At 38.4% G+C, this 72,089-nt stretch overlaps 3 protein-coding genes across 5 annotated transcripts in view; all 3 read right to left on the bottom strand.

Moving 5' to 3' along the window:
* The window catches only part of LOC113717577 (FAD synthetase 2, chloroplastic), an 8,418-nt gene extending 5,144 nt beyond the window's left edge, over positions 1-3,274 (bottom strand). For 2 of the 3 annotated variants that reach the window (XM_027242325.2, XM_027242326.2), the window contains exons 1-3: positions 2,848-3,274; positions 1,942-1,994; positions 316-451 (exon numbers count right to left, since the gene is read on the bottom strand). In XM_027242325.2, coding sequence (XP_027098126.1) covers positions 316-451; positions 1,942-1,994; positions 2,848-3,167 — 509 coding nt within the window. In that variant the 5' untranslated portion in view covers positions 3,168-3,274. The remainder of the gene's footprint in view (positions 1-315; positions 452-1,941; positions 1,995-2,847) is intronic. The other variant, XM_072072495.1, reaches the window with a different exon arrangement.
* Positions 3,275-17,743: 14,469 nt separating this feature from the next.
* LOC140021236 (uncharacterized) lies at positions 17,744-29,879 on the bottom strand. The gene is made up of 5 exons (XM_072072001.1): positions 29,217-29,879; positions 28,390-28,538; positions 27,211-27,963; positions 26,759-27,078; positions 17,744-18,036 (listed from the first exon to the last, which is right to left on the bottom strand). The coding sequence occupies exons 1-5, from the start codon at positions 29,877-29,879 to the stop codon at positions 17,744-17,746; spliced, it is 2,178 nt and encodes a 725-aa protein (XP_071928102.1).
* A 12,490-nt stretch (positions 29,880-42,369) lies between these two features.
* Positions 42,370-43,083, bottom strand: LOC140021235 (uncharacterized). Its single transcript, XM_072072000.1, has 2 exons — positions 42,661-43,083; positions 42,370-42,618 (listed from the first exon to the last, which is right to left on the bottom strand). The coding sequence occupies exons 1-2, from the start codon at positions 43,081-43,083 to the stop codon at positions 42,370-42,372; spliced, it is 672 nt and encodes a 223-aa protein (XP_071928101.1).
* Between the last annotated feature and the right edge of the window lie 29,006 nt (positions 43,084-72,089).

The raw sequence follows: 72,089 nt of genomic DNA, 5'->3' as shown, positions 1-72,089 counted from the left end.
AGTCACCAAATAATTCCAGGATAGAGAACCAGACAATACCATCCTTTTTGGATCTCTGACTTTATGGCCATCACACACTCATTATATTTTACACATTCACTATATCTTTCCTTTAGATTAGTCTGAGTATACTTCTCACCACTTAAAACTAGTGCACATGGAAATCCAAAGTTTAGATTATTAACCTATCTGTTTAACACTATGTGCTGAAGAAAACTGTGAGATAATACATGCAACTATTGTTAGGCGATCTGTAGAGAAACAATTGCAAATACGTACAAGGAACACCAACATGTAGAGTTATGCAGTCCATACCTAGGTTCCCACCCAAGAACTTCTGCCATTCCAACGAATGAAAGAAGAAAAGGTATCCCAACTTTTGATGCTTGGATTGCAAGTTCTCGGTGACCAATGTGAAGAGCATCAAATTTTCCTAAAGCAACTATCCCACCTATTTAAACAAGATTAAACGTTACAATGCAAAAAAGAAACCAATCTTGTTTCTCAAGGCATAAAAGTGTTTCCCTGTGTATGCAAAGAGATGAATGAATGATGAATTGCATGACATGTTCACCTAATGTAATTCCATCCAGGATCACAGACTCATAAGGACGATGAAAAGTATACAAGTTTTCTGGATGGAGAAAGACAAGTAGACAAGAGTAGGCTAATAGATGGGAACATTCTTGAGAGAACATTCTGTTTAATGCAACTCTTCAGACGAATTTAATCTAGGTGGAATAAGTATTTGTCATTTTAGTTAGAGGTTTGGAATTTCGAAAATACATGACTCATATCTCTGGCAGCTTATTTGATGGAGCATTAGATGCAACAAAAGCAGCCCAGTTACAAATCTACCACAAGCTTAACCACTCAGAATAATTCCGCCAGCATGCAAAGGGGCAGGTTAGCCGCTCACTTACAGGCCAAGGCCATAATTAGCCAATAAGAAACAACCAGAATGCGAAAGGGCATGTAAAAATTTGTGGATATATTCAGCTTTTAGATTATGAAGTACCACTTTTTTTTTTTACTATTAATATTGCATCTATCAAGATCATTTCAGCTCCCCACATACCACATGAAAAAAACTAGTATTTTTTTTCTTTATTCCTTTTGCAAAGCATCATAAACCATGATTGGGAATCACTGCACCCCTCCAAAATAATTTTCCTTCCATAATTCTAGATGTTCCATTACAACATCCTATCTTGGTTCAGGCATTTACTTATAAAATTAACTGAACTAGCTGTGAGAATTGGATCTGCCTATCTAGGACTAGATCTTGCCCAAGTAAAAGAAACCAAAAAGGTGCAGCTCAAAAAGAGTCAGAACCATTTTCAAGTTTTATCTCCACTGATCAAATGAGAAAGTACAAGAACTGCACTTCTCAAGTATATATGACTAAGCCGAAATGAATGTTCTCTGAGATAACTGTGTAGACAAGTTCCGGATAGATATTTCTTAGTATCAAGGGTCAAGTTGTTAGTTGAAACTGTTGCAGCAAACCATTGAAATCAACTAAACATACATGGATCCTGTAATTTTCCGTATTTAATTTGCCAGTGAACATGTAAACTGCATCCACCCTCCCCCCACTCCCAGCCCCAACCCAAGAACAGAATATAAAAAGATTACATTTATCTTCAAAAAGAGATAAATATCAAATTGCTACAAATTAACTGAAAAAAAAAAAAATGTAAGACATGTGAACATGTTAACAAAAGGTCATTTTTCTTCCTACTACTTGTATGGTCAAAATAAGAATATAATCAACTTAAGAAGGGAAAACCTGTTCAGTAACTTCATGACCATAACAAATTGCAGTAACGTCACCTGAATATATTGTTTCTAATCACGTGCTTGTTAACAGAAAAATGAGGAATATTAGAAGATTAAAAAAAAAAAAAGCTAAAAGATTGAAGAGAACAAAGAGAAAACCTGCTATTGGTGACAATTTTTCAGGTGGAGACTCTTGACAATCTTCATTTTGGCTACCAGAAGAGAATTAAAAAATATGCAAATTACATTAGAATGACAGAAAAACCATAACTGAGCAATGCTAAACATAAATTTGCCACACTATCAGAAGATAGGTAATCTTTTCATCTCCTATAACTCTAAGTAACCACCACAAGAAATATAAATCATTAATATGCTGACTGCCTATACCACCTCTCTATAACCATACACATTGTCATTCTTAACGTAGCATAAAAATTCGAACAACAACAAAACACTCTTTGCAAGCAGGAGAGAATAGTGCTGACATTAAAAAAATTTTGGTTTGAAATCAAGCTATTATGTCTCAATTCTAGAATACGCATTTGCGCAGACAAATCATTCGAAGCAGTTTCATTTTTCTCCATAATCCTAGACTCTATTCTAGATATTAAACTCACTTGATAAGCAGCCTAAAGAACCTAAACATCAACTGTTATGTTTAATTCGGGAATTAGAACTTCCATATTGCAGCCAACAAAGCATAAGTCACAGATTTATTTCCAATTGCATGTTTTCACAAGTAATCAAGGTAAATTAGGTATTCTTCCACAGTTCTGCCGGGCCAAAAAGTTGATGTTCTACAATCCCTTAATCTCAATAGTAAAAGGTTCACATCAATTCACTTCTAACTATTAAATTTGCCAATTAAAAGCCTATCAAACCCATACACAAATTCCCCTATTCGACACAAAAACTAAAACTCTCCTATTGCAGCAGGCAAATCATACCGAAGTTTCAACAACAATATCCCCAGTAATAAAAAATTAGCACATGCAAAAACAATATCAAATCGTTGCAAAAGATTAGGCAAAAGAAAAAAAAAAGAGAAAGAATTCATGTTACCTTAAACAACCTGGAAGAGGCGGACTTTTGGTGTGCTGAATACAATTAACATAAGGGTCTCTCAAACCATTATCCCTTCTACAATCATCGTTGTTCAACAGAAATCTGAACCTTTCTGTAGAAAAGGACATGGCAGCTAAAGTAGCGGTAGATGGTCTTACAATTAAAGGGTGATGGAGTTGCTTGGCTGTAAAACAAAATTGGTGACGAGGCTTCTTCTTACTGCAATTCTTGTATTGTTGATGATGGTAGTGGTGGTTGAGATAGCAGTTACAGTCTCGCAAGTGGTGGGAGAAAATAGTGCGAGAGACACCCAACATAGTAGCATCAGAAACGAAAGTATGGCGCGAGTAGCATTAATATCTTACCCTCTATCTACGGTTTGAGCCAGGGAAAGAGAGGTAGAAAATTTTGGGTTAGGCGCAAAAAGGGGACCAGCTGGAGACTTGGGCGGTGCTGAGAAAGTGCACATTAACCAAAGGGAAATCATTAAAAAAAATTTATATTTTGTAAAATGACTACTTTCCGAACCTTATTTTTAAAAGTATAATTTTATATTTCTTATAAATTTATAATGATCAAATTTAGTTTTTATTTAGATTTTTTATTAGTTTTTGACTGGAATTCACCGCGTGCCTTGCACGTAATTATTTTTGAGGGGCTAATCTGAGGACCCGAAAATTTTCTTATTTTTATAGAATATTACTGGAATATTTAAATGATTATTCACTCATTTTCTCCGAATTATTTATTTCGACCATTTTAAATCCATTTATATGGAACGACGCCTCTTTATATTTCTAAAGCGACTTGTTTCAAAAAATTAATTTTTTTGGAAGTTCGTTTAGTGAAAATAGCAAAAACGTGTTTGGAAATTTTAACCGATTGAGAGTACAATAAGTTTGAAAATTTGGAGACATGTTCAATGGTCTTAAAATAGGTAAATTTAGGTTTAAGTACTCAAGTGATAGTTGGTGGTACGATCGTTATAAGAATTTCTCGAAAGTTTCACTTTATCACGCCTAAATTGGAAATACGCATTTTCACACGTGCGCTTAATTGTGGGACTTTGGACCATTATTTTGGGACAATTAAGAATGAATAATATTTATATGAATGTAAGTGCCTTAGAGGTTTAGTGCACTAGTGCAACAAACTTAAGAGAAATCGAGCAAAAAACGCACGCGTATGCGCACTATTTACGGTTGACTTTTGCGCACCTAAACTATTAGACGTTAAGCTTTCTTTGTACGCCAAAGGGTCAGACCAAACATATCATTTCTCCAAGCTTCCATGGCCGGCTAGAAGCTGCAAAGAAACAACCAAAACTCTTCAACATTTCCCTCTACAAATCTTACTCAAATCTCTACCAAATTCTCTCAAATTTTAACACTACTTAGCCTAAGACTTGGAGTTCATATCTAGCTAAAAAGGGGGGACTTTTCACGGCTCACTTAGGAGCAAGGAGGGACCGAAATTTCTGAGTTGTTCATCAACTAGAGTAAGTCATGATCAAGCTTTCTAATTTCAGTTTTTGGAAGTTCTAGTATACTTTTTTGCTCTTAATTTCCTATGGGTTGTTGTTGTTGTTGAAAAAAATGGAAGGTGGGCTCTATGAACTCCCATCTCTGTCTTGATGGCTGATATGGTGATTGATGCTATTTATAATGTTGGTTTAGTGTTTGAAATGGTGGATTAATGGAGTATAATTAGCAGAAATCTCAAGGAACTCATGGAATAGAAATTTTCGATTTTGCCCCTGCCCTGTTCGGTTATTTTAAGGCCAATTTTTGATGATCTAATGGCTTGAATATGATGTTTATATGTTGTATTAGTTGTGTAAAAATTTTCATTGGAAAATATTGAAGTTTGGTTGGGCAAATGAATATTTTTGTGAAACCAGTCAAGCTGGAAAACTGTTTCCGTGTAGCTCTGTCCAGCGATAGTGTTTCGGCCGTAACTTTGTCCTTCGACGTCGAAATCGAGTACCGTCAGTGGCATTTGAACTAGGCATCCACACCTTTCCAACGGTATAAAATGCACGTTTTGGTTTCATGTGTGTGAGCCAAACCAATCGTTTTAAGAAGGCTACCCTGTTTCTCTGTTCTGCTGAAATGATTTGATGATGCTGCAACTTTAGGCTTAATTTCGAGCCAGTTGCATGCTGAAACTTAAAACGATTTCTTCTGTGAAATTATAGCCCTATGAATGTATTTTCCAACACTATAAACCATGCTCAATTCCGAGTTAAATTGAGTGAGTTATGATCAAAATACGGTGACTGCCCTGTTCTTGAAAACCCTTGGATTTGGACAGATTTGATGTAAGACTTGTTGTGGTCTTACTAAATGAATTTCTTGGTGCTAAACACCTACCAAATGTACCATGTATGTTCCTTAGACTTTTCTTGCACAAATGAACCATGTTTGGAGGTTTTTTTTAGCCGAATGTTTGGAAACGGAGAGAAATGGAGCTAAAGGCAGTTTTGCCTTAGTAAATTTAAAACTTTTGTTGATTGATTAACCACCTTTCCGAAGGTATTTTACTACGAAATTTGATAGAGAGATACCCTACATATAGGAGTACTATACTGCAAAATTTGGTACCAATCCAAGTCCGTTTCGACACTTAACTAAAGGTCCAAATTCGGAAACCCAAATCTGGAAATTTGTTCAACAGTCTTGAATTTTTCCCAACTTTGAGCTACCATATCTGGGTGCTCGAAACTCCGAGTCTCGATCCGCTTGTTCTTTCCTAAACCTTACTTACACCTCTAATTGAGTTATAAATTTCAAGGGCTGGTTTACAACGAGTGAATTCTGCCGAATTTCCAAAGTTAGCGAAAAACCAACCCCGGCTCAATCCTGGGTGTTCTGGAACAGCAACTTTAAGCTCATTTTTGAATACCTTCCGCTTAGATTCATGAAACAGTGTCTTCTAAAAACTTTTAGTACTTTCCAAGAGGTTTCCAACGGTATAAAGTTTTCCAATTTTAGACTTGTATCGAGTGAGATACGATTTTTCAAAAATCCATATCAAAACTGAAATTTTCCAACTTTCAAGGAAATAGAGTTTTCCAAGAACTCTTTATTCTTTCGACATTATGCAAACGTTTTAACCTCGATTTCCAAGATAAAAATCCAAATGCTTTTGTACTTTAAGAAACTCTAATTGAACCTCGATTTACGAGTAATTGAGGTTCGATTTCATGAAATTTCCTTAGATTGTACTGGTGTACAATCTTCCTTGATAGTTGGGATATATGAATGACAATATATTATTAATTGCTCAGGCGCACATGAGGACCTTCAAGAGGATCCTACCGTGCACACTTGAAGTTCCAGAAAATATTTCTTCTTGATTTGCTCGGTGAGTGTCAAGTGTATGACTACTTGAATTCTATGGACTTGATTCATGCTTGGCTTACCTGATTACATGCTTAGCCTGCTTAGTTTTGAAAAATGGAGTCAAGTGTGTACTTTATCGCACTCGTTCTCATTTGAAACAAATGACTCATGCTTAACATGGTTTGCCTGGTTTACATGACCTGAAATACATGCTTAAACCTGTCAAATGCTTAAATACATGACATGGTATGCTATGGCTGCATACGTCGATGGAGTGAATCTCCTCGACACTTACATGATACATGGGGGACGCCCAAACTCATAGGTCGACCTTGGAACCCGAGCCGGCATAGGCTTGGTCGGGAACCTCGGTGAGCCATGAGATTCACATGATAAGATTGATCTATTGGAGAGATCTTGCTTGGCATACTCGTGGAGTATCGCCTCATAAATGTCGTGCGGGTCCGAAGCGGTGTATGGTGGACGGATGAGAAGTAAGTGGTGATCTACGGTTTGGAAATATCAACCCGGTTGACGGAGAGTCATCACGGGAAGATATACGAATGAACTGGCAAATCAAGTGGAACTTAGCTCCTAAGAGCTACCATATCCTTGAATTGTTTCTGGTTACATTTTTGGTGGGCATTATTAATTACTTGCAAGCTATTATTTGAATCGTTACTTGGGCTTGTTACCTGAACTATGTGCCTGCATGTGTGTTCTTGGCCTCACGAACGTTTTTGCTCACCCTGTAGATTTGTTTTTCTTAACAGGTTTGAACTCGGAGGTGTACTGGGGAAAACCCTCCTGATGTGTTTTTTTGTTTAGGGTTTCTATTACATTTTGGCTATGCCCCTTGGTTTTGGGATGTACTTATGGAATTGAAATGTAACTTTTGGGACGTGATGTATATTTGGGAGTTATGTTGTACTTTGAACACCCGACGTGCGGGCTGGATAATGGATAACTATTGTTAAGCTTGAACGCTTCCGCATTTACTGTATTTAAGTTTTACTTGTGTTGTGTAGATCGATAATAAGCTTGAATGGAATTGCTTGAGTCCTGGCGAGAGTTAGGCAAGCGTTCCGCGGATACCCTTTGGTTCGCCTTAGGGAGAAGTGGGGGCGTCACAGCTAAACTGTCAAATCCAATTTTACATAATCTGATTCATAGTCCCTCACATTTCACAAAATGAATTTTTTCATTTTTCATTGATCATGTGTACGAATATTTTTTTAAACCCATATATATATATATCTATTTTATTTCACCTGAATAGTATGAATAGCATGAAATGTATCTCTATTTGATTTCACCTATAATTAAAATTAGTTTATTCTGGTGAAATCAATTAACTTATTTGTACTGTTCCGGTGAAATAAAATAGACAACACATGAGTTTTCAAAAACAAGAAAAAACTATTCGTACACATGATTAATGAGAGAAATGAAAATTTTCATTTTGTAAAATGTGAGGGACAAAAAAATTCATTTTGTAAAATGTGATGAACTATTGATCAAATTATGTGAAATATGATTTGATAATTTTGCCGCTTAAAAATGATCATGTATAAGGCATATGATGGATTTCGATCAAAAACTAGTCAGAAATCTAGATAGGGACCAAATTTGACCGATGTAAATTTGTAAGGAACGTAAAATTACACTTTTACAAGTAAGGGATGAAAAATATTATCTATATCTATATAAATTTGAGAAGGAATTTTTAGCAACAAGCCTCCACGCATCTTCTCACTACCAATTCCATTTTTCTAGCATTTCACATTTAATTTAATTTATAAAATATATTTCTCTCAACTTCCACATCTACTCTTCACATTTGAAATTGTTGGTTACTTTTTAAAATTATTTCATTTCAAATTGTTGGTTAATATGCATGTTATCCTATTTGAACTTCAACCCATCACGTTTTCGATGCCTTGCGTTGTTTATGATTCTACAACAATTAAAACTTCTATAAGACCATAAGAAGAGATAACAAAGATAACTTCTTTTCATGTTTTCTTATTAATTTAAATAAGTAAGATTATTTACACTCCATTTTTGTTATTCACACTTCAATAATTATTTTGGTTATATAATTTTCATTAATTAGACTATATGATAAAACAAATAGTGGAATTGCAAATAATAAAAAATGGAGTGCAAATAATATTTTCTTAAGTATGAAGTGGCTTCCATGCCTTTCTAATTTAAAAAAGTAGTGACTCCACTTATCTAGGAATTTGATTTGAAGTTTATTAGTGGGAGGGTAAATAAAAAGAAAGCATTGCCAAACTTAGTAAAAGTAAAAAAGTAAATAACAATATTTTATCTTTTAACGTAGTAATCCTAAGTAAAAGGGCAAAATTAAATAAAAAATATTCATGAAATAATGTCCTGGATTTAAAAAATCAAGAATGGTACCATTCATGAAATCCAAATTATGAAATCACTAAATAAAAACAAAGTAATACTAGCCTTTTAACGTGGAAATTTTTTTTTGAAATATTCATTTTTGATAAAAAAAAATAATGATAATAACAACACCAATTCTACCAAAAATTTTAAAAAAAAGTAACATTATAGTTTAAGAGAAAGATATAGAGCATTCAACTCTAAAATACTACTTAATTTGTATATATCTGGCCCAAATTTGACATTAGATTTGAATAAGAGTGCAAAACCCAAGCACTAAGGATAACTTTTGGTATCATTAATTATTTTATGTATTCTTATTGCTGTCTTCATATGTAAATACGTATTTACTATGTTAAATATATATATATATATATATATATATATATATATATATATTGATTGTAGTACTTGAGGATATTATAGATATTATCAGTTTTTCATTTCCATTTTTAGACACTAATAGTTGCACCATTGTAATCATTTTTCGATTTTATATTTTCATTATGATAGGTAAAGTTAAATATATTGGATCGCAGGGATATGAATTTAGAGGTTAGGTATAGGGGGAGGAGAAGTTAAAAAGTGGCAGGAAAGGTTGAAGAAGAACTATGGGTTACAAGGATGGGCAGAGAAGGAAAAGAAGAAGAAAGGAGATTACAATAAGAGAAGAGGGAAATGGTGGTGATTTTTACTAATTTTCAGAATTCTAAAAACACATATTATGAAGATTTTTTTTTTGAAATATACGTTAAAGTTTATGAAAAATGCTAAACTAAATGCAGTCAACAATTATAGGGGCACAAGATAGGAGAAAGATTTTTTTTCTAAAAATGGAAGAAAATAAATTGGTTATAATTTATTTTTTTATATTATAAGTTGATATATGGGTATAATATAATATGTTTTATCGGATATTGATAAATTGACTTTTTTTAAGAAAACTCTTCTCACCTTACCACCCAACCTAACCCTTTCCTTAAATGCATTAACAATTCTTTTATCATATAAATCATTATAGATTAATTTTTTTCAAAATATTAAGCATCACTTCTTTAAAATTTTTAGTATATATATATTTATTATTCTGTACCAAATATATAAATATATACAATATTATTTTGATTTGAAATATAATCCCGTGCATAGCACGGGTCAAAACACTAGTTTTATAAAATGCGGGAGACGTTTTGAACGATTTTCCCTTAACCAAAATACAATTTCATTCACCCCAAAAGCAATTTTAAAAAAAAAGTTCTTTCTTGACATTTCCCTCAAAATATATTCGAGAAAAATGTAGTTTTCATACCCAAATTTTGATACATGAATAATTTTAGTCCCCAAATTCTGGACAAAAATGGATCTGCTCCCAAAGTTATAATTGATAAGTACATTTAGTGCCTTGATAATTTGCGAGAAAAAGTCATGTGCCACACATGCCGGGCAATTAAATTATTAAAAAAATAAAGAAAACGTAAATCAACCTGCTAATACTTAGCTGCGATGATAATGCAATGGTAGGGTCTATTTAAAAAAAACATTGCTAACACTAAATACCAAATTTAAGAACTAATAATAGCATTAAGTACCATCAAGAACAAAAGCAACGACTACAACACAATTATCAATATCAAGTTGCTTTGGCTTGATTCTAGCCTTTCGTTAGTCGCATCTTTTGTATTCGTACTTCTCAATTAGCTGGGAATAAGAGAGTGAGGTCTTTGACACATTTCAATATCATGTGTGCATAATAAACAGCAGCAAATTTTAGCAAAAATCGAATTAAAAAGAATCGCTAAATACCTATTTTGCAATTTGTACCTGCCATTCATCGAGGACAAGAGAAATCTTTTCTTCCAAGATTTTGATCTATTCACAAAGTAACATCTTTGTCCTTCTACTACAGTCCCAAACATGAAATGATGCCATACTTTGCAAAATTTCAGATTATATTTGAGGGACTAATGTTTAAACCTAATTGAAAAAATTGAGAATTTTGCTTCAAGCTCTTTACGCGGGGAAAGGAGTGGAGAAAAGAGGAGTTTTGAGTGTGTGATTTGCTCGATTACGTTTTTCTAAACTCAATTTATTCTTCTTTTAAATAAGTCACTACAAGGAAAAAGGGAAATAGCAACCAGATATATTGGCTGCAAAAGATGGAAATCTGGTTGCTAAAACAAATAGCAACCAAAAAGAATTTGGCTGCAAAATGGTCGGCATACCCTTTTTGCAAAAAGATATTGCGATCAAAGCATGGTTTTTTGCCAAAAGGTGTATTAGTAGCAACCAAAAGGCTTTCTAGTCACTAGTTCTTGAACTAATAGCGACTACTTTTTAGTTGCAGAAGGTTGAAAGTGTTGGTTGCTATAGTATAATTTGGTTGTTGTAACCAAGTTCATGTATTGGTAATGGCAACCAAAATGTAAGTTTCGTTGGTAAAAAAACGTGTTATAGCAACAAAAAATGATCCTTCTTGCTGAATATTTTATTAATAGCAACCAATTTAGCAGCAATTAAAATTTAAGTTTGGGTGGTAAAAGAATAATATATAGCAAGGAAAAATGACCATAGTCGCTATGAGTTGTATGAATGGCAATAAAATTAAAAGTTAGGCGAATTTGGATGCCAAGTAACGATTATTTTGCTACCAAAATTTGCAACCAAAGTAATTTTTTTTGACAATTTATTAGGTTTCTTTTAGAATATAATTTGGTTATTGCATTACTAAACACTAGTAGCCAAGATTTGATGGGTAACATATGTTATTAGTAAAAAGCATTAAAATAAAATAACCCAAACACTAACACAAGGAATGAATCACTAAATTCAATAAAAAAGAAACCATTAACTTTGCACATTTGTTTTCTTGCATAATGAGAGGAAAAGTATCAAATATCGATTCCAAATTGAAATATAGATGACATTGAAATCAACAACTAAGTGAATAATTTCAAATAACTTATTAACTACATAATCTAAACTAGCGGCTAAAGTTTATTGCTCCAAATATTTGATATCTCTAAAGGTAGTAGTGCACTTGCATCATAAATTTGCATGTGTCATCAATCTACATCCACAAAAAATGGAGTGAAATATTAATTCATCAAGTCACTTATAGGACGATATGTTATTGTGCTTAAAGAACACATGAAATTTTGTGTAAGTTTTAACTTACATACCATCACTAGATTCGTCATCGGAATCTAAAGTCGGTAAAGTCATACCAAACTTGTCTGTCATAACGTCTTTCATCCAATTAATCACTATTTCCTACTTATTTAGTTTTTCCTTTGTTGCTGCGAGCTCTTCACTTGTTACTTCCAATTTCTTGGTTGTTTCAATTAACTCTACTTTAGCTTTGGTGAGCTCATCTGGCATTTGCTCATCTGTAGTTGTTGAAGAAGACCGTACCTTTTTAGGTGGTTTTGGGCCACGACCCTTGCCATGGATATACCCAAAAGGTGTCCCAAGATGCTTTGCAGAAATTGTTGCCTCGTTAATAGGAATTCCATTGTCAATTACTTGTTGCAATTCTGATTTCATCACGATCTGTATTACAAATTAAAAGAAAACATTTTAAGTACTCAATATTTGAAAAGACAAAATATTGATAGTTATTGTGTAAAATTAAACTTACAATCTCATGTTCATTGTCTACCCAATTTCCATTCTTATCAGTGTATTCAGCCTTGAATAAGTCAATATCTCCACACCCCTACATCATGTCAATTGATAATGCTAATTAAATATTAATGTGTATATGTGTGACAACCCCACCTCTCCCTAGGGCGTACCTAGAGTTTAGCGGACCGTCTGCCCAACTCTCGTCACACAACTTCAAAGATTAATTATAACTTCAAAAGTAAAAGAAACAGCTGTTCCCAAGCTTAGAATGTACGTCTATACACATGTTTATCTCAAATGTTCATACATACCCAACTGTAACAAAAGATTCAAGTTCTAGTTGAACTTCTAACCCTACTCGAGCACTAGCGCTAGTACAAATACAAAAGTCAAAAGGTCTAGACAAAACCAGCCTGTTCCCGCCTCACGCCGATGCTCGTACCCCCTGTAAGGAAAACAAAACTAATGGGGTGAGCCAAAACTCAGTGAGGTTCCAAAGCATCATGCAAAAGCAAGTAGCAAGTTGGTCATTATATAAAACTTGAAATCTCAAAGTGGCGAGCACAAAAGTTCATGAAGTAAGCAGTAACACTTCAAGCAACCAGTTAATTAGAGATTCAACATTTCCAGGTATAAGGATACAAGTCATTCTTGCGAGCTAACTTGGTCGCAACTTGCGAAGAAGCAGTTGACACTCCGTCAACATTCAAAGCAGTGTAGCAACTCTAGTAGAGCACTACTTAACTCCAATCTCCATTCACCAATCAAAACCCCTACTGGGCCCAAATTCCAACATTAATAGTGGTGATAATATTCGAGTATACCGAATCCAGTGGACCATATCCAGTGGATTACGCAATAAACAATAAATAGTACCTATGGTTCGCCAGTCTCCTCGACCAAGCCTTTACTGGCTCGATTCGACCAACTAACCCATAGGGTTGGGATCTCAAGCAGTATTCAAGTCATATACATATACATCAAACCATTTGTAACCAGTACACAGTAATAAGTCACATTAGAACAAGTGCGATAAAATATACCCTTACCCAACCGAACAAGTCAAGTATTATTCAATCACATTAAGAAAGTATTGCATTCAAGTATCAAGTTCGGCCATGCAATTGGAGACACTCACCAATGATTTACTACTTATCCAAATCAAGCAATGGTCTAGCCCCCTGGTTAGAGTCAAAATTTGCGATAAAATATCGGGTAACAACTTGCAATCAAATAGGGTTTCAAAATATATGTCATTCGCTTATTAATATCAAAGGAAAAACCAATTAAGTAAAACTCATTTAAATAGTAATCATAATGCTTAATAAACTCTAGAAAATACATGCCCGCTCTTTTGGTTTTGGTAAAGAAACGATTGAAACATTTAAGTTTATACCTTGTCATATGCAACTAGAAAATCTCGTTTAAAGTGACCGTTACTTTCTCCTTGTAAAATATATCATTTTTGTCAAAATTTCATCTTACATATCACTATCAGGGTTAACTCAAACATTCCTAAGTAAGTGAAGTCCAAATTGATTACAAATCCCACATCTACCTCCACTTTCACTCACTTACCCCACAAGAAGAAAAATGGGCAGCACCTCCCCTATTTTTCCTTCACTTTTCCTCCAATTTTCCAAACTAAACTTCATGGCAAAACATCCCAAATCAACTCCACAAGTTATAAGGTAAAAGAGGTTCTTATACTAGGTTACAAAACCAACTAATTTAAACTTATCTTTAGCATATAAACATCATATATTTAAGCTGGAAAATTCTCTACCAAAGCTGAAAAATTTGGAACTAAAGCTGGAATTTCTTATTTGGAAGCTAAAAAGTCATAGTAAAGCTAGAATCTTCATACAAGTCTATAATAAGGCTAGATACCATCATATCATGGCTGAAAAATATAATACAAAGCTGAAAAATTAAACCCTAGGCTGGAAATTTCACCAATCTTCACAAATCCATGATATCTTCCATAAAACTTCCAATTTCAAGTCATCTACGCAATAAATTGCAAGATAAGAAAGAGAAGGAGAGTTTTCTAACTTAATACATTCAAACCTCTAGGAAAAAGTGAAAAACCAAGGCTTTCCTCTCCAAATCACTCCACTACAAGCCTCCTTGTCACCTTGTTGCAACTTTGTTCAGTTTAGATTAGTGGTTTTTGTTGATTCCTCACTCAATCAAGGCAAAATCAAGATGAAAAGTGAAGTCTTCTTCTCTCTTTTTTCCTCTCCAAGAGTCGGCCAACAAGGAAGAAATATGAAGGAGATTTTGATGGTAGGAAAGATAAAGATGGAAGAAAACTTTTGGTCAAAGAAGGCCTTGATTGCCAACATTTGGCAATCAACTATTTTTCTATTTTTTTTCTTTTCCTCTCTTTCTTAGTCAATAATTTCGGCCAACCCTAGGAAAAAATTAGTGAAAGAAAAATAAGAAAATTAGGGAAAGAAAGTCTTGGTCAAATGGTGTCCTCGACCGGTAACAAACGGCGCGAGTCGGTTCAAGCCTATTTCCTTGTCTCTCTTGTACTTTTAACTTATGATTCACTAACTTTCTCTTAACACTTTTAATCACATACTTCCTCTTACTTAATATCCGCTCTTATCCACCAAATTTAGTACACAAATCTCACCAATTGATCATACTACCACAATGCACCCTAAAACCTAACATACACTAACTATAAAGGTAAAAGTAAAACTCTCAACTCTATTATTTATTACAACTATTAAGGGAAGTAAATTATTATTAAAGAAATTATAAATTAACTTATTCAAAATAAAAGAGAATTATAAGAAAATATAAATGAATTTTCAAGTTCTCACAATCTCTCCTCCTTAAAAGAATTTTGACCTCGAAATTCATACCTTTATTTGTAAATGGGTATTTCTCTTGCATGTCCGTCTCTAACTCCCAAGTTGCTTCCTCGAGCTCATCGTGTTTCCATAAAACCTTAACCAATGGAATTTGCTTTTTCCTCAGATTTTTCACCTTTCGGTCCAGTACTCGAATAGGTTGTTCCTCATAGGTTAGAGACTCGTCAAACTCAATATCCTCTGGCAGCAGAACATGAGTTGGGTTCGGATGATATTTCTTAAGCAAAGAGATGTGAAAAACATCATAGATTCGAGATAAAGTTGCTGGCAACTCTAATCGATATGCCATCTTTTCTACCCGTTGGAGTATGCTAAAAGGTCCTATGTATCTTGGCTGTAGTTTCCTTTCTTTTGCCGCCTTGATCTTTTCTTTCAATGGGGTAACTTTAAGAAATATCTTGTCTCCTATTCCAAACTCCAAATTTTTCTCCAACGGTCGGCATAACTCTTTTGTCGACTTTGACCCATTTGAAGTCTCTAACGTATCATTTTTAGCTTTTTGTAGGTTTCCTCAACCCATGGTATCGTTGTTAGATCTATAACTTTTCTCTCTCCTACTTCATCCCAGTAGATCAGTGATCGGCATTTCATTCGTAAAGTGATTCATATGGTGCCATTTGGATAGAATAGTGATAACTGTTGTTATAGACAATTTGACTAATGTCATGTATTTGTCCCAACTTTTTTCAAAATCCACAATACATTCTCTTAATATATTCTCAAGGGTTTGAATGGTTCTCTTTGACTATCCATTTATTTGAGGATGATAGACTGTGCTATAGTTCAGTTTAGTCCCTAAAATCTCTTGTAACTTCTGCCAAAATCAAGATAGAAATCTAGGATCTCTATCGGATACTATGCTCACTGGTACCCAGTGCAATCTTACAATCTCATCTATATAAAGTTTGACAAGTTTCTCCAAAGAATGTTTCATATTAACTGGTAAGAAATGTGCGGACTTAGTCAATCGGTCCACTATCACCCAAATCGCATCATGACCTTTTTGAATTCGTGGCAATCCTGACACAAAATCTATCATTATGTGTTCCCACTTCCATTCAGGTATCTCTAGAGGTTGTAACAAACCCGACGGTTTTTGATTCTCGGCCTTCACTTGTTAACACATAAGACATTTTTGAACAATTGAGCAATCTCCAATTTCATGTTGTCCCATCAATATAGGCTTTTGAGATCTTGATACATCTTGCCACTACTTGGATGCACAGTGTACCTAGAACAGTGAGTTTCTTCTGAAATGTCCTTTTTCAATTGTTCATCCTTTGATGCAACGATGCGATTTTGAAATCTTAGAATTCCATCAGGACCTAAATTGAAGTCGGCAACTCTTCTTTTTTCACTCTCTCCATCCACTTTTGTACCATTGGTTCTTTCTTTTGACTCTCCTTAATTCAATTCAACAATATTGATTTCATCACAATATTCCCCAAAATAACTTTCTGTGGCTCAAGACGAGGGATCCATTCACTAACATCTTTTAACAGGTTCCTCTTTCTTACCATCAAACCTGGTAGTTGAGTCTTTCGACTTAAGACATCTACCGCTACATTGGCTTTTTCCCAAATGGTAATTAATGGTATAGTCATAAATTTCTAAGAACTCTATCCATCGACGCTGCCTCAGGTTTAATTCCTTCTGGGGGAATAAATACTTAACAGTTTTATGGTTTGTATACACCTTAAAAGTCACCCCATATAGATAATGTCGCCATTTCTTCAAGGCAAACACAACCGCAGCGAGTTCTAAATCATGGGTTGGATAATTCTACTCGTGAGAATTTAACTTCCAAGAAGCATAGGCAATTACATTCCTATTTTGCATTAAAACACAACCTAATCCTTCTCTCGTAGCATCTATATATACCGTATAACTATCCTTCCTATTTTACAAAGCTAACACTGGTGCCATAGTCAATCGCTTCTTAAACTCTTGGAAACTGGTTTCACATTTAGCATCCCAAATATATTTTTCCTGCTTCTTTGTCAAATTCGTTAAGGGCCCTGCAATTATTGAGACATCCTTTATAAACCGATAGTAGTATCCTACTAGACCCAAGAAACTACGAATCTCAGTAGGATTTTCCGACTGTTTGCACTTGGCAACAGCTTCTAGTTTAACCGGATCCACAGTAAGTCTGTCTTTTGAGATTATATGACCTAAAAATGACTCTTTCTCTAAAAAAAACTCGTATTTGCTAAATTTGACAAACAACTGGTTCTCTCTTAGGGTTTGTAATACCATTCTCAAACGTCCTTCATGTTCCTCCTTAGTTTTAGAGTACAACAAAACATCATTAATATATACCACCACAAATTGGTCCAAATAGGGTTTAAACACCCGATGCATTAAATACATAAATGCTATTGGGGCATTAGTTAATCCAAAAGGCATCACCGCAAACTCATAATGATCATATCGAGTGTTAAAAGCAGTTTTTGACACATCCTCCTTCTTAATTCTTAATTGATAATATTCTTGTCTAAGATCTAACTTAGAAAATACCACAGCCCCTTGTAACTGGTCAAATAACTCGTCAATATGGGGCAAAGGATATTTATTCTTAACGGTCACTGCATTCAACCCTCGATAATCAATACACAATCACAAACTCCCGTCCTTCTTAACAAAAAGTACTGGAGCGCTCCAAGGAGACTCACTCTCATGTATAAATTTCCGTTCTAACAAGTCTTGCAATTGCAATTTCAATTCCTTAAGTTCAGCGAGCGCCATCCGATAAGGTATATTTGAGATAGGAGTAGTTCGAGGTGCCAGATCAATCTTAAACTCCATCTCTCTCTCCGGAGGCAATGATACCAATTCATCAGGGAATACATCTGGATATTCGTTTATCACCGGCATGTCCTCTAGTTTAACCTTTTCTCCTGGGGTGTTAACTAAAAAGGTTAGATACCCCTATGCCCTATTACTTAACAATTTTCTAATCCAAATTCCTGAAATAAGGGCAGATAAGACTAAAATACCCCTTACATCTAGGTTTTGGGTTGCTTCACCCGATATACAAAATTCAACCACTTTCATTCGGCAATCTAAACGAGTATGATAACGAACTAACCAATCCATTCCTATAATAACGTCATACCCCTTAATAGCCAGGCTTATAAGATCTACTATCAATTTTCGCTCACAACTATACACCTCGTTAGTAAGTAAAGATTGGTCACCCGTAGGTGTTCTCACTTCTAAATCATACGGTAGTCTCTCGGCCTTCACATCAATTCCACATATAAAAGTAGGGCTGACAAAAGAATGAGTTGCACCAGGGTCCATCAAAATCTTGACCAAACAATAGAAAACAAGGATCGTACCTTCCACTACTTTCGACGGCTCAGGCACTTGTTATTGGTCCAAAGTATATACTCTGGCTGGCATCCTTAGCCTGGTCTCTCCTACATTGGTCGGTCTAGGATTCGACCTATCGGCCTGCAGGGTATCACTAGTGAGCGGGCAGGTTGCGAGTTGGTGCTCGGTACTCCCGTATTGTAAACACTTCCGTGCCTTTCACCAACAAGTATCCTCAGTATGATTAGACTTTCCACAGTACTCACAAAATAAGCGAGGGGTTGATGTTTGATTTCCTTGTGAGACACCTCTCAGTTGTCCTCTTCCACCTGAGACTCTTCTCGGAGTAACTCCCTTAGGTGTCCCCGAAATTCTCCCTTCACCAGCTCCTCAATCCACCTTAGGGGGTGGCATACCCCGATCATCTTGTCCCTGCCCTTGAGCTCCACTAGACGCATCTCTATTTCTTGCATGAAAAACCTTTACCTGCGCCCTTGCAATCTTGATCCTCTACGCTTCTCAAGAGCCTCCGTGAAAGTATTAATTCGTACCACCGCCAAAGCCTCTTGTATTTCTACATTCAACCCTTGTACAAACTGCTTCACCCTCCTTTGCTCTGTTGCCACTAATTCAGGAACGAATTTGGATAATTTGGTGTACTGGGTTTCGTACTCAGATACACCTTTTTTTAAAAAAAATTGCTTTATTACCCCAACACAAAGTTACAATCAGAGAATGAGACCACTCAAGTAGACGGGTCCCTTACAGAACGAAGAGAAGGAAAACCTAACTTATCCATCCTGACTTTCCCTCTAGCCCGCTACGGAAGGTTGTGTGCTTGATCAAACCTTAATAGGGTCGTGCGGGTGCAAAAGCCCTTCATTAGCTAGTACGTCAGCCACTTTGTTTGCCTCTCTATAGCAATAAGAGAACAACCCTGGATTGTCAGCGATTTGCCATATTTGGAGTACTTCTCTACGAATGTGCCAAAGACACTGGAACCGCCGTTGTAGGATGCCCACTAAAACCAACGAGTTAGACTGTACTTGAACCTGTGTGTACCCTTTCTGAACACAAAGACGGAGACCCATTAAAAGAGCCAAGACCTCAGCACACAGACTGGTAGTGACCCAAAGGAAGGCCGAATACCCCACCAATACCTGACCGTCTGAATCTTGTAGGACTCCATCCCTACCACTAGCACCTGGATTGCCCTTGGAACACCCGTCTGTATTAAGTAACACGAGCCCCCCACTTGCTGCCTGCCACCGGACTAGTCTACACTTCTGTAAGGCCATGGGTTGAGAAATTTGGTCAAAGAACTGAACTAAAAGTCAATGCCACCGTCAACTTGTGGAACTTTCCCACGACCACCTCGGAGACGTCCCGAAGGATGGCATGATAGATTTTCCCACACGACAGGTGTAGCCCTTCCCATACCGCCTTATTCCTCGCCTTCCAGATGTGCCAACAGATACAACTTGAGAGAATAGCAACCACAATTTGTCTCCGCGCATCAGACTGTGAGGAAATCCACCAAGCAACCAGTCTATCACGCAGTGAAACTTGCGGCAGAAATATCCCACAAGTGGCTCCAAAGGAATCCCATACCTCCTTTGCTAGCTGTCCCGTGGAAAAAACATGCTCACTAGACTGTGACACCCCGAAAATTAGGAGATTGTTTGTAAAGAAGATACTAAAGTGTATTTCTTTGGATTTGATTTAAAACCTTATTTTGTTTTAAAAGACTAGAAACCCTAATTTTAATCACTGAAATTGTAAAACCCTCACGTTTTTCTTAAAAATTTCCTTTTATTTGAAAATTCATTATTTATTAAAGCCTTACCACCCAATCTTTCCACAATAAGTGCAAATAAACCTAGAAAGTAGGGTTTCACTTTTAGTTTCAAGATCGGAGCAAAACTAGGGTTTTCGCGATTTTTCGTCGGATGAATTTTCGGTACAGAGTAAGGATTAAATTTGGTGATTAAAAGTGACTTTTCAGTGAGAAATAATATGTGAATAGGAGCAATGATATAAGGTTAGTGAATGGGAAGTAAAAACCCTAGTACGTGTGTTTTTAAAAAAAACGGCGCGAACCGGCGGGTCCCGCGCACTACCGGTTGAACGCACCACTTGACCACCACTTTCTTACCCTACAAGCTCATTGATATTTGAGCAAATTATCTTCTTAAATTACAGCTAAGTCTGACCGAAATTGGTGGCTAGAATAACAAGGAAAAGAAAGAGAAAAAAAGAAAGGTGGTGGTGGCGACAAGTGTCGCCACCTAAGAGCATCTTGACCAAGACACTTTGCCTTCTTACTTAACCAATTTTCTGCACTTTCCCCTTCATTTTTCCAGTAGCTGCCGACCAAAAGAGAGAGAGAAAGTGAGAGCAAGAAAACAATTCCATCTTCTTGATTTGCTTCAACTAAGTGAGGAATTCCAATTCCAAACCGATTAAAGGGTAGGTTGTGAGTTGAGAAGCTTGAGGAACCAAGAAATTTCAAAGGGAGTGAACTATCACTCATCCAAGCCTTGCTTTTGAGGTATAAACATCTGATCATGATCCTTGTTGCTTTAAATCTTGCTTTAAGATGTTTTTTTTTAGCTTAAGTTTTGGCTTGATTTCATGATTATGCAAGTGGTTGTGATGAATTTGGGATGAATAAGTAAGTTAGGGTTTCATAGTTTTCTGCCTAAACTTGCTGTATGGTTGCACATGTTGTAAATAAGGTTATAAAAGGGGCTTTGGTAGTGATTAGAACAAGAAAATTGAGAAAGTTCCATTAAATACCAAAAATTCCAGAATCTGGAAAATTTTCCAAAAATTGAGAAAGTTGTATATAATGGTATTTTATAGGTTCCTACAAAATTTCAGCTCAATCGGAGCAACGTAGCTCGTGAAAAGATGAAAATACCCTTGCTGTTCTAGGGTATAAACCAGAGTTCCGCGTGGACAGTTAGTCTGTTTGGGGGTGATTAGTCACTAGGATCCGTTCATTTTTAGTTTTTTTCCAAAACATAAAGTTTTAGTATTCTGACTTAGCTTTCAAACGCCTCAAAGAACACCTTAATCGGACCTTGGTAACCTGAGATATGACCATTCCAGTGCAGTGTGGTTAAATAGCCGACTAGTTGGGTTTTGGTTCTGTAAATTGAGGATTTGACTAGGTTGCATTGGAAACTGGACTAAGAGATCTTCATGAACATTGTAGCCCTGTGTCTTAGCTTCGAAACGGCATAAGTTTCGCCTCAATCCAATAAGCGTAGCCTCGGATGTGTTATTTCCGCAACCATACGTCAAATCTGTCTTTTGCTAAGTTGCATTTCCACCCTTATTATCACTTTGATTTTTGTTCTTATGTTGTGTTGAGCCTATGGAATGGCTAATGAACTGAAATTATATTGCGGGTGATGTTGGGTTGGATTGTGTAAGGATTGAAGCCGAAATGGCTGGAAAATTTGGTAAACACAAAGGGCATGCTGCCCGAATTTACACTCGAGAAATAGGAAACTATACTTGTAACGTAAGTAAGGATTAAGTGATTATCACTTGAACTAGCGAAGACCTTGCTGCTTTGTTATCAAGGGTTATATGTTAGGACTTGGCCGAACTTGTACCTTGAGGAAAAGACATAATGGCCAATGTGAACCTGTTTTCCTTGTACTTTCAACTCAAGTGATATTTCCAAGTATATATACTACAAAACCTTATGAATTGAAAAAAACGAGCAAGTGTTTCACGAATGACTTCCAAATGAATTTCAAGGGGTTGATTCTTAATGAACGAAACGTTTAAGTTTCGAATCTTAGTCATGTTTCAAAGTTCTCAAACTGAGTTTTATTGCAGATTTGGACTCCGAACCCGGAGTATAACCTGAAAGTGACCAGTAAAGGCACTATATCTTGTGATGAGTGCTTTGAAATACCGAATTGCACTAGATACTTGAACTTGATACGTGACCAATATGAGTACATGTTATATACGTGAATTGATAGGGCAAGAGTGTACTTTATCGCACTTGCCCTTACGTGATATACTTGTTTATTGATTGCAATTGACTTGATCTACTTGTTTATGATGTGCGCACTTCCTGGAATTCCAGAAACCCTGTGGCGAGTTACTCTAGTCGAGCCGGCAAGGGCTTGGTCGATTGGGTAGCGAACCCTGGGTCTCTTGTTTTGTCGAGTGGAGTGATATCTCCTCGACTAATCGGTATAATCGAATATTACCACCCGTGTTTATTGAGGATTTTGGGCCCAGTAGGGGGTGTGAATGGTGGACGGAGAGTCGTGTAAGTGGTGCTCTACTGGATTGGTTCCTTTACTTGAAAGTTGACGGAGTGTCAACTATTACGTGATCGAGCTCCTGATGATGAAATAGGAAGTTGGCTCCTGAGAGCCATCCGTATCCTTATGCTTTGGAATGATTATTGCTTATTGGATTATTGTTGATTTTGAAAAACTTTTACACTCGCTCATTTTGAGATTTCTACTTGACGTGTTATTGCTCACGTTTATGAACTCTTCATGCTCGTTACTTTGCTATATCGAAAACTTGTACTTATAAATAATGGTCAATTTGCTATTTGGAACCTCACTGGGCTTTTAGCTCATACCACGCTATTTGTTTTCCTTACAGGGGGTACGAGTGAGGCATGAGACATGTAAAGACTAGCATAGTCTAGTTGTTTTTGACTTTTGACTTTTGACTTGTACTCGCGCTATTCCTCGAATAGAATGTTTTGTATTTGGATTGTATACGCCTTGAACCAGTTTGAGTATATTGAGGCTTTGTACCTTGATTTTCATCAATGTAAATTCTAAGCTTGAATTGCGATGTTATTTATGGTCCATGAATGAATGCACGTGATATGAGTGAGTGAGTCCTGGCGAGAGTTGGGCAGGCGGTTCGCCAAACCCTTTGGTACGCCTCAGGGGGAGGTGGGGTCGTCACAGATGGTATCAGAGCTCCTATTGAGCTCGTGTCGGGAGAGGGTTCTCGGACTGTGGGGATTGGCTTGTTAAGTGTGAAACAATTGTTTATTGTTGGGGACCTTAGATATGTATGTTGGGTAGGAATCTCTAATACGGTTGATTTGCTCTTGAGTCTGGCCAGCTTGAGTGGTGAATTATCATATTTTCGGATTCTTGTCCCCGAATACCAAAGAGTGACACCTTTACGATAAGTCGAGATCTCGCGTAATATTGGGATAAGTTTGGATTGCGAAAGCAAAGGCATGGGGAATGCGAATAGTTTGGACTTGAAATATATTGAAGATATTCATGGGATTTGGGATCCTTCTTATTCACGTGTTTCGAGCCTTGATTAAGTGTAGTGCCTGAACGATACTTAGGGTTAATGCTTTATAAGTTATGTGATTTGTTTTGATTGAATGTGTTGTATTGCCTTGTTTTATGATTTAGAAGGGTTTATGATTTGCATTATTTTGTTTTGTGCTGTTTATATTTCTATAGTTACTTAGTGGCTATATTCTATCATTGATTAGTTGGTTATATTGTTATAGTTGATTCGCTACGAACCATGGAGGGTAGAAGAAGTCAAGTTAGGGGAACTAACCGAGGACGCGGTCCTAGTCGTAGCCGTGGGGTAGACAAGCCCAGGAACCGGTACATGAACCGAGAGAGGAAAGAGAGGCAATGGTTGAACCACAACCTGAACCCCAAGCTGCAGGGGGAGATCAAGTGGCAACTGCCATTCAGCAGATGACTAACATTCTGACTCGGTTAGCGGAACAACAGGGTCAAGCCCCTGTACATCAACCTAGGGACCCTGATAATGGGCAAGATAGGGTCTTAGAGAGATTCCATAAGTTCTCTCCACCCAAATTCCTAGGAGGGCCAGACCCGGATGGGGCCGAGAAATGGCTGGAGGCCATGATAAATATTTTTGCTGCCCTGAACTATACAGAGGAGAGGCAAGTCCAATTCACTGTTTTCCAGTTCGAGGGGCCAGCTAGGGCTTGGTGGAACGTAGTGAGGGCCAAGTGGGAGAGAGAGGGAACTGCATGGACTTGGCTAAACTTTGTACGAGATTTTAACGAAAAATACCTTTCACCCATCGTCCAGGAGAAGCGAGAGGACGATTTCATTAAACTCCGCCAGGGAATGTTGAGTGTAACTGAGTATGAGACTCAGTTTACAAAGTTGTCCAAATTTGCTCCCGAACTGATAGCTACGGAGCAAAGAAAAGTACGGAGGTTTGTGCAAGGGCTAAATGTGGAGTTACAAGAAGCCTTAGCGGCAGCTCAAATTAACACGTTTACGGAAGTTTTAGAGAAGGCTCAAAGAATAGAAATTGCTAGGGCACAAGTGAGGGCTTTTCATGCAAAAAGGAGAGGTACGCCTGGTGGAAGTCATAGGTAAGGACAAGGTGAATTAGATATGCCACCTTTTAAAATAGGTCGAGGAGATGGTGGTGAGAAAACTTCAGGGATGTCTAAGGAAATTACTCCAAGGGGAGCTTCGCGTGGCTGGGGCCAAGCAAAAGGTGCCTCACAAGGAGGTCAGACCTCAGCCCCTCAAGTATCTTGTGGGTACTGTGGGAAGGCCAATCATGTGGAGAATGATTGTTGGCGAAAGGCAGGAAAATGTTTATGGTGTGGTAGTACCGAGCACCAGCTTGCAACTTGTCCCCGTAGATCACACCTAAACCCTGAACAAACGAATGTAGGAGGGAACCACTCAAGAGTGCCAGCTAGAGTGTACGCCTTGTGATATAGGCAACCCTAGGGGAAGACCCTCCTAGAACCTCCCAACCTTGTAATTATCAGAGTTGGATCTTTTCTCCCAACAGAAATTGAACTCGATTGTTCTCATGAACTCAAGACCTCTGACACACAAAGGTAATCAGCAACCTTAAGCAAATAAGGATGGATGAAGTGACACCACGATTAGGGAACAAGCTAATCGATAAAGTCTGATTGGAATCCTAAGCCATGAACTCAAGAATTCAAGAGTAAGTTCGATTAAGAACTTGAAGGAAAATTCCTCACGATTTCTGGTTGTAATAATCTGCCTTTTACTCTTACAAGAGGTGCCTTTTTATAGGCTAAAACTAGGGCAAAATCCGGCCCACATAAACCTGGAAGAGATTCGGCCCGCATAAAAGAGCTTAAAGAGCCAGCTCTTTAAGGCTTTCCGATAAGGCCCAATTAAGTAATAAAATACTCAACGCCTAACAACTACTAAACTAGACAGTCTTAAAACAACTACCAACTAAGCTAACAAGTATGAGATCATTCCTTCGCTTCAAACGTACAAGTGAACAAAGTAACTTCATGGTCCATCGAATCTTCAAACCTAGCTTGCTCCTTGCTTGTATGGTGAATGATCAAGGCTCGTAAAGCTTCCTTCACCTTCTTGGTTCTTGACCTTGTCATCGGACCACCAATGTTGGTCAAAGGGTCCTTGACCCAAGGTTGAAGTTGTTGCGCACCCGTATCCGCATCATTCCCTCCCTCCTCGAAAGGATTCGTCCTCGAATCTTCAAAGTCTGTATCAAAATCAAAAGGGGATAGGTCAGACACATTAAAAGATGCGCTTATGCCATACTCACTTGGAAGTCCCAATTTGTATGCATTGTCGTTGATCCTCTCTAGGACTTGAAAAGGTCCGTCGCCTCTTGGATGTAACTTGGTCCGTCGAGATGCTGGAAACCTTTCCTTCCTCATGTGCACCCAAACCCAATCACCAGGTTCGAATACAACATGCTTTCTTCCCTTATTCGCATGATGTGCATATTGCGCATTTTTCTTTTCAATTTGAGCTCGAATTCTCTCATGCAAGGTCCGAACAGCCTCTGCCTTTTTGACACCATCTGCGCTTAAACACTCATCAACAGGAATAGGTGATAAATCTAGAGGAGTTAACGGCTGAAACCCATAAACAATTTCAAAAGGAGAATGATTAGTAGTAGAATGAGTGGTTCGATTATATGTAAACTCAGCGATAGGCAAACATTCTTCCCACTTCTTCAAGTTCTTTTGGACAATGGCTAGAAGTAAAGCACCAAGGGTTCGATTGGTTACCTCAGTTTGACCATCCGTTTGAGGATGACTAGAAGTAGAAAATAACAACTTCGTTCCCAACTTTCCCCAAAGTGATTTCCAGAAGTAGCTTAAGAATTTCCCATCCCTATCACTTACAATAGTACGCGGTACTCCATGCAATCTAACCACATCCTTGAAGAATAAATCAGCAACATGGCGCGCATCATTTATTTTCCTACAAGGGATAAAATGAGCCATTTTAGAAAATCTATCCACTACAATAAAGATACTATCCATACCTCTAGAAGATCTTGGTAAGCCAAGTACAAAATCCATGGATAAGTCTGTCCAAGGAGCATGAGGTACGGGTAGAGGAGTGTATAGTCCATGAGGGTTACTCCTTGACTTGGCCTGCTTACACTTTAAACACTTATCACAAATGTTAGCAACGTCACGCTTCATTTTAGGCCAATAGAAGTGTTCATGCAAGATGTCAAGAGTTTTATCAATGCCGAAATGTCCCATCAATCCTCCACCATGGGCTTCTCTAACAAGTAATTCCCTAAGCGAACAATTGGGAATACATAGGCGATTTTCTTTGAACAAGAAACCTTCATGCCTATAGTACTTTTGAAATGCAGCATGTTCACAAGCTTGAAACACATTAGAAAAATCGTCATCATGTGCATACATGTTTTTAATGTGCTCAAAACCAAGTAGCTTAGTGCTCATGTTAGTGATCAAAGTATACCTCCTAGACAATGCATCCGTAACGACATTATCTTTCCCCTTCTTATACTTAATGATGTACGGAAAGGAATCAACAAATGCAATCCACTTCGCATGTCTTTTATGCAACTTTCCCTGACCCTTAAGAAATTTAATTGATTCATGATCAGTATGTATCACAAATTCCTTAGGCATAAGATAATGCTGCCACACTTCAAGAGCACAAACAACAGCATACAATTCTTTATCATAAGTAGGGTAATTAAGAGCTCCCCCACTCAACTTTTCACTGAAATATGCCAAGGGTCTATTATTTTGATGTAAGACAGCCCCTATGCCGATCCCACTAGCATCACATTCAACTTCAAACGTCACATCAAAATTAGGCAAAGCAAGAATAGGTGCTGAAGTTAACAAATCCTTAAGCTTATTAAATGACTCTTCTTGCTCTTTTTCCCATTGAAACCCCACATTCTTTTTAATTGTCTCATTCAATGGTGCTGCAATAGTACTAAAGTCTTTAACAAATCTCCTATAGAAACTTGCAAGACCATGAAAAGACCTTACTTGAGACACATTGGTTGGAGTCGGCCACTCTAAGATGGCTTTTACCTTGGCGGGATCAACACGTATGCCATTTGCACCAACAATATATCCAAGGAAATTAACTTCAGGAGTGCAGAAGACACATTTTTCCATGTTAGCAAACAACCTATTTTCACGCAAGGCACTTAAAACAAGTCGCAAATGCTCAACATGTTCATCTAAAGACTTGCTAAAGATCAATATATCATCAAAATAAACAACAACAAACTTCCCAAGAAAATGGCTTAAAACATGGTTCATTAACCTCATGAAAGTACTTGGAGCGTTTGTTAAGCCGAAAGGCATCACAAGCCACTCATAAAGACCATACTTTGTTTTGAAAGCAGTTTTCCATTCGTCTCCTTCCTTTATCCTTATTTGATGATAACCAGCTCTTAAGTCAATTTTAGTGAAAATGATTGCCCCATGCAATTCTTCTAACATATCATCTAACCTAGGAATAGGATGACGATACTTAACAGTAATTTTATTAATTGCACGACAATCTGTACACATTCTCCAAGTCCCTTCTTTCTTAGGCACTAAAATGACTGGAACTGCACAAGGACTAAGAGATTCACGTACCTGGTCCTTTTCAAGGAGGGAATCGACTTGCCTTTGGATTTCCTTTGTTTCCTCCGGATTTGCTCTATAGGCTGGTCGATTTGGTAGAATTGCTCCAGGAACAAAGTCGATTTGATGTTCGATACCTCGAATTGGAGGTAATCCTTTTGGTAGTTCCTCCGGAAACACATCCTTGAATTCCTGCAAAAGAGAGTAGATTGCACTAGGAAGAGAATCGGTTATGTCTAGTGTGTAAAAGGAAGAATAATCAGCTTCCCTGTACAGAAGTACTATGAGAAGACTTTGTGCATTCAGAACCCTACCTACCTCACGCACACTTGCATAGAAGCTCTTTTTGTTCACTTTCAAGCTCTCGGCCTCACTAAGTTTTTTTCCACTCGAATTTTCTTTTTCACTCAACTCGGCCTCGACTTTCTTTTTTTCCTCATCCTCAGGCACATTCGGCTTTTTCTTTGCCTCTCTCAGTTGCCTTTTCTCTCGCTCTTTTCTTAGATGCAATTGTTCCTCATACACTTGTGTAGGTGTCAAGGGTGAAAGAGTGATCTTGAGGTTGTCCATAATGAACTTATACTTATTAGTGAGTCCAATATGATCAGCCTGCTGATCATACTCCCACGGACGCCCTAACAAGACATGACTAGCTTGCATAGGAATTACATCACATAAAACTTGGTCCTTGTATCGACCAATAGAAAAAGCGATTAAAGCTTTTTTGGTCACCTTGACTTCCCCCCCATCATTTAACCAAGATAGTCTATAGGGTTTAGGGTGGTAAGTCCATGGAAGGTGCTTTTGCTCGACAAAGTCAGCAGCTACGCAATTAGTACAAGAGCCACTATCAATGATCATGAGACATACCTCATCTCCAATTTTGCATCTCGTATGAAAAATGTTGGTCCGTTGGAGATCATCTTCTTGAGCTTGTGCATTTAGCACTCTCATAGTCACCATAGTTCGAGCCACGGGGTCCTCTTCTATTTCAACCAGGTCAGCATCCTTCCCCTCTTCTTCAAGTGGTGGCATGTCCGCATATTCCTCCTCTCCTTCGCTTTGCCACATTCCCTCTTCATTCATGTACATGATGCTTCGGTTAGGGCATTGAGCCATGAGGTGGCCAATTCCCTTGCATTTGAAACATGCCTTTGGCTGGTTGGTAGACGTATTTGCCCTTGGAAGAGTCGGCCGCGGGGTTGGTTTAGAAGGAGTTGCACTCGGATGGAACGGTTGCTCCATTCGCCTGTTTTCCCTTTCTTTATTGCTTTGCCTTGGCCAAGCATTGGATGTTGGCAATTGATCTCTTCTCCAAGGTATGGAAGAGGATGTAGTGGTTCGGCCACTAGGTGTCTTTATAGGTAAGGCTTGCCTTTCCACCTTCTCTGCATAAGACACCATTTGTTGTAGCTCAAAGTGGTCTTGAAGCTCAACCTTCTTCCGAATTTCAGGATTTAATCCATTAAGGAATCTTGCCATGGTTGCTTCCGAATCCTCTTGTATATTGGCCCTTATCATTGCTACCTCCATTTGTTTGTGGTACTCATCAACCGAACTGGACCCTTGGGTGAGTCGTTGGAGCCGATTGTACAAGTCCGTGGTGTAATGGAAGGGTACAAATCGTTTCCTCATCACTTGCTTCATTTCAGCCCAAGTGTCAATTGGTTGTTCCCTATTTCTCCTCCTTGTGGCACATACTTGCTCCCACCAAATGGATGCATAATTTTCAAATTCAATAGCCGCAAGTTTCACCTTTTTCTCTTCAGAGTAATTGTGGACTTGAAACACTTGCTCAACTCTCCTAACCCAATCTAAATAAGCTTCAGGATCATTTTTCCCATGAAAGGTAGGCATCTTAGTCTTGATGGAACCAAGATTGTCATCGGTTCTCCTAGGTCGGTCTCGGCCTTCTCTCGCTTCCCTGTGGCTTTTCCTTGATCGGAATGAGGTGTTAGAATGATACCCCTCATCATCCGCATCATGCTCAACACTCTGAGCACTTGAAGCCCTATTGGGAATATCTCCAGTACCTCGCATCTCAATGGCAGCCACCCTGTCGGATAGTTGTGTCACCACAAATTCAAGCCTCCCCGCTTGTTTTTGGAGAGTTTGGAGCACTAATTTGAGTGACACGTCGGTGTCAGACGGCTCGGCCATGTTCCCCTCTTGAGACATATTGTCAAACCTGCAAAACAAATGTATCCTATTCTACCTTGCAAAGCACTCGTGTATCACTCAAAAAAACACACTCACTCTCAATTTTTCCTTCTCAAAGTTCTTAAAACAACTCAACTCTCAAAAATTCCAGAATTAATTACCCTATAAGTAATAAGACACAAAGCAGAATTTTTTTGCGAATCCTAGAAAACAAAAACTCTACCTGAAACTGGAACCTTTTTTTTTTTTTGAGCTGTTGCTTTGCTGAATTTCTGGTCAGTATTTTGGAGTATAAATGGTGCTTTTGGGGTGCTCAAATAATGTACGAACCAGTCCTCAAATTTCAGTCAAATCGGATCGTAAAACTAGCTCAACCGATTTTAGAAACTCAAGAACTCCAAGGCGATTTGGGCTAAGGTGTTTGGTTTGGTTTTGAAAACGGAATTGGGTGTGTTTGGGGCTGGTTAGGTCGTTTGGGGTCTTTGGAATTCAATCAAGATTGGAACTCAAGAGTTGGAAACCAATCAAAATTAGGAAACTCAAGTTTTTTGGGAAACCAATCAAGATTTGGAGACTAATCAAGAATTGGAGACCAATCAAGAATTGGAAACTCACGATTTTTTTTGGAAACTTGATTTCCTTTGTATGAGAGCCAATTCCTTCTCTTCTTCCCTTTTTTTTTTCTCTTTCGTTTTTTTTTCTTTTTTTTTTTCTTTTTTTTTCGGCTTTTCAAGGAACACAAATTCAGATCACACCAACAAGTTCAAGAAAACAGATGAAAGGTTATGCCAATTCCAAGAAAACCCTAGTTCTTGGTTTATTGTTCAAGAATTTTCAAAACAAGACTTGGTGGTCCAAGAACTTCAAGAATTTGTTCGAGAAACACAAGAATTTCCCCAAATTATGTTGCGGTGTCTAGGGTTTGTAAAAAACAACAACCAATTCTCAAGAAATAGGCAAAACAGAATTTCAGCAATACTCAAAAGAAAATTCCAGCAATACTCTAGCAACTTGAACACTAAAACAATATAAGGTACGTGACTCTTTTTTTTTTTTTGTCTTTAAACCCTAACAACCCAAACACAAGTATAATAGACCCAAGAACTTGAACAGAAAACACAAAAAAAGACAACACCCAAACAGTTTTTTTTTTGACTCGGATGAACAGTACGTGAACAGTACGCTACAGTACGATGAACAGTAATTCGGAACAGTACGATGAATAGTAATCGCTACAGTTTTTTTTTTTTTTTTTTTTTGGAAAAAAGACAAACTAGCAAGATATGAACAACTTCAATTAAAAGAGAATTAACCTGATGCTCTGATTACCAACTGATATAGGCAACCCTAGGGGAAGACCCTCCTAGAACCTCCCAACCTTGTAATTATCAGAGTTGGATCTTTTCTCCCAACAGAAATTGAACTCGATTGTTCTCATGAACTCAAGACCTCTGACACACAAAGGTAATCAGCAACCTTAAGCAAATAAGGATGGATGAAGCGACACCACGATTAGGGAACAAGCTAATCGATAAAGTCTGATTGGAATCCTAAGCCATGAACTCAAGAATTCAAGAGTAAGTTCGATTAAGAACTTGAAGGAAAATTCCTCACGATTTCTGGTTGTAATAATCTGTCTTTTACTCTTACAAGAGGTGCCTTTTTATAGGCTAAAACTAGGGCAAAATCCGACCCACATAAACCTGGAAGAGATTCGGTCCGCATAAAAAAGCTTAAAGAGCCAGCTCTTTAAGGCTTTCTGATAAGGCCCAATTAAGTAATAAAATACTCAACGCCTAACAACTACTAGACCAGACAGTCTTAAAATAACTACCAACTAAGCTAACAAGTATGAGATCATTCCTTCGCTTCAAACGTACAAGTGAACAAAGTAACTTCATGGTCCATCGAATCTTCAAACCTAGCTTGCTCCTTGCTTGTATGATGAATGATCAAGGCTCGTAAAGCTTCCTTCACCTTCTTGGTTCTTGACCTTGTCATCGGACCACCAATGTTGGTCAAAGTGTCCTTGACCCAAGGTTGAAGTTGTTGCGCACCCGTATCCGCATCACCTTGGAACAACAGACGTTACCTGAACCGTCGGAGATAGTAGAAGGTACGATGCGTGATTTCTATTGTTTAACTAAGTTTTGGCTATAGTGAGACCTGAGAGCTAGAAACGGATATACAAGGAAATACCCTATGTTATTTCGAAGTGCATGTATGAATTTCGAGGACGAAATTCTTTTAAGGAGGGGAGATTGTGACACCCCGAAAATTAGGAGATTGTTTGTAAAGAAGATACTAAAGTGTATTTCTTTGGATTTGATTTAAAACCTTATTTTGTTTTAAAAGACTAGAAACCCTAATTTTAATCACTAAAATTGTAAAACCCTCACGTTTTTCTTAAAAATTTCCTTTTATTTGGAAATTCATTATTTATTAAAGCCCTACCACCCAATCTTTCCACAATAAGTGCAAATAAACCTAGAAAGTCGGGTTTCACTTTTAGTTTCAAGATCGGAGCAAAACTAGGGTTTTCTCGATTTTTTGTCGGATGAATTTTCGGTACAGAGTAAGGATTAAATTTGGTGATTAAAAGTGACTTTTAAGTGAGAAATAATATGTGAATAGGAGCAATGATATAAGGTTAGTGAATGGGAAGTAAAAACCCTAGTACGTGTGTTTTTAAGAAAAACGACGCGAACCGGCGGGTCCCGCGCACTACCGGTTGAATGCAGCACTTGACCACCACTTTCTTACCCTACAAGCTCATTGATATTTGACCAAAATATCTTCTTAAATTACAGCTAAGTCTGACCGAAATTGGTGGCTAGAATAACAAGGAAAAGAAAGAGAAAAAAAGAAAGGTGGTGGTGGCGACAAGTGTCGCCACCTAAGAGCATCTTGACCAAGACACTTTGCCTTCTTACTTAACCAATTTTCTGCACTTTCCCCTTCATTGTTCCAGTAGCTGCCGACCAAAAGAGAGAGAGAAAGTGAGAGCAAGAAAACAATTCCATCTTCTTGATTTGCTTCAACTAAGTGAGGAATTCCAATTCCAAACCGATTAAAGGGTAGGTTGTGAGTTGGGAAGCTTGAGGAACCAAGAAATTTCAAAGGGAGTGAACTATCACTCATCCAAGCCTTGCTTTTGAGGTATAAACATCTGATCATGATCCTTGTTGCTTTAAATCTTGCTTTAAGATGTTTTTTTTTAGCTTAAGTTTTGGCTTGATTTCATGATTATGCAAGTGGTTGTGATGAATTTGGGATGAATAAGCAAGTTAGGGTTTCATAGTTTTCTGCCTAAACTTGCTGTATGGTTTCAAATGTTGTAAATAAGGTTATAAAAGGGGCTTTGGTAGTGATTAGAACAAGAAAATTGAGAAAGTTCCATTAAATACCAAAAATTCCAGAATCTGGAAAATTTTCCCCATCTTTCTGTCCGGTTTTGTAGCCCTATGTTAGAGGCCTAATTGGCCTTAGGTCAAAACATAAAAGTTGTATATAATGGTATTTTATAGGTTCCTAAAAAGTTTCAGCTCAATCGGAGCAACGTAGCTCATGAAAAGACGAAAATACCCTTGCTGTTCTAGGGTATAAACCAGAGTTCCGCGTGGACAGTTAGTCTGTTTGGGGGTGATTTTTCACTAGGATCCGTTCAGTTTTAGTTTTTTTCCAAAACATGAAAGTTGTAGTATTCTAACTTATCTTTCAAACGCCTCAAAGAACACCTTAATCGGACCTTGGTAACCTGAGATATGACCATTCCAGTACAGTGTGGTTAAATAGCCGACTAATGGGTTTTGGTTCTGTAAATTGAGGATTTGACTAGGATGCATTGGAAACTGGACTAAGTGATATTCATGAACATTGTAGCTATGTGTCTTAGCTTCGAAACGGCATAAGTTTCGTCTCAATCTAATAAGCATAGCCTCGGATGTGTTATTTCCGCAACCATACGTCAAATCTGTCTTTTGCTAAGTTGCATTTCCACCCTTATTATCACTTTGATTTTTGTTCTTATGTTGTGTTGAGCCTATGGAATGGCTAATGAACTGAAATTATATTGCGGGTGATGTTGGGTTGGATTGTGTAAGGATTGAAGCCGAAATGGCTGGAAAATTTGGTAAACACAAAGGGCATGCTGCCCGAATTTACACTCGAGGAATAGGAAACTATACTTGTAACGTAAGTAAGGGTTAAGTGATTATCACTTGAACTAGCGAGGACCTTGCTGCTTTGTTATCAAGGGTTATATGTTAGGACTTGGCCGAACTTGTACCTTGAGGAAAAGACATAATGGCCAATGTGAACCTGTTTTCCTTGTACTTTCAACTCAAGTGACATTTCCAAGTATATATACTACAAAACCTTATGAATTGAAAAAAACGAGCAAGTGTTTCACGAATGACTTCCAAATGAATTTCAAGGGGTTGATTCTTAATGAACGAAACGTTTAAGTTTCGAATCTTAGTCATGTTTCAAAGTTCTCAAACTGAGTTTTATTGCAGATTTGGACTCCGAACCCGGAGTATAACCTGAAAGTGACCAGTAAAGGCACTATATCTTGTGGTGAGTGCTTTGAAATACCGAATTGCACTAGATACTTGAACTTGATACGTGACCAATATGAGTAAATGTTATATACGTGAATTGATAGGGCAAGAGTGTACTTTATCGCACTTGCCCTTACGTGATATACTTGTTTATTGATTGCAATTGACTTGATCTACTTGTTTATGATGTGCGCACTTCCTGGAATTCCAGAAACTCTGTGGCGAGTTACTCTAGTCGAGCCGGCAAGGGCTTGGTCGATTGGGTAGCGAACCCTGGGTCTCTTGTTGTGTCGAGTGGAGTGATATCTCCTCGACTAATCGGTATACTCGAGTATTACCACCCGTGTTTATTGAGGATTTTGGGCCCAGTAGGGGGTGTGAATGGTGGACGGAGAGTCGTGTAAGTGGTGCTCTACTGGATTGGTTCCTTTACTTGAAAGTTGACGGAGTGTCAACTATTACATGATCGAGCTCCTGATGATGAAATGGGAAGTTGGCTCCTGAGAGCCATCCGTATCCTTATGCTTTGGAATGATTATTGCTTATTGGATTATTGTTGATTTTGTAAAATTTTTACACTCGCTCATTTTGAGATTTCTACTTGACGTGTTATTGCTCACGTTTATGAGCTCTTCATGCTCGTTACTTTGCTATATCGAAAACTTGTACTTATAAATAATGGTCAATTTGCTATTTGGAACCTCACTGGGCTTTTAGCTCATACCACGCTATTTGTTTTCCTTACAGGGGGTACGAGTGAGGCATGAGACATGTAAAGACTAGCATAGTCTAGTTGTTTTTGACTTTTGACTTTTGACTTGTACTCGTGCTATTCCTCGAATAGAATGTTTTGTATTTGGATTGTATACGCCTTGAACCAGTTTGAGTATATTGAGGCTTTGTACCTTGATTTTCATCAATGTAAATTCTAAGCTTGAATTGCGATGTTATTTATGGTCCATGAATGAATGCACGTGATACGAGTGAGTGAGTCCTGGCGAGAGTTGGGCTCCGCCAAACCCTTTGGTACGCCTCAGGGGGAGGTGGGGTCGTCACATAGACTCTCCTTCAGACAAAATACAGCAAAAGCATTTTGATGGACCATGGACACCAAACTTCCCTAGTATGTCATCCAGCTGCAGCCTCCCCAACAGAAGCCGTACCATAAAGAAGGACACCTTCAATGGAATCTGGGGATGCCAGATGCGCGAAAAGATCAAGAAGGCATTCCGAGCTTGCCTCACCTCTTGGAAGGCGGAAGATAAGGAAAATTGCCCCGAAGTCATTGGCATCCAGACAACCTTATCTAGCCGCTCTCCCTCAGGGGTTGGATGCTGTAAGATCAAGGCCACGGCGTCACTCGGAAGATATTGGGCTAGAAACAGCGCATCCCACCTCCCGTCTCTGATAAAGTCCCTGAATGTCAAGGCCCCATTAACTGGGGCTCTAAGAAAAAGAGCTCCAATACCCAGCCAGTTATCATACCAGAAGTCTCACGTGCCCGCAAATACCAACCATCGCATGGATAGCTCAGCTTGTCGGCTCACGTAGACCATTCGTTTCCAGGTAGGCGACGACCCTGCACTATACCCCACCTGACAGGGATGGCAGTGTCGACAGTATTTTGTTCGTAAAAATGTGGCCCAGAGAGACGACCCCGTACGAAACTTCCACCATAACTTCTGAGAGAAGGCAGTATATACGTCCCGGAGCAATCTGAACCCCACTCCCCCCTCCTCCTTCGAGAAGCACAACTGATCCCATTGGATCCAATGATTCCGGTTCCCCATCTCAGTCGATCCCCACAAGAAATTCGAGCAAACCCTTTCGACGATGTTAAACACTGAGGCCGGGATTACCGAAACCGATAGTAAATGCAAAGGAATAGATGATAGCACGTGTTTTATGAGAACGATCTTGCCCCCCTGAGATAAAAACTTGGTCTTCCACGTAAGGATTTGCCCAAGTATAGTCCGACTCACCTCCCCATAATGAGCCGCCTTACTCTTTCGAAATGCAGTGAGAATCCTTGGTAACGGAATGGCGCATGCTATCTTGGAAAACTAGTGATACGCTCAATTACCCTCCGACGGACGCCCGAGACAAATGGGTGGACCACATAGCCATTCTTGTGCCTATTCACTGTGAGGACCCGAAAATTTTCTTATTTATCGAATATTACAAGTTTACTTAAATATTTATTTACTCATTTTCTCCGAATTATTTATTTCAACTATTTAAAATCTATTTATATGGAACAACGCCTCTTTTATATTTTTAAAGCGTTTTGTTGGAAAATTCACTTTTCAAAAATTCGTTTAGTTTGGAACAACGAGTGCACGTTTTTCGAGGCTATACTTTAATCGGGAGTGTATTAATATTGGAGAGTTAAGAATGATCAATGGTAAATTAAGAAAGGTTAATTGAGGAATTAATACTTGACTCATGTGAGAGCTCACAAATTTTCTTATTTTAAATTCCTATTTCTAGCTCATTTAAATATTTATTTGGCTATTTATTCCGAATATTTTATTTCAACCTTTTATACTCAATAACATGGAATTATGTCTCAAGTTTATTTTTAAAATGACTTAATTTGAAAATTATTTTTTTCGAAAACTCGTTAAGTGTGAATAGTGAATGCGCGTTTGGAAATAACAATCGATTCGAGGATACAATAAACTTAAAAAATTGGAGACTTGTACTATAGCCTTAGAATAGGTATTTTTATATTTAAGTGTTCAAATGATAGTTAGTTATCGTTATAAGAATTTCTTGAAAGTTTCACTTTATCGCGCTTAAATCAGAAGTACGCGTTTTTACGCGCGCGATTATTTGAGCGACTTTAGAACTTCAATTTTTTTGACCATTAAGAGTGAATAATGATAGTAAGAATATAAGTGCATTAGAGGTTTAGTGTACAAGTGAAACAAATCTGAGAGGAATCGAGCACAAAACGCGCGCGTGTGCGCGCGGGGAGAGAGTTGACTTTTGCTTAATTTTGGGCCACACATTAAAGCTTCTCAAAGAAGCCTCACTTTTGATCAAACACTCTCTCTCTCTCCTCATTGAGATAGCCGGCCATCAAGACAAGAAAAACAACTCCAAGCTCTTCAAATTCTTTCATCAAATCTTCATCAAACTTCCTCCAATTCACCTCAAATTTCACCTACACTTAGTTAATCACTTGGAGGGTGCATCAAGCTAGGAAAAGGGGTTGCTTTCCACGGTTTTTCTCCGAAATTTCTGCTTGGTTCATCTAAACAAGTAAGCAACGATCAAGCCTTCAAATCTTGATTTACGGAAGTTCTATTACACTTATAAGTTCATTTAATCATGCAGGTATCTTGTTTATGTTGAAAAAATTGTTGTGTGGGCTCTATGAACTCCCACTTGGATTGGATGGACTGATTTGATGAATAATGATGCTATTAATGTTGGTTTAGTGCTTAAATTAGTGGAATAATGTTGGATTGTTGGTAGAAATTCAAGGAAGGTGTAATGAACAAAAGTGACCATTTTACCCCTGCCATATTCGTGCACTTTGGTGCTAAATTTTGAGGTTCTAATGACTTGTTTGTGATGTATACATGTTATATGAATGGTGTAGAAAGTTTCATTGAAAAATAACATGTTTTGGTTGGTCAATTGTAGTGATTTCAAAGGTTTAGCAAAACTGGAAAATTTTCCCGGATTGCCCAGGCAGTCCTTTTCTTTCGGCCATAACTTCTTACTCCGCTATTGAAATCGAGTGCCGTTTCCGGCAGTGGAAATTAGACATTCCCAGCTTTCCAATGGTGTAAAATTCACGTCCTGATTCCACATGAGTAATCCGTACCAACCATTTGAACTTGGCTGCCTGTTTCATTAGTTCCCTGGAAGGCAGAACATGAACTATAAATTGAGGCTCAAATGTGGACTAGTTGTGGACAGATTTTGAAAATGGTTTCTTCTGAGAAATTGTAGTTTTATGAATGTGTTTTCCAGAACCACCAACCACGTCTAATTCTGAGTTGAATTGAGTGATTTGTGACCATATTTCGAAACTGACTTCTTGAAGGAAAACCCTCCTTTTGGGCAGACTTGTTACTAAACTCGATTGAGACTTGTTAATTCGAGATTCTTGGTGTTAATCACCTACCAAACCTATCTTGGAATATTTATTAGACCTTGTCTACACCAATGAACCATGTTTGAGGAAATTTCCTTGGCCAAATGCTTGAAAACGAAAAACGGAAATCCGAGGCAGATTTGCCTTGGAACTTCTTGGGACTTTAGTGGTTTTGTTAACCAAATTCCCATGCGTATTTTTCTATGAAATTTTACAGAGGAGTTGCCCTTATATGGTAGTGTAATACTGCTAATTTTGGTGCCATTCTGAGTCCGTTTCGATACCTAACCAAAGTCCCAAAATTTGAAGTTTAAATCTGAAATTTTGTTTAACAGTTTCGGTTTTTCACCAACTTTGAGCTATCATATCTTGGTGCTCAACACTCCGACTCTTGTTCCGTTTGTTTTGTCGTAAACTTGGATTGCAACCCTAATAAATTTCAGAGGTTAGTTCAAATCAAGTGAATTTTGCCGTATTTTCAAAGTTGGCCAAAAACCGATCTAAACCTGTCTCATGTGCCCCAAAACAGCAATTTTGAACTAAATTTTGAATACTTTCCGTTTGGAATCATGGAAAAGTGTATTCTAGGAACTTTTAGTACTTTGGAAGAATTTTCAATGGTACCAAGTTTTCCAATTTTGAACTTGTAACGAGTGAGATACGATTTTTGAAAGATCTCATATCAAAACTAAAATTTCCAAAACCTAAGGGAAATAGAGTTGTTCGAATTCTTCTTTTCCCTCGATATCACTTGAACGTTTTACCCTTGATTTCGAAGGCGAAAACTTGATTTCTCTTGTACTTTTGAAACCCCTCTTTTGGGCCTCAATTTATGAATAAATTAGGCTCACTTCCGAGAAATTTTCTTGTACTATACAAGCATACACTCATGCGTGATAATTGGGATTTATAAATGATAATTCACTATTAAATTGCTCAGGCTCACACGAGGACCTTTAAGAGGATCCTACGGTGGACACCTGAACTTCAAGTGACATTTCTTCCTTGTTTACTTGATGAGTGTCAAGTGTATGATTATTTGAACTCCTGTGAACTTGATACATGCTTACCTGTAACCAATGATCAAAGATTTTGAAAATGGAGTCGAGTGTGTACTTTATCGCACTCATTCTCATTTGAAACAAATAATTCAAGATTAATTTGCTTGACATGAAATGAATGACCTGCTTGACATGACATGATTGCTTGAATATATCGAATGCTTGCTTGACCTGAAATAGTATGCTATGGCTGTATACGTCGCTAGAGTGAATCTCCTCGATACATACATGTTACTTGGGGGACGCCCAAACTCATAGGCCGACCTTGGAATTCGAGCCGGCATGGGCTTGGTCGGTAACCTCGGTGGGCCATGAGATTACATGATAAACTTGATCTATTTGAGAGATCTCGCTTGGCATACTCGTGGAGTATCGCCATATAAATGTCGTGCGGGCCCGGAGTGGTATGTACAGTGGACGGACATGAGAAGTAAGTGGAGATCTACGGAATGAAAATACCGACCCGGTTGACGGAGAGTCATCGCGGGAAGGTATACAAATGACCCTGGCAAAGCAAGTGGAACTTAACTCCTGAGAGCTACCATATCCTTGAATTGTTTCTGTTTACATTTTATTGGAATTGTCAATTACTTGTACTTTATCTATTGACGTGTTATTTGGGCTTGTTATTGGACTATGTGCTTGCATGTGTGTTCTTGGCCTCACGAGCGTTTTGCTCACCCTGTAGATTTGTTTTCCTTAACAGGATTGGGCATGGAATGAGACTTGGAGGAACCCTTTTGATGCACATTTGGCTTAGGGTTTCTAATGTATTTTGGGCTAGAACTCATATTGGTTGTACTTTTGGGAATCTAATGTATGATTTGGATATTTGATGTACCTGAATGTTGTATATTTTGGGTTTAGAGATGTATTCTGGAAATCCGATGTAAGGATTGGATAATCGTTATATATATTGTTAAGTTTGGAAGTTTTCCGCACTTTCTTACTTATCTAGTGTTGTTGAATAGTATTGTGCTAAGGTTGAACGGATATTGCCATGAGTCCAGACGAGAGGTGGGCAGGCGTCCCGCGGATACCCTCTGGTTCGCCTTAGGGAGAAGTGGGGGTGTCACATTCACTAACTGGCCCGATGTTTTTTGGTACAAGTCCAGCACCTGAACGATACTTTGTAAGGCTCGAACCGAACCATTTGCAAATATCAGTACATCATCAGCAAAGGCCAGATGCGTGACTGGAGGGCACCCCCGCTGAACAGTGAATCCTTGAAAATCTGCCTGAAGCACTAAGTCATTTAGAGCCCTGGAAAGCACCTACGCCCCAATCACAAATAATGCGGGCGATAATGGATCCCCCTGACGAAGTCCCCTACTGGACTTAAAGTACCCATAGGAAGCTCCATTGATGATAATCGAAAATCATACATTGGAGATCAGTCGCCAAACCATGTCAATAACTCTTTCCCCAAACCTGAAGCGCCGCATAACCTTCACCAGAAATATCCACAACACCCTATCATACGTCTTGGTCATATCCAACTTCAAAGCGACATTCCCATCCCTCGAGGACCTGCGCATCCCTGAAAATAATTCTTAAGCGAGAAGGTAGTTCTCTGTGATGTTTCTGCCCTTAACAAAACCTGTCTGCTGAGGCGACACCAACCTCGTCAAGAGAGGGGCCAATCTATCCGCCAGTAACTTGGACAACACTTTATTGAAGAAATTGCACAGACTAATCGGTCTGAACTGTGAGAAATCCTGAGGGTTCGGTCCTTTCGGGAATAAGATAATGGAAGTAGACATAATAAATCAAGGTAGCTCAGCCCCATAGAAAAAACTCAAAACTGCGTTATAAACATCCTTACCAATTACCTCCCAAGCAAAAGTAAAAAATCGCCCCGTGCAACCGTCCGGGCCAGCTGCACTCTCACCATCCATTTGAAAAATAATTTGCCGCACCTCTTCGATTGATGGGTCCACCTCCAAATGATTATTCTTCTCTGCCGTGAGAATGGATGGGATCACATACAACAGGTCTACCGCATTGCCAGCAGGCTCAAAAAATAGCTCCGAAAAGTAACGCACAGTTTCGTTGGAGATATCCTCGTCCGTTTCCACCTAGGCACCATGCGTATCTCTAATCCTATGGATGATCCCTTGCACCCACCTCTACTGCAGGACAGCATGAAAGAACTTGGAATTGCAATCTCCTTGACGTAACCATTTCACCCTTGCCTTCTGCCTCCAGAATTGCTCTTCAACCGATAGAACATGATTGAACTGAGCCTGAGCCATATGAAGCTCCACCTGAGCAACATCCGAACCTTCAATCTCCAACCTTGCCTCTGCCCTACGTACTGTAGCCTCTGCCTCATGCGAAGCATCAAATATGTTTCCTAACGTATGTTTATTCCACTCCTAGATGGCGCGGCGAGCAATTATCAGTTTTGACGACAGAACCTTCATGGGGGAACCCTGTTGCTCCCACTGCCATGCTGTACGAATGACATCTAGTAGAGAGGCCTTGGATGTCCAAACATTAAGAAAACAGAAGGCATGCGGCTTGTTATCAGTACGTAAGGCAAAGGAGATTCTTAGCGGTGCATGATCGGAGGGATGCCGTGCTAAGTGAGATACCGAAATGGTTGATGGTAAATCCGAGCACTCCACATTAACTAGTAGTCTGTCCAACCTGTTCCAGATCCTAGCCATGCCGTGGCGATTGTTGCACCAAGTGAAGCTAGAGCCAGAAAACCCCACGTCAAATACCTCAGCATCCTCCATAAAGGACATAAGCTCCAAACCCTCGGAGGTACCAAAAGGACGGCCCTCTTCTTTTCTTGGAGAGAGATAACCACATTGAAGTCCCCGCAGATACACCATGGCTGAGAAACAGGCTTCTCAAGCAATAAGACTTGCCACAACTCCCATCACTCCTCCATTGTGCACTTGGTGTGCACAAAAGAGAAGCGCAAGGCATGGGGCAACCATGCATGGTGCAACAAGCGTGAAATGTGTTGGGAAGAGTTCCCAGCGATAGAACAGACAAACAGTAATCGATAAAACACCCAAATATCTTCTGACAAGTTTACCACTACAGCATCAGAAGAAAAACGTAAACGGATGGATTCTATGTTGACAATATCTAGTTTTGGTTCACAAATAGCCACCAACTGAACATTATGTGAACGAATTAATTTTTTAAGTCTTCTCAAATTAGGAGTTTTAGAGACTCCTCTAATGTTCCAAAAGAGCGCATTAATCATGGGGAAGAACCTGGAATGAGTTTTTAGATGATGTTGACACTGATCGTAGCTGCCTGTTCAAAGGAAAAAATCACTCGAGGACCCTTCGCCTTCACTTGTTTGAAGCCTTTCTCCAAGACCAAGGACTGATCTACGTTAAGATGCATCAAGGGGGCTGCATTCCGATCCCCATGACACTTGGGTCTCAGAGACAGATTACCCGTCGCTACTGAACATGCTACTTCCATCGCACTGCTCTCCTTCTCCGCAGCATCGTCTCCTCCACCCTCATGCTCATCCATGCTGCCCTCCTGAAGATAGGAAGTTTGATACGGAGAGTTAACCATTGCATGCCCATCCCTCCCCAGCAAAGTCAGAATCCCAGACCGTGAGTCAGCCAAGGCCGGGCTGACCCTCACGTCTTCCACCAACGCCTCCTCCATGCGCTGCCCCATTGAAGTCCCATCAACATTCTCCTGTGTTGAGCAGTCTCCACCTTCACCATCACCATCAGGGACACTTGCTGGGACTACAAGAGCCGCTGCTGGAATGGGATTTCCTGAAGGTCCAGGGATTACCGCAACGTCTTCCTCCATGCGCTGACCCAACAGAGTTAGAGTCCCAGACCGTGGGTTAGCCATGGCCAGGCTGACACTCTCCACCAGTGCCTCTTCCATGCGCTGCCCCATTGCCGTCCCCTCAACACGTTCTCCCCCATCACCCTCACCAGCAGGGACTACAAGAGCCGCTGCTGGAATGGGATTTCCTGAAGGACCAGAGAGTACCGTAACGTCTCCCTTCATGCACTGACCCAACAGGGATAGAGTCCCAGACCGTGGATCCATGGCCGGGCTGACACTCTCCACCAGCGCTTCCTCCATGCACTGCCCTATTGCCGACCCCTCAACAGTCTCTCCCCCATCACCCTCACCAGCAGGGACACTTGCTGGGACTGCCACTGCCGCTGACCCTTTCTCAGATTCCCAACCACATTAAAACCATCCTTCTTACACTCCCCCGTCGAATGACCCAACCTCCAGCAATTGTTACAACATTTTGACAGGTTTTCAATCACTATTTTCTGACAAAACTCCACCTCTCCTTCAATACCGACCCACACCCTTGAATAGATAGGTTTGACTAGGTCTACCTCCACGCAAATCCTAGCCACACTAGGTCTTGTACCTGCTGCCGTTGCCGAGTCCCGAAAGAGTGGCTTCCCCACTGGAGAAAGAATGGAAAAAAGTGAGTGTTTGTCATGATAATGAATGGGGAAGGCCGGTAATGTAGTCCAAACAGGAACCAGAGGCGACTCCTTTTGCATGTGAAAATCCCTTGTCCACCGAAAAACTCGGATGAGATACTTCCCTAGTTGCCATAGCCCTCGTGTACAGATGTGGTTGAAGTTTACTTAAGCTGCGCACTTAAGGAGAACATGGCGGTAGTCCAAGAGGCCAACCGACACCTGATCTCTCAAGTCCAAGGTTGAGAGGAATTTCCTAATCTCTTCTAAGCTTGGCCGCCCATGGGAGAACTTGCCCACTAGTGCCCAGCGGAACGGCGCCGCAAGCTTGTTTGCCTCCTCCTTAGAGAATACCACAGCCGCCTCCCCTTTGTAGGTGGTCATCTGCTTCACCTGGATTAGAGAGGCAGCAAGCTGTGAGAATAGTTGGGCGAAGGACTTAGCCGTATGAGGGGACTGCCTATCAGCCCACGGCTGAGGCGCCATCATGGCCGTGGTTACCACCGGCCGCCCAAGGAGAAGACGCAAATCCTAAGCTATTTTTAGAAACTCCCGCTATCAAGTGTATCTAAAATTACTTGGCCTCAGATACACTTAAGACTTCCTGATTTAGTCTAATAAAATCATCCTCCATTTTCTCCTAGACGATGGGTGGAAAATATTTCTCGTTAAACTCCCGTATGAAGTTCAACCAAGTCCACGCTGTCCGCTCTTTTTCCCCCTTAGCCCTAATCACATTTCACCAAATTCGGACTGGTCCTTCAAATTGGAATACGGCAAAGTTCACTTGCCTTTCCTCCGTGTAATTCAAGACAGTGAAGATATTGATCATTGTCTCCAGCCATCTCTCCGCTACTTCCGGATCTGGCCCTCCAAAAAACTTGGACGGAGAGAACTTTTGAAACTGCTCTAGGGCCCTATTTTTCCCTATTTCAGGGTCTCTAGACTGGTTAACAGGGGCTTGACCCTGCTGCTTATCAACCGAGCTAAAATATTAGTCATTTGCTGGATTGCCGTTGCTACTTGATGTGAGGATCCGAATTTTCTTACTTTTATTTTATTTTACTGGCCTATTTAATTATTTATTTACCCGTTTACTTCGAATAATTTATTTCATCCACTTTAAATCCATTTATATGGAACAATGTCTCATTTATATTTTTTAAAACGTTCCGTTAGCAAATTTAATTTTTCTGCGGCTCGTCTAATAAGAAATAGCGAATGCACATTTTTCGAGGCGATATTCGATCCGAGAGTGCAATGATCTTGGAGAATTAATTTTAGACTAGTAAGTATGAGTATTTGTAGTGTTAGAGGAACCACCTTAGAGGATTAGTAGTTAAGTGTATCAAACAAGAAAGAAAGTGGTACTGCAAGGCACTATTGAGCCACTATTGAGAGTTGACCTTTTTCACAAACTTATGGTTAGCATTTCCATCATTTTTCCATCACAAACAAATCAAACATTTCACTCCCTCACTCTCTCTCATTCTCGACCGAACAAGGGGAAGAAAAGGAGGAAGAGAAAGCTTAAACTTTTGCTCCAATCTTGCTTCATACTCTTCATCCAACCCACAAATCTCTTGGAATTTTGCTCTCACTAGAAGAAAGGTGCAAGCTTGTGGTGTTTCTTGGTGAAATATTGGTAGAAAGTCTTACTTACAAATAGGATTTAGGAGCTTGAAGAGGTAACCACTTCATCCTTCTTTAATCTTTCAAATTTTACCAAGAGTAGAGGTTGTATTTCATGGGTTTGAAACCCTAATCAAGATTCTAGGCTAGAGGACTTGAGGGACTTTTATTTCTTGCTTTATATCCTAAGCTAGTGGTCTTGATGTGTGCACGGATAGCGAGATGGATGGCGGCCCTGACTCAAGGCTTTCATAGAGATATTGAAGGCTTGGAAGGAGACAATCAAGTTATCTACACACATGAAGAGTCAAGTTATCTACACCATGATCCAAGCCCATGAAGAGTCAAGTTATCTACACCATGATCCAAGCCATGAAGAGTCAAGTGGGCCTCCAAGTGAGTTGGCCGAATAGGGCCTTAGGCCTTAGTATTAGGAGTCTTAAGTTTAGATTAGTCCTTTTGTTAGCCATGGATTCGGCCCATCTTTGTCTAAGGATGGCCGAACCACTAGGCCCTTTTTATTGAGTCCATGGGTCGGCCCACCTTGTCCAAAGAGTGGCCGACCATCTAGCCTTGCGATATTAGGGTTTCATTAGTTTTGCCTATATAAAGGCTTACTTTGTAAGCATAAAGGGTAGACGTTTTATCAATAAAGTTTTGCATATTTTCGATTCTTCTTGAGAGAGAGATTCGACCCCTTTACTTGCTTTGGCAAGGGTTTTGAGCAGTCTTGCGTCCTGTCCTAGATTGTTCTACCGACCTATTCCCCTGGAGTATTCACCTTCATCGGAGTGTCGTCTACCGTCTTGAATCAAATCGTGTCGTCCGTTTGGTTCTAGATCCCGCAATTCCAAGCGTTGGACATCCTCGCTAGATCCTTGGGCAAACGTGCTACGTGTCTCGAAACGTGTTGATCGAGGAACGTATCAGTTGGCTTCAGAGCTTTGGTAGAGGTATCTTTCGTTATATCCATATTTTTTCGTAGTTGTGTCGTAGAATTCTTAGTACTTTCCGCTGCCTTGTTTCAAAAAAAATAATAAAAATAAAAAATAAAATTCTGTTCGTTAGCATTGTTGCTTTGTTGTGCCGTTTCGTGCTTTTGTTGTCAAGAAATTCTGGTCGTTGTCTTGTTGTTGAAGTCAAGCCCAAAACTGTCCGTTGTGTCTTGTTTAACAAAAAAAAAAAAAAAAAACTGTTCACTACTACTGTTCATCCGACACTGTTCACTGCTACTGTTCACACCGGCACTGTTCCACGTTACTGTTCATACGAACACAAAATCTGTGTTGTGTTATCTCCTTTGTGTTGTGTCTAGTTTGTTGATAATTTCTGTCCACAACTTGTTTCTTGCGTTTGAGTCGTTTGTTGCATCAAAAATTCTGGTTGTTGGTGTTTCAACGTTGCTCCCAAATCTGTCTCGTTAATTGGTTGTCGCTTGGGCAGCAAGAACAATAACGTGACGGCTGCTAGGGTTTCCTTATCTTGCTAGGGTTTCCTTCTCTTGCTAGGGTTATCCTTGCGGCTAGGGTTTTCTACTTGCGGCTAGGATGTCTACTTGCGGCTAGGGTTTCTTTGTTTCACTTGGTCACTCTCCTATATTCTCTCCTATATTTTGGGGTACTCTCCTACATTCTCTCCTATATTTTAGGAACACTCTCTTAAATTCTCTCCTACATTTTAGGAAACTCTCCTATATTCTCTCATCCATTCTAGGAAACTCTTCTATAATCTCTCATCCATTTTAGGAAACTCTCCTTTAATCTCTCATCCATTTTAGGAAACTTTCCTATATTCTCTCATCCATTTTAGGAAACTCTCCTATATTCTCTCATCCATTTTAGGAAACTCTCCTATAATCTCTCATCCATTTTAGGAAACTTTCCTATATTCTCTCATCCATTCTAGGAAACTTTCCTATATTCTCTCATCCATTTTAGGAAACTCTCCTATATTCTCTCATCCATTTTAGGAAACTTTCCTCCATTCTAGGAAACTCTCCTATATTCTCTCATCCATTTTTAGGAAACTTTTCTCCATTCTAGGAAACTCTCCTATATTCTCTCATCCACTTTAGGAAACTACTCCTACACTTTAGAACGCTAGGGTTTCCTTTTCTTTGTGACACACATACCATTACTGACCACCACCAACATCCCTTCCAAATTTGTCCATTTCACCTTATTTTCCACCCACATTTGTGTCTTACACTCTTGATTACTCTTGTGGGAAAAGTCGGTGACGTTTATTGGACTTGTGCGGCATTTCTCAACTACCCAATCTGACAAGTAAAGGAATTTTGATAAGCTTATTTGAGTGCTTTGAGTGATACACGAGTGATGAGTACATACACGTGAGCTTGTGTGTCGTGAGGAATCTCCTTTTCTTTGCTAACCATTTTTGCAAGTCACGTAATCATGCCAAGGGGAGTTGCCTCTTACTCATACAGCCAAGAATTCTTGGAGAATGAGCCTCTCAAGATGAGGGGTTCCAAGCGGCCTACTCCCAAGCACAGTTCCATGGAATCTAGTTCACAACGTGAGTTTCGCTCACTCCGGGAGGAGATGGAACGTTACCGTGCTTCGTGTGTAGATGAAAGGTATAAACGAGATTGTGATGAGTATGAGAAGGAGCAAAGAAGTTTGCACCGAACATCTAAATTGAGATCAACCTCAAGCAAACAAGATTCATCTACGAAGTGCCTTGACAATCAAGGCAAGGCGTTCGCGAACTCTCGAATTGAGGCAAAGCTTCGTGAATCAAAGGATAAATTTCGGAGTCGGACTAAAACATTGATTGATGATATGATGGAAAGACTTAGCCAAGTGTTGGATTCACACTTGGAGCAACTTACCCATGTGCCAACTGGTGGTGATAAGGGGAAAATTCAGTCTAGTCCCTCGTTGATTGAAGAGCCATGTACGAATGAGTTGCCACCGAGCCATGAACAAGAGCTAGCCAATAAAAATCTGAACTCAAGTGCAATGAATGAACAAATGTCCAAGAAGAATGAAGTGGGAAAAGGCAAGAATAATTTGGCCTTATTGCTGAGTAAAGAGGAGGAGTTGACCATGTTCGCAAAAGTTGAAAGTGTGGACGTTTTGTTTGCTAACAAGCTAACATGTGTTGTGTTTAGTACCTCTTCTTTTGTGCAGATTAAACAAAGTCAAGTAGAGTTGGTCATGGCATGTTCCATTCCGAAGTCACTTGGACACTTTGCAAGTTTCCATGGAGTTTGTCTCCTAGGAGCTAAATCTCTTTGGTATCAATCCATGGAACAATCTCCATTCAAACCTGTCCGCGCCATGGGAGGAGTCATTCGAGCCCATTATTTTGACGAGAAGTATTGTAAAGCTATCCAAAATTTTCCAACTACGACTAAAGAGTTGCAGCCTGATTTCATGCTTGTTCCAGCTGCGTGTTGCGCGAATGCATGTGATTCGTATGGGGTGAATTTCATTTCATTCCTGCCGCTTATGTTGGGTGATGCCCGCAAGGGTGTCAATCAAGATCCGAGTGCTGTTCTTACCTCACTGGTTCGTGTTTCTATGGATGTGCAACACGGGTGGCTCAGTGTCCCACCTCCAGAGTGGCAAGTTGCGCCGATTCAGTGCCTAGGGCTGAATTACACCACCTTGCACAACCAGGTTCGAGGCTTTTCTAGTTTCAATGAACATCGTTATGAAGTGCATGTGAATGTCCGGGTGCGAAGGCTAATTAGCGAGCTTTGGGTTGCAATCTGGAACGTTCACAAGCCTTATACACGTTCCTTCCTACCTTGGAGAATGTCCTTGTTTGAGAACCCCTTGAAGCTGACCAAGAGACATGTGCACTGAATTATCTTAATCATAACATATGCACGTATCATTCAATCTAAGAGGGCCAATATGTGGAGATTTGAGGTGTCATGCTACTATCTCTTGTTAGTATCATTCATCTCCATCCAGATTTGAGGACAAATCCTTCTCAAGAGGAGGGGACTGATGTGTGCACGGATAGCGAGATGGATGGCGGCCCTGACTCAAGTCTTTCATAGAGATATTGAAGGCTTGGAAGGAGACAATCAAGTTATCTACACACATGAAGAGTCAAGTTATCTACACCATGATCCAAGCCCATGAAGAGTCAAGTTATCTACACCATGATCCAAGCCATGAAGAGTCAAGTGGGCCTCCAAGTGAGTTGGCCGAATAGGGCCTTAGGCCTTAGTATTAGGAGTCTTAAGTTTAGATTAGTCCTTTTGTTAGCCATGGATTCGGCCCACCTTTGTCTAAGGATGGCCGAACCACTAGGCCCTTTTTATTGAGTCCATGGGTCGGCCCACCTTGTCCAAAGAGTGGCCGACCATCTAGCCTTGCGATATTAGGGTTTCATTAGTTTTGCCTATATAAAGGCTTACTTTGTAAGCATAAAGGGTAGACGTTTTATCAATAAAGTTTTGCATATTTTCGATTCTTCTTGAGAGAGAGATTCGACCCCTTTACTTGCTTTGGCAAGGGTTTTGAGCAGTCTTGCGTCCTGTCCTAGATTGTTCTACCGACCTATTCCCCTGGAGTATTCACCTTCATCGGAGTGTCGTCTACCGTCTTGAATCAAATCGTGTCGTCCGTTTGGTTCTAGATCCCGCAATTCCAAGCGTTGGACATCCTCGCTAGATCCTTGGGCAAACGTGCTACGTGTCTCGAAACGTGTTGATCGAGGAACGTATCAGGTCTTGAGGTGGCCTTTAGGTAGCTGACTTGAGGTTTTTCTACTTGATTGTTGTTGTTTGTGTGATGAGTGACTTGATATTGGCTTGGTAAGAGGAGAAAAAGTTGGAAGAAACTCTTGAGAGGTGCTAGCCGAACTTTCTGTTTTGTTGCCTTGCTTGGATTTTGAATTTTGTTGCTTATATGGCTGCTAAATTGCTTTTTATATGTTGCATTATGTGTGTGAAAATTGTCTTTCAAAAATCATTTCAATTGGTTACATAAAACTTGAGTTTTGAAGAAAGGTAGAAATCTGAAAAACAGCGGCCAGGGCAGCCGACTAAGGGTGCTTTGTCTACATATAAATTTTTGTACAAAAGTCAAAATCGAGTGCCGTTTGCGGAATTTGAAACTAGACACCAAGGGCTTTCAAACGGTATAAAATTCCCCTGTTGATTCATTTTGAGTGAGCCGTAGCGAATCAGCAAAGTAGACTGACCTGTTTTACCTGGTTATCCGAGAGAAACTGTGAAACTGTATCTTATGGCTCAATTTCGTCTCACTTGTGAAAAGAGTTTGAAAATGATGTCTTCTGATGAATTATTGCATTTTGAATCTAGTTTCTAATGCCATAAACCATTCTCAATTCGGACTTGTGTAACGTTTTCTATTTTGGACTTACTAAACTCAAGATATGATTTTTCAAGTATTGTCGAGTAAAGCTGAAAATTTCTGGTTTCATAAGAAATGGACTTTTAAGAACTTCCAACTTCCTTTTGAAATTGATAGTTCATTTCAAACTTAATTTCATGGATGATACAAGTTCTCTAGTGACTTTAACACCCTCATTTTTGAAACTCGATTCCCGGTGGAACAAACCTCTCTTGATGCATTTTCTTAGTTGTTTAACTTTCTTGGTTATTGTGTCTCATTTTTATACTTGAGAAATACACTTCACTCCCTAGTCTTATACCTTTGATTTCCATGAGTTTGAACTTTAAGAATGGAGCATTTTAACTCGAGTGATTCTTAGGGAAATTTTCTAGTTTTCTATCCAAAACTTGAAACTTTTAGCTTTGACAATTTCTATGAAATGATGGGAGTTTTGGATGAGTTTTGATTCTGTTAATTTGAAAATGTGAACGCTCTTTTTATTTTAAAGTTCGGATATGAGATTAGAAGTTTTGAGAGATGGAAACTATCTACATTTTTCTCGATTTTTGTGTCGAAACTGAAATTGGTACTTTCTTTTGAAATTGAGATTTACTTACCACGACATGAATCAAAAATGACTTTTGAGTTCTCTTTGAACATTATTTCAATGATTTAACGAGAAAAGGTCTTTTAACTTGACTCGAACTTGTGACTTTAAACCTTCATTTTTGAATCTCGTTTTTCGATGGATTAAACGCTTTTGATGCATTGTCCTAGTTCTAGGCAAACGAACTTTCTTCTTTGTATGCTCAATGACCTAGGATATCCGTGAGTGATGGTTGGTTAATATTTCTTCAGGTGCTCAAGAAGGATTCGAAAGGAATTCCGGCGAGGAACTTTAAAGGAATTTCTTGCTCCCTTGCTTTTGAAATTGGTGAGTGTCAAGTGCATGACTTGTTGTATAATACCATGACTTGTTGCCTAATACTTGAACTACTTCTTGTTGAATATGTGAAATGGACGTGTCAAGACGAGTGTGTACTTTATCGCACTCGTTCTCTTTTACTTGACTTGATAATTGATCTACTCGTACTTGACAATTATACCTGTGTTTGACTTGGCGTCGATTTGAGAGCAATCTTATCGACCACTCATACTTGTGGGGACACCCAAACCCAATGGCTAGCCATTCAACTCAAGCCAACAAGGGCTTGGTTGAGGAGTTTGGTAAACCATGGGATACTATAAAGCTTGATCTTTTGAGATCTTGTTTGGCATACTCAAGTAGTATTGCCATCAAAACTTTTGACGTTCGGGCCCGGTTAGGGGGTGTAACGATGGACGGAAATTGGTGAAAAGTGGGGTTCTACGGACTCGTTACTTGCTCGGTTGACGGAGTGTTAACAGTTGGAAATTACGGATCAAGACTATCAATGAAGCAGTATGGATTTAGCTCATGAGAACTCCCGTATCCTTATTGATTGTACATTTAATTTCTCTTGTGAGTTTACCAATGTTATGGCTGCATTTCGATCTATATGTTAACACTGCTAGTTGTACTTACTTGTTGCCTGCTTTTCTTGGCCTCACTAAGCGTTAGCTCATCCCCTTAAGTTTTTTTCCTTAGCAGGAACTTGAAGTAGAAAGATTTTGGAGAAGCTAGTTTTGATTGTCTTTTGGCCCAATTATGGATGTAATTGATTAGTCGACTTATGGTAGTTGTATTTTTGGGAAAAATTTGATGTACCTTTTGGAAACTTTGTGATGTAAGACTCAAATGATTATATAAGGAAGCGACTTTTCTTTATGTTGACTTTTATTATTGGTTGATTACCTTTAAGTTTAAATTTGACTCGTATTGAGCCCTGGTGAGACCTAGGCAGGCGGCCTGCCGAAACCCTGATCTTCTATTTTGACCTTTGGTTCAGGTTGTTGCTCGGCCGTCGTGTCTCTTTCTTCCCTCGGTTCTTATACTTGTCTATCCCAACATCCACGGCTAGTACCACGTCCTTGGCTTCACCTACTTTCCATATCTCTTTCGAAAAATAGACTATATAGGAATAAGCAAAATAAAGTAGCTATAAAACTCAATAAAAGCATTTTCAAGTCATAAAATGAAAATAATTGAACACACTTAAAATAAAACACTCTATTTATATACATACCATAACAACTCAAATACCAAGTCATAAAATACAATACATGTCAATCTAATAAAGTCAAGTTGTGAGGACCTGAATTTTCATATTTTATTTTATTTTTCTGGTTTAATTAATTATTTACTCACCCGTTTTTTCTGAATAATTTATTTCAATCATTTTAAACTTATTTACATGGAATAATGTCTCAATTATATTTTTAACACATCTCGTTAGTAAAATTAATTTTTCAAGGGCTCGTTTAGCGAGAAATAAAGAGTACACATTTTTCGAGACTGTGTTTGATCCGAGAGTACATTAGTCTTGGAGAATTAAGAATGATCAATAGTAGATTAAGAAAATTTAATTGAGAGATTAGATGTAAGTAAGTTAAAAATTAAGCTTATACCGTGCGCGCGTCGAAAGTTTTCTGAAAGACGTGTTGGTACAAATTGATTGGAGATTTGAGGAATTAATACTAGACTCATGTGAGAACTCATGTTTTTATTTCTAAAATAGTTATTTTCATGATTATTTACCCCAGTATTAGTTAGTTATATCATCGTTACAAGAATTTCTTAGAAATTTCGCTTTATCGCGCACAAGTCAGAAGTTCACGTTTTTGCGCGCGCGACTAATTGGAGGATTTTAAAACTTGTTGTTAGACTATTGGAGAGTTGACTTTTGTGCACTTAAAGCCTACACCTACCAAGCTTCTCCAAGAAGCTTTGCATCAGCACCATCTCTCTCTTTTCTCTCTCAAAGCAGCCGAAACTCTCAAGGCAAGAAGGAGCAAAAATTTCTTCATCATTTCACTCAAATCATCCATCCATTTCACTTCAAATTTGCCACACAAACTCAAAACAACTTGGAGATTATCTTGGACTAGGAGAGGAGCAACTTACCACGGTTTCTTGGAGCTTCTTAATGGCCGAAATTCTGGTCTTCAACATCCAAGAAGGTAACAAATCATCCAACCTTTGAAACTTGATCTTTGAGAGTTAGATTGGACTTGGAAGCTTGTAGTTTCATGTGGGTAACTTTGGTTGGTTGAATATCATGTGAGTGGGCTCTATGAAACTCCACAATGGACATGTTGGACTGATATGATGATTTTGGGTGTTATTTATATTGATTAAGTGTTAAACTAGTAGATATAAGTTGAAAAAGTGGAAAGAAAATCATAGGGACGAAGGGCCGGATTCTGCCCTGTTTGTGCAGAGGCCTTGGTTCGATTTTTTTGTGGTTAAATTGCCTTGATCTTGATGTAGATATGTTGTATAGGTTGTGTGGAAAGTTTCTACCAAAAATCACTTGATTTGGTTGGCCAAAAGTTGCATTTTCGAAAATTCTTCAAAGCTGGAAACGTGTACAGAGGTACTTTGGCAGCAAAGAGTTATGGTCGTTTAAAGTTCGCTCAATCTCCGTCTGGTCTCGACAATTGGCACAAGCCAACCTCCTCCTCTCGTCCGTTATGGTGAGGACCACCCTATCAGGATATGAGTAGGTTCGCTAACAATCACAGTGCCTGACCCTACGCCCCGGAGCCTATCGAAATACCGGCCCTCCTGGATGTTCCTGATAGCTAAGCACTCGACGAGGTCGTTCAGAACTTTCGTTCTCACCATCTCCTTCCATTGCCTACAGTACAATTAGTATCAAGAGAATAAATAATTTAAACAAGTAAAATTAAGTTAGCCACCTACTCTCTAGGGTTTCACACTTAGACATTCGTACATGAACTATATCAACTAGTACAATAGGTCACTCAATTTACCCAGACCAATTCAAACCTAGACTCTGATACCACCTGTGACGACCTCACCTGTGATGACCCCACCTCTCCCTGGGGCTTACCCTAGGATTTAGTGGATCGCCTACCCAACTCTCACTAGGACTCACTCACACAATTTCAAAGATAAATTATAACTTCAAAAGTAAAAGAAATAGCAGTTCCCAAGCTTAAAATGTACATCTATACACATGTCAATCTCAAATGTTCATACATACCTAACTGTAACAAAAAACTCAAGTTTTAGTTGAACTTCTAACCTTACTCGAGCACTAGCGTTAGTACAAATACAAAAGTCAAAAGGTCTAGACAAAACCTGTGAGGACCCGCAAAATTTCTCTTATTTTATATTATTTTTTCGCATGCATTTTCCTTATTTTATTTTATTATATTAATTTTCTAGAGATTTTTATAAGTGAGTATCATTTTTTAATCATTTTCTTGGTATAACTTAGTACATGTTAAGTTTGAAGCGCGTTATGGACGTGGGACCCGCTAGTGCGGTATGTGCGATAAAATTTTGACGGCTAGATGAAGTTTGGCATTAAGGGATATTATTTTACAAGGTGTTAAGAGATAATTAGAGATTAGTTAGATAGATTAACCTTTGGTAGACAAAGAGATGAGAACAAAACCCTAAAAGCCAAGTTTTGTGAAACTATTGGGAGTTGGACTTTGACCATGGTTATTTACCTTTCCTAAAACTCCAATTTTGACCAAAATTTCCTCATTTCTTTCCCTTGCTTGGCCGAACTTCTTGAGGGAGAAAAGAGAGAGAAGACTTCATCTTGTACTCCAATTTCTTGCTCCAATCTTGAGTTTTAACCAACCAAATTGCAAATCACTCCATAAAGTGCTAACTAAGGTAGATTCCAAGGTGTTGGTGGAGTGATTTTGGAAGAAGAAACCCTAAGCTACCATCTTTCTTGAGGTTATTAGATAACTTTGCTAAGAAATCTCTTTTTACTTCTAATACTAGCATAATCGTGGTTTGGAGTTGCAAAATATGTAGTTTTATGAGATATATGATGACTTGAGGTGGTGAGATGGGAAAATTTCAGTTTTATGGTAAATATTCTGCTCTTATTTGATGCTTGAGCATTAGCCTTGGATTGATAGCTTTGTTTTGTGTAATATTGAGCTTTTATATGGTAGGTTTACTTACCTACAAAAAATTTCAGTTTGTGTGTATAAATTTCAGATTAGGGTTTCCATTTAGGATTGATTCTGCCCTGTTTTTGGACCCAACCTGACCTGCATATTCATCCATGATAAAGGCTGAATCAGCTCTTACTCAAAACATGAAAGTTGTAGGAAATTGAGTTAACTATCTACCTGTAAAATTCACCTCAATCTGAGCACTGTAACTTGTGAAATGACTAAAATACCCTTGACTGCCCAAATGCCCTATTTCACGGACAGTTTTCTGTTTTCTCTGAGATTTCGATTTTTTACCTTGAAAATGCAAGAACTGGGTGTTGATGTCTTCATAGGAAATGTCTTAGTTTCGAAACGCCATAAAATTTGTCTCAATCCGATAAGTGTAGCTTCAATTGTGACTAAAATGCCAAAAGGTGAGTGGAACTCGATGATTTTAGAATCTCCTTTGCTTGACATGATATTTGTGATCTAGGGCTTGGATTTGAGCAAGGAAACTATCTATGATGGATGAGGAGCTTGATTGTGGTTGGTTTTTGGAGCCTTTATTTGGTGCTATATGAAGGGTATTGTGGCCCTAATTAAGGGGTGTTTAATAGCTTATGATTTATATGTGCAATCGTGGTTGAATTGAGATGTGATTGGTGATTAATTATAGGGTGGAAAAGTAGAGAATTCAGGGGAGGTGCTGTCCAATTGTTTAGGCCGTTTGGTTCCTTTAAGTTTGAGTTACATTTTGGTAGAAATGAAGGGTTTTGGGGTTGTTCGTGTCCCTAGGACCAACTGTTACCTTTTTACTCAAAAGTTACATTTTATCTCTTTGTACTAGTAGTTAACTCGGAGAGCCATACGACTTGTAGTCGAGCCTCATTTATGCATTCTGTTTACTGGGTTTGTGGATGTGGGAACCATAATTGTTTTACCTTGGTTATTTTAGGGCTTCTCGGTGATCAAAACCATACTTTGGGTGAAAAATTTTGAAGTTATCTTTGCTTGAACTGGTGAGTGTACCACTCCCATGATTTGTTGCTTAACTGGTTTATCTGTACTTGCAATTTGTGACTTGAATGATTGTACTATCTATTTATTCTAGACGAGACGAGGGTGTACTTTATCGCACTCGTCTCTCTTGCCTGTGTGACTGTATAAACCGGAATTTGTTACTGTGCATGACCTGATGTCGTTTAGAGGTGTATCCGAAGACCTTTCTGTTAAACCTGAGCTCAACCTTATGGGGAGTCAATTGAATCGAGCCAGCAAGGGCTTGGTCGAGAAAAATTGACAAAACTATGGGGACTGTTTCTGGGGAATCTTTGAATATTGGAGACTCTAGATTCCCGGTATACTCGAGTATTACCACCACTATTCCTATTGAGGCGTTCGGGTCCGGTAAGGGGTATGTTTGGTGGACGGAGTTTGGTGTAAAGTGATGCTCTACTGGACTTGTTACTTTACTTGAAAGTTGACGGAGTGTCAACTACTACCTGATCAAGCTCTGGTGAAGCAATGGGAATTTGGCTCTTGAGGGCCACATGTATCCTTTCTATTTGAGATGTTTACTCATTTCCTTATTTGGTGTGTATATTTGCCTGACTAAAATTAAAGCTCCATGATTCTTGACAGCTTGTACATGTGGTACCTCATTTGGCGAAAGCTCACCCCCGTTACTTTTATTTTCCTTACAGGGAACAATACTTTGGCATCATGATTTTTGAAGAAAAGAATAGAGCTAGAGATAGATATTCTTTTGTTAAGCTCCTCTGTATGAGAAAACCGTAATTGTACTTTGATCATGTATCACACTTTGACTTGTAAAGTTCCAACGTATGTATATAAATGTTTATTCATGTCTATGTCGTGTATTTGTTGGTGAATGTACGTTCTATAGGTTTATATGAACTTTACTCGTATCCGTTGGGGATTCGAGCAAGTGTGGGATTTGAGCAAGGAAAGAAAAAAATTTCTGGCGGGAAAAGTTCGCAGGAAATCCGGCCATATATCCAGCCAAATCTTGGCCGGATTCACAGGGGTTTTGGAGAAAAATTTGGAAAGGCTACTGCCTTGAATCCGGCCAACTTCTGGCCGGATTGTGACGTGGCAGCCGGCCTTGTGGTTTTCTGTTGAAGTGTTTAATCAAAGTTCCATTGTTTCGTTTGACTTGATGATTATGTTTTCTACTTAGTACATTCAAACTCCGATCGTCCGTTTCCTCACAGTTCTATTGCGTTTTGTAGGGTTCGTTTTGTAAGGTTTATGTATGATTTGACTCCGTAGTCCTGGCGAGAGTTGGGCAGGCAGCTCGCTAACCCTTGGGGTACGCTCTAGGGGAAGGTAGGGCTGTCACAAAACCAGCATGTTTCCGCCTCATGCCTATACTCGTACCCTTATAAGGAAAGCAAAACTAATGGGGTGAGCCAAATCTTAGTGAGGTTCCAAAACATCATGCAAAAGCAAGTAGCAAGTTGGTCATTATATAAAACTTGAAATCTCAAAGTGGCGAGCACAAAAGTTCATGAAGTAAACAACAATACTTCAAGCAACCAGTTGATTAGGGATTCAACATTTCCAGGTATAAGGATACAAGTCGCTCTTGCGAGCTAACTCGGCTGTAGCTTGCCAAGAAACAGTTGACACTCCGTCAACTTTCAAAGCAGTGTAGCAAGTCTAGTAGAGCACCACTTAACTCTAATCTCCATTCACTAATCGAAACCCCTACCAGGCCCGAACTCCAACATTAACAGTGGTGGTAATATTCGAATATACCGAATCCAATAGACCATATCCAGTGGATTACGCAATACACAATAAACAGTACCTATGGTTCGCCAGTCTCCTTGACCAAACCCTTACTAGTTCGATTCGACCAACTAACCCATAGCGTAGGGATCCCAGGCAGTATTTAAGTCATACACATATACATTAAACCATTTGTAACCAATGCGCAGTAATAAGTCACATTAGGGCAAGTGCGATAAAGTACGCCATTGCCCAACTGAACAAGTCAAGTATTATTCAATCACATCAAGAAAGTGTTGCATTCAAGTTTTAAGTTCGATCATGCAATTGCAGACACTCACCAATGATTTACTGCTTATCCAAATCAAACCTAGGTCCAGCCCCCTGGTTAGAGTCAAAATTCGGGATAAAATATCGGGTAACAACTTGTAATCAAATAGGGTTTCAAAATATATGTCTTTCGCTTATTAATATCAAAGGAAAAACTAAGTAAGTAAAACTCATTTAAATAGTAATCATAATACTTAATAAACTCTAAAAAATATATGCCCGCTCTTTTGATTTTGGTAAAGAAACGATTGAAACCTTTAAGTTTATAACTTGTCATATGCAACTAGAAAATCTCTTTTAAAGTGACCATTACTTTCTCCTTGCAAAATATATCGTTTTTGGCAAAATTTCATCTTACATATTACTACCAGGGTTAATTCAAACATTCCTAAGTGAAGTCCAAATCGATTACATATCGCACATTTACTTCCACTTTCACTCACTTACCCCACAAGAAGAAAAACGGGCGGCACCTCTCCTATTTTTCCTTGACTTTTCCTCCAATTTTTCAAACTAAGTTTCATGGCAAAACATCCCAAATCAATTCCACAAGTTATAAGGTAAAAGGGGTTCTTATACTAGACTACAAAACCAACTAATTTAAACTTATCTCTAGCATATAAACATCATATATCTAAGCTGGAAAATTCTCTACCAAAGGTGGAAAATTTGGAATTAAAGCTGGAATTTCTTATTTGGAAGCTAAAAAGTCATAGTAAAGCTAGAAATCCTCATACAAGTCCATAATAAGGCTAGATACTGTCATATCATGTTAAAAATATAATACAAAGCTGGAAAATTAAACCCTAGGCTGGAAATTTCACCAATCTTCACAAATCCATGATATCTTCCATAAAACTTCCAATTTCAAGTCATCTACCTAATAAATTGCAAGATAAGAAAGAGAATGAGAGTTTTCCAACTTAATAGCTTCAACCCTCTAGGAGAAAGTGAAAAACCAAGGCTTTTCTCTCCAAATCACTCCACTACATGCCTCCTTATCACCTTGTTGCAACTATGTTCGGTTTAGATTAGTGGTTTTGGTTGATTCCTCACTCAATCAAGGAAAAATCAAGATGAAAAGTGAAGTTTTCTTCTCTCTTTTTTCCTCTCCAAGAGTCGGCCAACAAGGAAGAAATATGAAGGAGATTTTGATGGTAGGAAAGATAAAGATGGGGGAAAACTTTAGGTCAAAGAAGGCCTTGATTGCCAACACTTGGCAATCAACCATTTTTCCTCTCTTTCTTAGTCAATAATTTTAGCCAACCCTAGGAAAAAATTAGGGAAAGAAAAATAAGAAAATTAGGAAAAGAAAGTATTGGTCAAGTGGTGTCCTCGACTGGTAACAAACGACGCGAGTCGGTTCAAGCCTATTTCTTTGTCTCTCTTGTACTTTTAACTTATGATTCACTAACTTACTCTTAGCACTTTTAATTACATACTTTCTCTTACTTAATACCCGCTCTTATCCACCAAATTTAGTACACACATCTCACCAATTGATCACACTACCACAATGCACCCTAAAACCTAACATACACTAACTATAAAGGTAAAAGTAAAACTCTCGACTCTATTATTTATTACAACTATTAAGGGAAGTAAATTAATATTAAAGAAATTATAAATTAACTTATTCAAAATAAAAGAAAATTATAAGAAAATATAAATGAATTTTCAAGTTCTCACAATGTGTCTATATATATATATATATGAATACACTAGAGTTGTTACCTCCTCATGTTGGGACAAGCCCTATATTGTGGAAGAGTAGTTAGACAAGCCCTATATTGTGAATTCCTTATAGAAACTTTCTGCAAAGAATATAAATAACAATCTCATTTAAAATCAATGGATGTCAAGTAAAATCTTTAAAAATATTTGAAAATAAAGGTCCAATAATAGTTACCTCAAATGCTTTAGAATCAAAATAATCACACAACCATTGCCAATCAATTGGTCGGTTTAGAAATGTTTTATACGGATTTTGTCTACCATTTTCTCCACCCCAGAAAGCTTTGTATTGCAAATGAGCCTTAGAACGACAATCTTGACATGCCTTCTTCATAGCATCTTCTATGTAGCTCTGTAAAATTAACTTTTTAATTAAAAGAACATAAGAGCAACTAGCATGCAACTAGATTTAGCCTTTTGTGAAATAATAAACAAGATATAAACAATAAAATTGAAAAAAAAAATAAGAATGATTTTTGATGATGAATAAATATTGTAACAAATAAATATTACCAGCAGAGTCTGAATTATCTTCTTCTTTTGATCAACTTCAACTTTAGACCAATTTACAACTCGCATTGTTGCAATATACCTAACAAGAAATCCAATTTCTCTTGGCAACTTGGTATGGTTCTCTCCATGTGGTCTGTTTATACCTTCAGGAATTAGTATGTCTAATTTTCCCTTTTTCTCAACTTCTCTTGACAACTCTATCCCTCTATTTGGACCTCTACCTCTCTTCTTTGATGTGATCCCTATGTATATAAAAAAAAAAACTTAGGAGGGATGAAAAGAGAACATTAATAAATGAATAACCAAATTACAAGCAAAATCTTTATTTTGGTATTCATATCAATAAAAATATATTGAGTTTGTTTGGATTGTAAGTTATTTGGGATATTTCTACTGTAGCACTTTTTGTGATGTGATGTATGTGAGATAAAAAGGTAATTGGAAAGATAAAAAGGTGTATTAAAAATTGTAATGATGATGTAAGCAAATAAAATTGGGAAAATAATGCTCAATCCAAACAAACCCATTATGTAGTTACTACCTCACAATTCACAATTCATATGATTTTTCAATGACTAGACTAATGAGAAGACCAACACTACTAGGAAAAACAAATAATAAATTAGGAAATTGGATACTAAAGAAAAAAAATGTACCAGAAGCAGAAGTATGGGTCTCCAGTTCTTTAGAACTAGAATCAAGTTCAATTGAAATGTTTTCAGATGCCTCGGATGCATTGGTTGCTACTCCATTATTAGAATCATTGGCATTATGAAGTGGAACAATTGATGTAGATAGTGACGTGTTTGTTGGTTCCTTCGCCATAATACCCAAAGTACCTTAATATAAGTAAAATACGAGCAAATAGCATTTTAGTTGGAAATAATCCATGCCTTTCAAGATAACAAGAGAAGTTACAAAGATTTAAAAAAAAAACTATATAAAAGGTAAACAACAGACAATGGCTTATTAGCAAACTCATTTTCTAACTTTACAAAGACTCTACAATGAACCTAAACTTCAATAATTTCATGATCTATGTCTCTCAAAGTCCATTATGTATTTATATGATGCACCAAATGTGACGACCCAATCTCCTCTTAGGGTGTACCCCAAAAGTTAGCGGACTGCCTGCCTGGCTCTCGTTAGGACTCTTTCACCAACATTAATTTGAGAGATAATATTAACTCCAAAGTAAGCATGAAACTCCTCAATCAGGCGTTAAAAACAATCCAACTTTCCAAAACATCCATACTTGTATGCACAACTAAATGGATTGACATACAAATTGTTCAATCAATTCACTAAGTACACATAGAATGACAATTACTTAAAGTTAAGACTGCAACTCTCAAATTCACTAATTTTCGGATCCACGATTCCAATTAATTCCTATTAAGGAAAACAAACTAAAATCCTTCAATATAACATTTTCATGCTACAAATCGTCCAAATATTTAAACCAAAGTACAAGCCAAAAGAAAAGAATTTAAAACGACTAGTACCATAATATAATACCGGCCAAATACAAGTTCAAGTCTTCTTATCACAAACTATTACTATTCTTGTCTCTTTCATCCCCGCATCCTGTTAAGGAAAACATACAATAAAATGAGTTAAAAATCCAGTGAGTTTCCAAAAAAACATGCAATCAAATTGGCAAGATGACAATCACATATATCAAAATCTTAAAACAAATAAAGCAAATAACTACAAGTCAAGTTATTAACAGTTTACATATTCAAATAAACAATTTAATATAGTAAGAAAAGGATATGGGTACTGATAGGGTGGCTCCCGCCAGATTCTAGGCGGAGTACTTAGTCCTGTTCAGGATTCCAATGTAGATTCAACTGATACAGTAACTCTTGCCAAATTCCAGGCATAGCACTTAGTCTTGTTCAGTATTTCACTTGCAACTAAAAGGATACAGTTGGCTCTTGCAAGCTAGTTCCTTAGCAACATTTTCCAAATCCATTGATACTCCGTCAACGTTTGAAATGCAGCAATAAACAATGTCTGTAGATCACTGCTTAATGTCAATCTCCGTCCATCAATCAACCCCCTTACCGAGCCCAAACTCCAAAGATAAGGAGAGGTAATACTTGGGTATACCGATTCCAGAGGACCGAATCCAGTGGAATAAACAATAAACACTATCCATGATTCGTCAATTTCCTTGACCAAACCCTTGCTGGCTCGATTCGACTAACTAGGCGATAGGGTTTGGGATCCCAAGCACTCAGTATAGTCGATGAGATAACATCTTCAACCGACTTTCAAGCCATGCACATGTATATCAGTTTACTTATAAACAGGATAACAAGATCTCAGTCAAATTAGGTCGAATGTGATAAAGTACACACTCACCTACTCATTTGCAGTTCATGATATATAATAGTATCAATCAACTAGGCACATCAAGTATCATTCAAGCAAATATGTAGTCCTAACATGCACTTAAAACACTCACCAATTGATCACAATCTTTCCATTTCAAACCCCTGTTCTTCCTCTTGGACACTCTCAAATCCTGTGATCATATAGTGTTGACCTTGATCCCTAACTTTTGATGATTACAAAACAAATGGATGTTACTAATATCTTCTCAAAGGCTTTTTTAGAAATGAAACAAATCAGGTTCAGAGATTAAGCACATTTGGAAGGGACAAAGTATGCTGAAGCTGTCGGACGCACAAAAGGACCATATCGGACGGCCGACAACCATTGAGTAACTTCGGACGCATGAAGAACTCACACTCGGACGTCCGAAGATAATAAGCCAAGTCTTCTATGATCACTGACCTCGATCGGACGCTGAATATGTCTCCACCAGACGTCCGATAGAAACAAAATGATTTCTCAAATCTCTTTGTTTGCTGTCGAATGCACAAAAAGCTTGCACCGGACGTCTGATAGAATTGAAGAAAATTTCTCAAACTCACTGCCTGCTGTCGGACGCAAAAAACAGGAGTACCGGACGTCCGATACTCCAACGGCTAGTTGACTCTTCAGCTACTTTCTATCCTTTGGAAGTGTTAATGAGGCACTTTCTTGATCCTATATAAATAGTGGTTGGTCAGATACATCAAATAACTTTTGCACATTGAAGATACAAAAGATCTAGAGTGATTTTAGTGAGAAAATACTCTTCAAGGAAGATTTGTAGTCTTAGTGGTGTGAGGTTCATTGTAAACTTTTCATTTGTGAGTGAATATTTCATGAGTGTAGCTCTGTAAGGGTTGTCCTGAGGGATAGTAAAACGTCCTAACTTGACCGAGTGGAGTTCGGGGCAAGGAGGAGGTGAACCTTCCTTTGTACACAAGATTGATTGTAATTCATCAATTTGAAGAAACTTGTTTGAATTAATCTACAAGCTCAAGAGGAGTTGGGTAGTTAATTGGTTTGCAATTCTTTCCTTTTTATTTACTTATTGTTACATTTGTGATCTGTACATTGTTTATCTCTTCTATTTGGTTGTTTTCGATTGGTATCAGAGCTTGGTCTCCTAGAGATTAAGCTCAATCGGCTTTGAAGTAAAAATGACAACCAATAATGCCATATTTTTTGAAGGACATTCTGTCATTAGACCACCTATGTTTAATGGGTCAAATTATGTGAATTGGAAAGAAAGAATGATTATCTTTTTGCAATCTATTGATATTGAATTGTGGTTTATTATTGGTGAAGGTCCATATGATGCCTCTGTTATAGATGAAAATACTCATAGATCTAAACCAAAAATAAGAAGTGAATTGACTGTTGTGGATAGAGCTCATCTCACCTTAAATACAAAAGCCATGAATGTGTTATATTGTGCTTTAGACTCAAATGAATCTATTAGAGTCAAGGGTTGCAAGTCAGCTAAAGAAATTTGGGATAAATTGCAAGAAATTCATGAAGGTAGTGAGAATGTTAGAGAACAAAAGAAATCTATTCTGGTTACCAAATATGAATCGTTCAAGATGGAACCTCATGAAAATATTGATAAGATATATTGTAGATTCAATGACCTCATTAAAGATTTGGAGGTGTTGGAAAAGGAATACTCTTTAGGTGAGAAAAACAGAAAAATTCTGAATGCCTTATCTAATGATTGGGAAAATAAAGTGACTGCTATTGAGGAGGCTAAAGATTTGAATACTATGCCTATTGAATCATTTATTAATTCTCTAACCTCTTATGAGCTGAAACTTAAGTCCAAAGTGCAAGAGGAAGAGGATGCAAAGGTAAGAAAGAGTATTGCTCTAAAAGCCTCACAAGATGAAGATGATACAGTCTCCTTAGATGGAGATGACATAGAAGGTGACGACAGTGATATTGCACTCATCACAAGAAGCTTCAAACGAATACTCAACAAGAGGAGATTCAGAAAAGGTAGACCTAGCAATTCATTCCCAAATCAGTTCAACAACTCGAGAAACAAAGGGAAGCTAGAGTTCAACAAAAAACAAACTGATAAGTGCTTTGAATGCGGCCAACCTGGACACAACGCAAGTGAGCGTCCAATGAAGAAGAGAAAAGGTGAAAGAAAACCCAGATTCAATAACTTCCAGTTCACATGGAATGAATGCAACTCCGATGGTGAAATTGAAGAGGAAGAAGAATCTGCTCAATTGGCTTTCATGGCTATTGGAGATGATGAGGTAACATCTTCTAACTCTCAATTTGAAAGTGATGATGAAACTAATGATGATCTTGAATCTTTCATTATAAAATTGCATGATAGTTTGAAGGAATCTTATGCTAGAAACAAGAAATTAAAACATAAAATTAGTTTTCTTCTTCAAGACAATGCAAATCTTTTTCAACAAAACAAAAAGTTGAAAGCTGAAAATGATTACTTCAAAAAGAGTGAGACTGCTTTACACTTGGAGCTTGATAAAAAAATAAAGCTTTGTGAATTGTTCAAAAAGGAACAAGGTGATTTGAAAAGAAAAAAGGATGGTCTAAATGAGTTGCTTAAACACAAGAAACAAGTCTGTTTTCAAAAGAATAGGTTGAATTCTAATTCCAATGAATTTGCTATTTATAAGAGAAGACAAGTAAGATTTATTAAACCTGTTGATATAAACAATTCTTTGGTTATGTGTAATTTTTGTTGTCAAAAAGGTCACATGAAAAGTGATTGTTATGTGAGAAAAAACATGAGAAGAGGCATGAAATGTATGTGGATAGTTAGATATGATTCTAACTCTAACAAGTAGGAGATTTTGGTAAGATTGGTGAGATTCCTGTTTATAATGCTTTTCTGTAATTCTCTTTTGAAGTTTCTGATGCTTTGAACTGAGTTTTTCTTGATGTTTTTGAATATTAGTAAATTTGTATGATGTCAAAAAGGGGGAGAAAAGAACAATTCTGATCTAATGATGATTTGCTTTGTTAAACTCTCTGTGATATGTTGACATATTGGTAATTGCTGAACTTTGGTATCATTTCTCTGTTTTTTTTTTGTTTGAAATATTAGATTTTCTGTTATTGTTGCTAGATTACGGTATGATATTTTTACTCTCATTTTGTGATGACAAAAGGGGGAGAAATGTGGATGTTATGTGTAAGGGGGAGTTATTTTGAGATTATAAATTTGGATGCAATGAGTGAGGGGGAGCTTATGCTTATATGCTCAATCTTTTTCTTTCTTCCATCCATTGTGTTTTGTCATCATCAAAAAAGGGGGAGAATGTTGACCTTGATCCCTAACTTTTGATGATTACAAAACAAATGGATGTTACTAATATCTTCTCAAAGGCTTTTTTAGAAATGAAACAAATCAGGTTCAAAGATTAAGCACATTTGGAAGGGACAAAGTATGCTGAAACTGTCGGACGCACAAAAGGACCATATCGGACGACCGACAACCATTGAATAACTTCGGACGCATGAAGAACTCACACTCGGACGTCCGAAGATAATAAGCCAAGTCTTCTATTGTGACGCCCCCACTTCTCCCTAAGGCGAACCAAAGGGTATCCGCGGGACGCCTGCCCAGCTCTCGCCGGGACTCACTACAATCGATCATTCAAAAGCTCGAAATACTTTAAGTAACCTCAATACATAATTAAAGTACTTCGAATATCTCACACTTACAATTATGCAGCTTTCAAGCTTAAATACAACCCAATGGAAAAGGGGTACTATAGCCATCCGTTATAATATAACTTAAAGTCTTCAAAAGAAAACAATCTAGTACTAGTCACGAGCACCCTTGGTCTCGAACCCTGTAAAAGAAATCCACAACGTGGTATGAGCTACACATCCCAGTGAGGTTCCAAGACACTCTAACAGTTCAAATAAATCAAATAAGTTGGGCATATCATACGCATGGTTCAAGGTTACACAATGGCATGTTATCATGAGGCAATAATCATTGTACAGGTAATTTGAGCATATCATAGGTATGGCACGTTTTCATAAAACGGTTATCATTATGTAAAATAAACACACATTGAAGGATACGGTGTTCCAGTGGAACTCTGTCGGTCATCTGCACCTTATGACTTCCGGATCCCCTCGGTTTGACTGGCCATCACCTTATCCCTCCAGTGGTAATACTCGAGTATACCGAAACGGTTGTCCAGGGTTCCAACCTACCCGACCGAGCCCAGTCCTGGCTCGAGTAGGTCAGTAACCGAGGCAGGGCCCAAGTTCAGCTTATAGCTTACAACATGCACAGGTAACCAAGTAATTCGACAAAAATAAAATTCATCATTTGAATAGGTCGAGTGAGGTAAAGTACACACTCGCCTAACAATGATGGACAACTTCATATAACATGTGATTCATGATAATCAAGTAAGCAAGTAACCACATAGATTAGAAAACGGTAAGTAAACACGGTTAACAGTAAACGGTAAACGGTTAACGGTGGTAATTACGGTTAATTGGTAGACATATGTCATTTTAATAGGCCGCCATTGGCCGTTTTCCACTTTTACCACGTAAGAGTCGGGGAGATTCACTCCAACCGACTTATGCTGCCATAGCATAATTAATCATGTAAACACATCATGTATATATATGCTCTCCAAGCATTTCATATCTAGCATTTCAAGTAATCACATAAATATGCTCTTTAAGCATTTCATATCGAATAGTTCAAATATACATACTTCAGGTATTTCATGTCGAGCAATTCAAGTATACCTCATTCGAATATGCATGAGTGTGGTAAATTCTTATCATATAGCACTTAACACTTAATGACCATGGGTTAAGCATGTCATAGACTTATTCCAATTACGTATTCCTATATGGAACACTCACCTATTGCAACAAGAGAGTAAATACTCAAACAAGTGTCTAGGCGTCCACTTCGAGTTCTTCTTGAAGGTCCCCTTGAGCGCCTGAGCAAATAACCATTAACTATTATACACTATCACTTAGAACTCCTACTTATCAAAGAAGGTTGTACAATCTAAAGGGAATTCATGAATTGGGCCTTAATTATTAATAATCGAGGCTCAAGAGTAAAGTTTTAAAGTCTAAAGAAAGAGACTAACATTTTTCATGAAATCGAGTTCAAAATGTTCAATCGGTATCGAGAAAAGAAGGCAAGTTTCCAAAATCTCATTTCTAAGAAATTGTCAAATTTTAGCTTTGGGTGTCAATTCTAGAAAAATCGTATCTTGCACTACGTAGGTCCAAAATTGGAAAGCTTGATACCATTGGAAACTACATTCCGAGTACTACAAGTTTCTAGAAGACACTTTTCCATGATTCGAAATGGAAGGTATTCAAAAGTTGGATCAAAGTTACTGCTGTAGAATACTAAGACAGTTTCAAGGTTGGTTTTTGGCCAATTTTGGAAATTCAGTAAAATTCACTTGTTTTGAACTAACCTTTGAAATTTGGAAATCAAATAGTGTTGCAATCCAAGAGTATAACAAAACAAGCGGATTGAGAAACGGAGTTTCGAGCACCAAGATATAGTAGCCCCAAGTTGAGGAAGATTCAAGACTGAAGAAGAATTTCCAGTTTTGAACCTCCAACACTAGAAATTTAATTGGGTATCGAAACGAACTTGGATTGGTACCAAAATTGGCAGTATTTTACTCCCATATGAAAGGTACCACTCTATCAAATTTCAGGGAAAAATACTTTCGGTAAGATAGTTAATTAGTCAACCAAAGTTCAGGAAAATTATAAGGCAATCTGCCTTGAGACTTTCATTACCCAATTCAAAACGTCTAATCAAGCAAACTATACAATCATGGTTCATTTGTGAAATAAAGGCCTAAGAAACATCCATAATGCCTTTGGTAAGTGTTTAGTATCAAGAACATCAATTAACAAGTTCACTCCAATATCTTGTTCCAAACCAGTCCAACATTAGGGTTTTTCCAAAACAGAGCAGTCCACTTGTTTCAGTCACAACTCAGTCAATTTAACTCAAAATCGAGCATGGCTTACGCCGTTGGAAAATACGTTCATAGGGGTAAAATATCACAGAAGAAATCATTTCCAAATTCGGCATCAATCTGGTTCAAAATCGGGCATCAAGTTGCTGCCTGAACACTTCATTCCAGATGAACAGAGCAACAGGACAGCGAACTTAAAACATTTGGTTCGGCTTGCTCACAAAGAATCAGAACGTGCATTATATACCAAATTAAAGCCAGGAATGTCTAGTTTCCAATGCCACCGACGGTACTCAATTTCGACATCGGAGCAAAGAGTTATAGCCGATACAAAATGACTGCCTGGGCAATACGGGATTCATTTTCCAGTTTTGCTAACTTTGGAAATCAACTCATTTAACCAACCAAATCATGTTAATTTTCAATGAAATTTTGTACACACTCACACTAACATGTAAACAATATAATCAAGTCATTAGAACCTCAAAATTTTGCACAAAAATGGTCGGACAAGACAGGGGTAAAATCGGAAACTTTTGCTTCTTGCACCCAATGAAGTTTCTATTAATTACCCACCACTAATGCATCATTATAACCACTAAACCAACAATATAATCACCATCAATCATCACATCAGCAACAATAACCCAAGTGTGGGAATTCCAAGAGCCCACTATCACATTTTTACACCATACACAAGCTAACCAAATGCATGCATGAACTTAACAAGGTAAGATAGCTTCCAAACTTCAAGTTTTCAAGAGTGGATCATCACTTACTTTGGGTTGATGTTCAGCAGAATTTTCGGCCCTCTATTACCCCAGAAAAACCGTGATTTCCAGCCCTTGTTTGCAGCTCAAAATGATCCTCAAGTGTCAAGCTAGGTGTGGTGCAAGTTTGGTTAATTTTGGAGATGATTTGGAGTGGTTTTGAGTGAGATTAGTGAGCAGAAATTTTGTTGCAAATGAGTTAGAGAGAGGAGGGAGCTGGCCGGCTGTTTGAAGCTCAAGAGAGAGAGAGAGTGATCAGATTTTAGCTTCCAAGAGAAGACATTAACTTGTGGCCTCAAGTCACCCATTAGTCAACTCACATTAGGGTGCGTTTGGCGCGATTAGGGCTCGATTTTCTCGCGCGTTTGGTTCACTAGTGCACTAAACCTCCAATGTATTTATATTCATGTAGATAATATTCACTCTTAATTGTCCCGAAATAAAGGTCTAAAGTCCCTCAAATAAAGTCGCGCGTGTGAAAACGCGTACCGTCAATTTTTTTACGCTATAACGCGAAACCTCCGGGAAATTCTTATAACGATAGTACTAATAACTATCACTTGAGTATTTAAACATTAAAATACCGAATTTAGGTCCATTGTACATGTCTCCAATATTCCAAACTTATTGTACTCTCAAGCGGATAAAATCTTCAAGCACTATTCACTGTTTTTACTAAACGCGCTCCAGGAAATTAATTCATGAAATGAGTTACTTTAAAAATATAACGAAGTTATATTACCATGTATTTAGGTCTAATAAGACTAGAAAATATTCCTCGAGGCAAATATCCAATTAAATAATTTATTAAGCCACAAATTAGGCTAAAAAAAATAATAGTTTTTACGAGTCCTCACATCTATGATCACTGACCTCGATCGGACGCTGAATATGTCTCCACC

Source organism: Coffea arabica, chromosome 11e (assembly GCF_036785885.1).
Source record: "Coffea arabica cultivar ET-39 chromosome 11e, Coffea Arabica ET-39 HiFi, whole genome shotgun sequence".
In the NCBI taxonomy this organism is placed as follows: Eukaryota; Viridiplantae; Streptophyta; class Magnoliopsida; order Gentianales; family Rubiaceae; genus Coffea; species Coffea arabica.
This window is presented reverse-complemented; position numbering and strand designations above follow the sequence as displayed.

What these genes read in the sequence shown, in the direction of transcription:
- LOC140021236 (XM_072072001.1), bottom strand. Translation starts at nt 29,879, where the DNA reads ATGGAGGTAGCAATGATAAGGGCCAATATACAAGAGGATTCGGAAGCA. An exon ending in GAAACAAAGGAAATCCAAAG is followed by an intron (nt 27,964 to 28,389) that starts GCAAGTCGATTC and finishes ATTGATCTTTAG; the next exon opens with CAAGTCTTTAGATGAACATG. An exon ending in ACGGATGCATTGTCTAGGAG is followed by an intron (nt 27,079 to 27,210) that starts GTATACTTTGAT and finishes AAAGTACTATAG; the next exon opens with GCATGAAGGTTTCTTGTTCA.
- LOC140021235 (XM_072072000.1), bottom strand. Translation starts at nt 43,083, where the DNA reads ATGGTGTATCTGCGGGGACTTCAATGTGGTTATCTCTCTCCAAGAAAA. An exon ending in AACAGGGTTCCCCCATGAAG is followed by an intron (nt 42,619 to 42,660) that starts GTTCTGTCGTCA and finishes CGCGCCATCTAG; the next exon opens with GAGTGGAATAAACATACGTT.